Source organism: Rhinolophus sinicus, chromosome X, assembly GCF_036562045.2.
Source record: "Rhinolophus sinicus isolate RSC01 chromosome X, ASM3656204v1, whole genome shotgun sequence".
Taxonomy (NCBI): domain Eukaryota; kingdom Metazoa; phylum Chordata; class Mammalia; order Chiroptera; family Rhinolophidae; genus Rhinolophus; species Rhinolophus sinicus.
The window spans coordinates 34558352-34630440 of NC_133768.1; positions in this window are offsets into that span (position 1 = coordinate 34558352).

Consider the following 72089-nt stretch of genomic DNA (forward strand, 5'->3'; position numbering starts at 1 on the left):
CTCATTCCTTTCTCCCTCCAGCCCCTGGTAACCTCTAACATACTTTTTGTTTCTATGAATTTACCTTTTTAAGGTATTTCATATAAGTGGAATCATACAATATTTGTTTTATTGACTGGTGTCTTATTTTACTTGGCATAATGTTTTCAAGGTTCATTTGTGTTGTGGCATGTATCAGAACGTCATTCCTTTCTATATGTGAATAATATTCCATTGTATGTATATGCCATGTTTTGTATATACATTCTTCTGTTGAAGGACACTTGGATTGTTTCTACCTTTGGCTATTGTGAATAATGTCACAATGGACATTGATGTACAATGATCTGTTTTAGTCCCTGTTTTCAATTATTTTGTATATATACTTCGAGGTGGAATTGCAGGGTCATAGGGAAATTCTGTTTAGCTTTTTCAGGAATCATCAAACAGTTTTCCACAGAAACACCATCATTTTAAATGCCCATCAGCAGAGTACTCATATGAGAATTCCAATTTTTCTATATCCTTGTCTAATATATGTATATAATATATGTAGATATATATATACATACATATACATATATGATGTATGTATATATATTCATATATATCTACATATATTATATATATATATTACATATGTATATATGTAATATATGTATATATGAGTATATATATATATATATATATATATATATATATATATATATGTTGTTAACTGTAACCATTCTATTCTAGTAGGTGTGATGTCACATTGTAGTTGTTTTTTTAATTAAAATATAGCTAACCACAGTATTATATTAGTTTCAGGTATACATTATAGTTATTCAACAGTACCTACCAGGCACTATACATAGTTAATACCATATTATTGATTACATTCCCTATGCTACAGAAGTGATCACTATGATAAGTCCAGCAACTGTCTGACACCATAATACACTATCATAATATTATTAACTATATTTCCTATGCTATATGTTATATCTTCAAGACTTTTTTGTTTTATACCTGAAAATTTGAATCTCTTATTCCCCTTTATCTTCCCCCCATTTTTAATTTTTCAATTATAGTTGACATTCAATATTACTTTATATTAATTTCAGGTGTACAGCATAGTGGTTAGACATTTATATAATTTATGAAGTAATCCCACTCCTAATACCCACCTGACACTATACATAGTTATTACCGTATTATTGATTATTTTCCCTATGCTGTACTTTACAGTCCCATGGCTATTTTATACCTACCAATTTGCATTTCTTAATCCCTTCACCTTTTTCACTCTGACCCAACCCCCTTCCCATCTATCACCCCAAACAAATCTAGTAACCATCTGACACCATACCTAGTTATTACAGTATTATTGAATACATTCTTGTGTGATACCCTTCATCAGTATGACTACTGTGTAACAACCAATTTGTCCTTCTTAATCCCTTGCCCCTTTTTACCCACCCCCACACTCCTCCCATCTGGCAACCATCGAAACATTCTCTGTATCTATGAGTGTGTTGCTGTTTCATTTGTTTGTTTTTTTGTTCTTTAAATTCCACTTGTAAATGAAATCATATGACATTTGTCTTCCAATGTCTGACTTAGTACACTCAGCACAGTACCCTCTATGTTGTCGCAGATGGCTAAATTTCATTATTTTTTATGGCTGAGTAATACTCCATTATATATATATATATATATATATATATAACCTTTGCTTTACCCATTCATCCATTCAGGGACACCCAGGTTACCTTTATATCTTGACTATTGTAAACAATGCTGCAATGAACATATGGATGCACATGTCCCCTTGAAGTAGTCTTTTGGATTTCTTTGGATAAATATCCGGAAATGGGATTACTAGGTCCTTCTTTGTCTGTTGTTGTAGTCTACGTTTTAAAGTCTATTTCATCTGGTTTAAGTATTGGTACCCCAGGTTTTGTAAATTAAATTTATTGGGATGACAATTGTACCTGAGCTTTTTGTTAGTTTGTTTCCATTTTCATGAAATATCTTTTTCCATCACTTTACTTTCAATCTCTGTGTGTCTTTCAAACTGAAGTGAGTCTCTTGTAGGGAGCATATGTAAGGGTCTTGTTTTCTTATCAATTCAGTCCCCCTACCTTTTGATGGGAGCATTTAACCATTTACATTGAATGTAATTGTTGATATGTATGTAGCTATTGCCATTTTATTATTCATATTTTAATTTTTTTCCTTAAGGAAGTCCTTCTAAGAACCCTTTAATATTGGTTTGGTGATGGTGAACTCCTTTAGCTTTTTCTTGTCTGGGAAGCTCTTTACCTGTCCTTCAATTCTAAATGATAGCTCTGTTGGATAGAGTAATCTTGGTTGTAGATCCCTACTTTTCATCACTTTGAATATTTCATGCGAATCTCTTCTGGCCTGCAAAGTTTCTGTTGAGAAATCAGCTGGCAGCCTTATGGGAGTTCCCTTATAATTTACTAACTGCCTTTCTCTTGCTGCTTTTAGGGTTCTCTCTTTGTCTTTTAACCTTTTACATTTTATTTATGTCTCTTTTTGTAGGCCTCTTTGAGTTCATCTTGTTTGGGACTCTGTGTTTCCTGGGCTTGTATATTTATTTTCATCACCAGGTTAGGGAAGTTTTCTGTCTTTATTTCTTCAGATAGGTTTTCAATTCCTTGCTCTCTCTCTATTCCTTATGGGACCCCTATAATGTAAATATTCGTATGTTTGATGTTGTCCCAGAGGCCCTTTAAACTCTCCTCATTTTTTTGGATTCTGTTTTGTTTTTGCTATTCTGATGGGGTATTTTATGCTACCTTGTTTTCTAAATCACTGATTTGATCCATCTAATGTACTGTTGATTTACTGTAATATGTTCATTTCTATTATTACATTTTTTGACTGTTTCTTTTTTTATGTTTTTTTATCTCCATTTTTATGTTTCTTGTTTCTTGAAGTTCTCCCTGAGATCACTGAACATCTTTACACCAGTGGTTTGATCTCTGCATCTGGTAAATTGCTTGTCTCCATTTTGTTTAGTTCTTTTTCTGGAGCTTTGTTCTGTTCTTTTGTTTGGGACATGTTTCTTTGTCTCCCCATTTTGGCAGCCTTCCTTTGTTTGCTTCTATGTATTAGGTAGTGCTTCTATGCCTCCCAGTCTTAGTAGAGTGGACTTATGTAGTAACTGTGCTGTCGGGCTCTGTGGTGTAGTCTTCCTGGCCACCTGAACCATGCACTCCATATGTGTCCCTGGTATGGGTTGTGTGTGCTGTCCTCTTGTAGTTGAACCTTGGTTGCTGTTTGCATATCAATAGGATGGATTGACCCTTAGGCTCACTTGTTGTGAGGACTGACCTTGACTACAGTGGAGGAGGCATGGTACAGGGGCTGACCCTACAGAGCTGGATCTGCTTAGCAGGGTTCTGGTGCCTGTCCAATCTGCCTCTTGGGTGTGTCATCCTTTTCGGTACCTGGGTGCTGCTCCTGCTCCTTTCAAAGTTGGCCACTGGGTGTGCCAGCCCCAGGGCCACCTGGATGGGGGCACACTGCAGGTCAAGTTCGTCCACAGCCTGTGCCCCACCCAGGGCAGCTTGGCAAGAGCCACAAAGCAATCCGCCAATGGCCACCACCCATGCCATCCTTGGAAGTGCCTCGAGAGACCAAGCCATGAACCAAGGCTGGCTGCCACTAGTGCTGGGCTTAGGGCTGCTCAGCCAGAGGTACAGGACATGCTCAAGCTAGATGCTACTTGTCTGGGTTCTACGAACATTTGAGAGACCCTAGGAATATCTGCAGCAAGAGCCAAGGCAGGCAGTTTGTATGAAAAAGCCACTGGAAGTGGCTTAGTTATGCCCACAAGTTTGACAGGACGGGTTCTCTGAATCACCAAGTTGCGGCAAATGAATGATGTTAGCCAGCTTGATGGAGACTCAGATATGGCGCTGCGTGTTTATGTGTGCTGGAAAGGGGTAGGGCTCAACAAAGAAACAATGGCCTCCTCCAACCAGGAGAAAGCTACTCCTCCAGCCCTCATTCTGAAGCCAGTAACTCAGTTCCCCTCCAAATGTCCTTGTCACTTCTCGAGCTGCTGCCTCAGCACTGGAGCTCAGAGCCAGTGATGCTGTCAGTGAATAATTCTGTGTACAGTTCCTTTATAAGGAGCACCTGGGACTCCAGCTGCCCACAACTGTCTCACTCAGCCACATTCTCTGATGTTTTTCACAACCAGAAATTATGAGAGCGTCTCTCCCTAGCACTGGAACCCTAGGCTGGAGAGAGCCTGGGACCCCTTGCTCCTCCAGGGGGGTACTCCTCAGCTGAGATATCCCTCCCAATTTTTAATGGTCACACATGGGTGTGGGACCAGCCCGTTCTGCATCTCTGTCCCTCCTACCAGTCTTGAGGTGGATTCTTCTGTATATCCTTAGTTGTAGGACTTTGGTTCAGCAAGATTTCAGGCAATTCTCAGTGATGGTTGTTTTGTAGTTTAGTTGTAATTTTGATATAGTCATGAGAGAAGGTAAGCACAGCATTTACCTACTCCACTATGTTACCGGAACTCCTCTTAGCAACTTTCAAATGCACAACCCAGCACTATTGACTATGGTCACCATGCTGTACATTATATCCCCATGACTTGTTTATTTTATACCAGTAAGTTTGTAACTTTTGACCACGTTTACCCATTTCTCCCACCTCTAGCCCCTGCCTCTGGCAACCACATATCTGTTCTTGCATCTATTACTATTTTTAAAAAAGATTTTACATATAAAAGGTTTTACATAAGTGAAATCATATGGTACTTGTCTTTCTCTATTTGACTTAGCATAATCAGGTTTCATCCATGTTGTCACAAATGGCAAGATCTCAGTCTTTTTTTTTATGGCTGAAAAGAACTTAAGAAGCGAAAAATAGTATCATAATTACCTAGATATTTATGATTTCTGTTTCTCTTCCTCATTTCTAAAGTTCCAAATTTGCCTTATTTATCGTTTTGCTTCTGTGTAAAAAAAAACAAACAAACTTATTTTAGAGCAGATCTGCTGGTGACTAATTCTCTTAGTTTTCTTCCATCTAAGCATGTTTTATTTTACCTTAGTTTTGAAGGATATCTCTGCTTTACATAGAATCCTGGGTTGAATGCTCTTTTTTCAGCTCTTTAAAATGTTTCACTGTCTTATAGCCTTTGTGGTTTCTGATGATAAATCAGTAGTAATTCAAATAATTCTTATCCTATATGCAATGTGTCATTTTTTTTACTCACTGCTTTCAAGATTTTTTCTTCATTTTTGGTTTTCAAATATTTGACAGTGGTGTCTCTGGTGTGGTATTCTTTGGATGTTTTCATCCTGTTTATAGTGCATGAATTTCTTGAATTTATAAATTTCTATATTTCACCTAATTTTGACACTTTTTTCTTATTTTTTCTGCACCAATCTCTTTATTTACTGTCTTTTTCTGAGACTCATTGACACAAATGTTAGATCTTTTGATATTGTCCCATAGGTTCTTGAGTCTCTGTTCATTTCTTAGAATCTTTTTCCTTGTGTTCTTCAGATTAGATAATTTTTATTGACTCATCTTCAAGTTATCTGACTTTTCTGTTTTCTCTGTTCTGTTATTGAGATCAACCAGTGAATTTTTAAAGAAATTGTATTTTTCTATTCTAAAGTTTCCATTTTTAAAGTTCCCATATCTCTGCTCTCAGCTTCTATCTTTCCATTCATATCAAGTGTGTTTTACCTTTAACCCATGGAAAATAGTAATAATAGCTCTTTTAAAGTATTTGATAATTTCAACATCTGAGTCATCTTGGGGTAGGCATATCTGTTGATTGTCTTTTCCCTTGGAAATGGTCTACATTTTCCTAGTTCTTTGGATGTTGCATATTTTTTGGGAAATATTCTAGACAATTTGAATATTATGCTGTGAAATACTGAATCCTTTAAAACTCACTTGTAGAATGTTGATGTGTGTGTTTGTGTGTGTTTAATTTTAGCAAGACATTACCCCAGTTAGTTTTAGACCACAAGTTCTGTCTAATTCTTGTTAGCAGTAATTCCAATGTCTGTTATGTTTTCAAAGTTTTCACTTTGCTTCTTTGGGTTTGTTCCAGGCATTTGCCACTCTAGAGTCAGTCTAGAAATTGGGAAGTGGTTTATATTGTATTTCAGTTCTCAAATCTTTTGCTACCTTGTTTTTGTTCTGTCCCCATGCATATGCCACTCAGGGATTATTATGGAACTTGAGCATTGTTTATATTTCAGTTCAGTTCTCAAAGTCTTTTGTATGTTGATTTGGGTCTGTTCTAGGCATGCATAGCTCAGCTGTGAGCTCAGGTCTTATGTGAGTTAATACAGAGAATTCAAAAATCATCTTCTCCAGCTACTTCTTCTCTGGAATTCTTCTGCTTGCCTCCTGTCCCTTCAGATTGCAGAGCCTGCTTTTCTTGGTCCTACATCTAGAAAGATGGTGTTTCTCTTGGAGATTTTATTGCCTGTGAAGCCATTGTCATATGTCTTAATCAGTGCCCATATTTGGGTGAGGGAAAAGAGAAAAACAAACCTGGGAAATTTACACCCCCACCCACTCCGCCACGTGAGTTACTTCTTTGATTCCTCTCCCCAATCTGTCTACTTTTCAGAGTCCTCAGGTAGATGCTTTTTGTATTATGTTCAGAGTTTTTAGTCAATACACTTACTCCATTTTGGTCAGCACTGGAAGTCTCTCCCCGGTTCACTTTTTATTTTAATTAAAGTTTATTGGGGTGACAATTGTTAGTAAAGTTACGTAGGTTTCAGGTGTATAGTTCTGTAATACATATGTCACATTGTGTGTTCACTTCTTTTTTTTGTGTGTGTGTGTGTTGTGTGTTCATTTCTAAGATGAGAATATGGGCTTCATATTTACTTTACAGCCACTCCTGCCAGATTTGAGGCAAAACACAAGCCTTTTCAACAAATGATAGTAGCGCTGTGTCCACTAGGAGGCAGCACTAACAAATCCTTCATTTCCCCAGATGTCTGCAGCCTCTGCCATGGTTGTAATCTTGGCAGCCTGTGGCTTCAAATACCAACTAAGAGAAAAGCTGGGACCTCAGCTCCATTTCTGCTCTCTACCCCATTCCTACTGTTTCCTGTGGATTCTAGGGGCTGGAGTGTTTGCTAATTTCAGGTTTGTGCATTCTCGGTCTGTCACCAATGCTGCTGCCATGTCCACCTGTGGCAACATCCATAGCAATGTTTCCAGGGCTTGCTCAATTGGGCATGGCTGTTTGGGTGAAAGAGGGCTTCTCTCCCTAATGGTTTTTACAATTCATTCAATAAAATCCCAAAGCTGGCTCTTTCAATATTTTGAAAACCTCTTCTTTGTATACAGCTAGGATAAGTACCCTCCATATTAGGTTGAAAACTGGGAGTCATTAGTTGCTACTCATCAAATGCTTCTGGCTCTCTAATTTCTCAACACTTAGTAGGATTGCTTTCTTGGCACTCTTGTGTTTGGATCAGGCCACGTGATTAATTCTGATCTATCAACTGAGACGGAAATGTTGAGCATCATTTCCAGGCCAGAACATTAAATTGCCAATGTAAGACCTTCTAGAGTTCTCTTTCCCTCTGTCAGAATGATTGGTAATGTTCCAGATTGTAGCTCCTCTGTCAATCTAGGTTTTAGAGTGAGGGCTACATGGCAGAGAGCCCCCTGAAAATCTACAATGGCCATGTAGCATGAGTGAGAAAATCAACTTTTGTTGTCTTAAGCCACTGAAATTTTGGGGTTACATGTTAATGAAACATTACCTAATCAAGGCTAACTGACACAGAAATCATATGACAGGCATTACCGAGCATGCCTTACCCATTTCAAATAAGGGTCTCAGGGCAGAGATCAGTAATCTTGACTTGGCCTTTGCTAATTGTTAGTTCTCTTTCCATCCAGGCACTCCTCTTAGAACCTGAAACTATCTCTGTTTCGCTGGGGTTTATGTCTTGGGTTTCAGGACCTGACTGTCAGTCTTGACACTTACACCCAACATTCATCCCATGAGACTAAGTGGATCTTCATGCAACCAAAACAACTGGCAGTCTGCCATTGAAATCTGGAATTCAAGAGATGGGCTATAATTTAAACCCCCTCTCCTCCATTCTACATTAAAGTTGTTTACTTCTTTTCCCTGCCTTTACTCCAGTCATTTTTATATTTTTCTCTTTTTTATATTTTTCTTCTTTATCGTCTTCTTATAACATCCCACACTGGACATATCTGGTTACTTATTGCTATACTCCTATATATACCTTTTTTTTCTCTTAGCAGACTACTCTTTTCCTATTTAGATTAAACTTGGTGTTTTCACTTCAGAGACCTTAACACTTTTATTAATATGGACTCTGTCTGTGTCCCTTGTTTTAATTCCTGCATCCCTGGCCTAAGGAAGCAATATTTTAAATCTCCTGGGATAATAAATACTGGGGGTGTCAAAAACATGTATATGCATTTTAAGAGATGTGATCTATGCTCAGGCAGTAGTTTGGTATAATCAGAAAAAGTGTCTGGATGCTGATGGTAACCACTTTGAGCACTTCTTGTAATTGCAGAAGTCAAACATGACTTGTATTAATTTTTTGTTATTGGTATACATGAGTATCAAAATTAATGCAGTTTTTTCCTTTCTTAAAATGTGTACACATTTTTTTGTCACTCTCTGTATAAAGAGTGCTACATAGTCATAACAGCTAACCCTTATATAGCACTTATTATGTACCAAGAACTTTTCTAACCTCATTAGAAACTATTAACTCATTCACGGCTCACAAAAGCTTATACACATACATAGGTATTATAATCTCTATTTTAAAGATGAGGTTAAAGGTATAGAGAGTCATATGACTTACTCAAGTTCACACAGCTTATAAATGGCAGAGCCAGAATTAGAAAACAGGCTATCTGGCTCCAGAGTGCATGTTTTAGACATTACATTATGTTGCTTATATATGCAGAGAATTTTAAACCAGGGGTCAGTAAACTATGGTCCTTAGGCCATATACGATGTTGCATGTTTGTGTAAATAAAATTTTATTGGAACACAGCCATATTCATTTGTTTAATATTGTCTATGACTGCTTTTAATAAACCAGGGCAGAGTTGAGTTGATGTGACAGAGATTGCATGGTTCATAAAGCCTAAAATATTTACTATTTGACCCCTATTTTAAAAGAGGAATATGGATGACCTAGACAAGGTGTTCCTGGCAAAGGAAATGCCATGCTAAAAAGCATGGGGCATTCAACTGCAGAGATTTTTTTTTTTTGTACCTGCAAAATAAACTTTTTAAGGGAAGAGACTCTATCTTCTCACCATGGTGATAATACCACAAGTACTCAATAAATGCTTGATGAAAATATTTATCCAGCTTGCTCACATTGTCACACCACTCCTAAATGTATTAATGACTGCTATACTTATTTTTTGTTTCCTGGTATTATTGATTATGACCCTATGAAGGCAGAAACAAAAGTAATGAATAGCCCTGTGAACTGAGTATATTATGAATTCACATTATGGTCATTTTAATTACATTATACTTATTCATCAAAGTATTTGTCGATAGGTTGTATATTTTGTGCTCAAATGTAGTTTATAATAGAAAATAGTCCTAGTGAGTCTGATGAAATGCCAAAATAAAATATTTGTTCATGAATTTCTGGTGGTGGTGGTAAGGGAGTTGGAAAATACACACACACACACACACACACACACACACACACACACACTTACAAAATCTTGCCCTCCCCAACAGATACAACTATAAACACATTTTAATTATTAGTGTTTTATTTAAGCATATTTCAAAAATGAAAATATCTTTCTTACATTGGAACTTAGGCCGATCATTAGAGGAAGAAATGCTGTATTTTCAGTTCTCACTATTGTTTACTGTTTGCAGCAGTGGAAAGGAATATTTTGTGTCACAATAACTTTGCAAGACTTTGACACTTAGTAAAAGGAGAAATTGTTGCCTGGAAGAATTTTTTAGTACAGAAGGAAACATTGCATGTAATAAATATTTTGAAATTTTATGCATATGTTAGTTTGATATTTATAGGTGGAAAGGTATTTGATTTCTGATTGATTATGTTTTTCCATTTTTCTGATGAACAAAATAGTGCTTTTCTTTACCTCTTTCAGCTGAATACCTAAGAGAGATGATTCATTATATAAAATCTTATGGGAATAAAAATTAAATAGATATTTCTATACTTCTTTAATTATTGTCTATTTAGAATACTCTTACTTAGATATCTTTTTTTTAAAAAGTATATTAGGGTATCATTTGTTAGTAAAATTACATAGATTTCAGGTGCACAATTCTGTATTACATCATCTATAAATCCCATTGTGTGTGCACCACCCAGAGTCAGTTCTCCTTCCATCACCATATATTTGTTCCCCCTTACCCTCATCTCCCATCCCCCACCCCCCTTACCCTCTGGTAACCACTAAACTATTGTCTGTCTGTGTCTATGAGTTTTTTTTTATTTTTATTAAATTTATTGGGGAGACAATTGTTAGTAAAATTACATAGATTTCAGGTGTACAATTCTGCAATACATCATCTATAAATCCCATTGTGTGTTCATCACCCAGAGTCAGTTCTCCTTCCATCACCATATATTTGATCCCCCTTACCCTCATCTCCCACCCCCCACCTCCCTTACCCTCTGGTAACCACTAAACTATTGTCTGTGTCTATGAGTTTCTGTTTCTCATTTGTTTGTCTTGTTCTTTTGTTGTTTTTGGTTTATATACCACATATCAGTGAAATCATATGGTTCTCTGCTTTTTCTATCTGACTTATTTTGCTTAGTATTATACTCCCTTTAATTCTGTCAAATTTTGCCCCATATGTTTATAGTTGTTGTACCTTCTTGATGGGTTGATAGTTTTATCAATATTTAATGTTCTTTTTTGTCTTTTGTCATAGATTTTGCCTTAAAGTCTATTTTTTCTGATGTTAGTATAGCCACTCCAGCCCTCTTTTAGTTACTATATGCATGTAATATTTTTCCCATCCTTACACTTTCAACCTATTGTGTCTTTACATCTAAAGTGAGTCTCTTGTAACTAGCATATGGTTGAACCATGTTTTTAATCTGTTCTTTTAATCTCTGCCTTTTAATTGGATGTTTAATACCTTTACATACAAAGCAATTACTAATAAGGAGGTCTTCTAATATTTTGCTGTTTGTGTTCTATATGTTTCTATCTTTTTTGTTCCTCAATTACTTTATTATTACCTTGTTTTGTGTTTAATTCACTTCTTGTAGTGTTCAATTTTGATTCCTTTCTCATTTCCTTTTCTGTCTCTCTCTCTCTCTGGTTATTTTCTTAGTGGTTTTCCCAAGGGTTGTTATTAACCTCCTAACTTTATAGTAACCTATTTTGAGTTAATATTACCTTACCTTCCATAGTATACACAACTCTACTCCTATACAGTTCTGCCTTTCCCACTTTGTGTCATTGTTGTCATGTTACATCTTTATACATTCTAGATTTACAATTATTGTTGTATGCATTTGTCTCTTAAGTCATATAGGAAAAAAAGAGGAGTTACAACTCAAAATACTATAATAATGCTTTGTGTTTACCTATGTAGTTACTTTTACCAGTGTTCATTATTTCTTTGTATGGCTTTGAGTTAGTGTCCAGTATCTTTTCTTTTATTCCCAAAGGACTTCCTTTAGCATTTCTTTTAGGGCAAGTCTGCTATTGATAAACTCCCTCAGCTTTTGTTTATCTGTGAGTGTCTTAATGTCTCCTTCATTTGTGAAACATTGTTTTGCTGGAGGTAGAATTCTTGGTTGACAATTTTTGTTATTTTAGCACTTTAAATATGTCATTCATGACTTATGCTGAGAAATTGGCTGTTAATCTTATTAATGACCCCCATGACAACTCACTTCTGTCTTGCTGCTTTCAAGATTATCTCTTTGTCTCTTGACAGTTTGATTATAGTGTGTCTTGGTGTGACTCTCTTTCCATTTATCCTACTTGGAGTTTGATGGGCTTCTTAGATGTGTAGATTCATGACTTTTTATCAAATTTGGGAGTTTTAGGCCATTATTTTTTCAAACATTCTTTCTGTACCTCTTTCTCTTTTCCTTCTGGGAATCCCATTATGCATATGTATGCTAGCTGGTGTCCCATAGGTCTCTTAGGATCTATTTATTTTACTTTGTTCTCTTTTTTCTTTGCTCCTCAGACTGCATACTTTCAATTGACTTATCTTGAAGACAATTGAGTCTTTCTTCTGCCTGTTCAAACCTCTAGTGAGTTTTTTATTTCAATTATATTTTTAAGCTCCAGAATTTCTGCTTGTTTCTTTGTATAATTTCCATCCCTTTATTGATATTCTTTATTTATTCACACATCATTCTGCTTTCCTGTAGCTCTGAGCATATTTTAAATAGTTAATTTAAACTCTGTCTAGTAAATCCTATGCCTTTCTTCCTCCTGAACAATTTGTGTTAATTTTCCTGTAAATGGGCTACACTTTCTTGTTTCTTTGCTTTCTTTTATAATTATTGGTAAAAACTGGACATTTTGAGTATTATAATGAGGTAGATCTGGAAATCAGATTCTTCTTTCTCCTTGGGGGTTGTTTTATTGTTTGCTCTGGATTGTAGTTGTTCTTTTTTAGTAACTTTCTAAACTATTTTCGTGAAGACCATAACGTTTTCCTTGTTCACACTTTCAAGTCTCTGTCATTTTAACTTGCATTTTGATATAGATATCCTTGTATTCCTGGAGTAAAAATAAAGGAAAATAAAAAAAATCTGTCTTAATCTTTGAAGATTGCCTCTATTGGGGCACTCCTTCAATGCTTACCTAGGTTGTGTGTAACTCTGACTTACCCTTCACTTCTTGCTTATATTGAGCCTAAAGATAAGCCTTAGGTGAACACTTAGGGACATTCCAAGTCTTTTCTTGGAAAGAGTACTGCCCTGGGGATATGTGACTTCCTAAATTCCCTGGGATATATGCAGGAACTTTTCAATGCTTTAATTTTCCAAAGAATCTCACTCTCTAGCTTACCTTGCCAGGTTTTCAGTGTGTCTAATGTTTGTTTCAACTGTAATCTTTTGCTTGAGGCAACAGTGGGTTGTTTATTTGCCTTTTGATGGTTTTAAGGAACACCCTCTGTGTAGACTCTTTGTAGCCATGAGAACTTTCTTATTTAGACTAAACGAAGGCAAGACTCTTGTTGTGTCAGTCCTTCAGGCTGTTACCCTATAGGTCAAAACACATTTTTTGAGAACAAATTCTGCTGTCTTCTTCTGTAATAAGTAACCAGGGTCCTACACAGGGACAATGGGCTGCTGTCAGCAAGACTGTCACCATTTCAGGTAGGAGGTAGGGCAAGAGCAAGTAAAAACACTGTAAAGCTCTCCTACCATTCTTAAATTGTCTCTTTCTTGATTCAGCACTTGCTTTGTTGTTGTAAACCTTTGGCTATTATCCAGAGTTTCTACCATGTTAATTCTGACAGTTTTTATTCATCTTGTAGGTGTTTCTGTGGAAGGACTTGGAGCTACTATTTTTTGCTGACATCATCTCTTCACAATTTGCTCTTGATTCAGCCAGCATTTATTAGGCAATGTGTTAAATGTTTTACTTTTATTTAATCCTCACAGTAATTGTATCAGGGCAACATTATTATCTCCATTTCAGAAAAGAAGAAATACAAATTCAGAGAGTTATCCAAGTTGATACAGATAGAAACAGATATAAATGAGCTGAAACTCCATCTGTTTGATTTCTAACCCTAGGCTTTTAAGCACTACATTAGAATAATGTATTAAGATAGTCATGTAGGCATAATCAAAGGTGTTAAGTGAACTGATTCTAAACACAATTTTATGCTCAGGGATTAATTGTAATTTGTCTATATGAAAGGTAGTTTTTCTTTTGTATCTCTCATTCATACTTTGCATCTGAATGGTGTAACTGTATTTCTGTGAAGGGTCTCAATAGAAGTAAGAGAAAGATAAATGTATCCCAGATGATGCACCAATAGCCATGCAGAACGGATGAACAGGCTTTGATTATTATTTACAACAGCTTGTAGTTTATTTCTTTTTATATCTAAGTTAGGAGGATGGCCAAAGTAAATGGAAAAGAGGCAAAGGAAAGCTGTCAGGATCCTTGACACATAATTAGCCCATTCTTGTTTCTTTTCACAATTGTTCTTAATTCTTTAGATGGAGCATTACTAGGGAGATGCAAAGGCTCTGGATCCAGATTTCTTGAGTTTAAATTCTGGCTCTCTTATTGACTATCTCTTTGAACAAATTAATTAACCTGTCTGTACTTCAGTTTCCACACTATGAGTTATGGGGATAATAATGGTACATATGCCATAATGTGCTTGAAGATTAGATGAGCTGGTAAAATGAAAAGAATTAAGAACTGTGCCTGGTACAGAGTTTTAAATCCATTTTAAAAAGCTGGATTTTACTATTATTGTAAAACTAAGTGGAAAAAATAAAAAACATTTTTTCCCCAAACAAGATTTTAATGGTCACACTTCATGATCACCTCCCTTTCCCCACTTATCCTGGTGGACCCTATGGGGCATATGTTATTTCAGAGGCTTCTCTTGTTTTGCATTTGTTAGGATGACCATAAATCAAAGGGGGAAAAGAAAATTGAATGGGTTTCCTATTAGGCTTCTTCCTGATAAGTTCTTCAATTCTCCTTGATCTCAAAGGGGATGAAAATGTACAGACAAGCAATTTTTTTAATAACTGAAATTGTACAGACAGTCCTTATGCTTTTACTGAAAGTTCCATTTTCATTTAGTATTTATTTTCTCCTATGTAATTTTAAGTTAAAAAATCCTAGATAACAATAATCTCAAAAAATTTTATTACTGACGTTACCTCTGGTACACCAAGATGATATGGCTAAAATGTAATTAGATGAAATACTTTTTTTAGATTACTGTTTGAGAGTGATGTTGGGATCCCATAGACATGAAGATTTATATTGTTTTCCCACCATGATACATATGAAGAATGATGTTGATGGAGTAACACAGTCCCATGGACTCATTTAAGAATTCCTTGTGTGTGCTGATTGACTGTAACCTTTTTCTTCCCTCAAGAGGTCATATAGGAATGCCAGCAAATAAGTGTGGCATTATTTTAACAAATAAATTTGAGTCTTTTCTTAGTGATATAAAAAGTACTCATCTTACATATAAAATATAAGTCTTTTAAACATGTTGAAACTTTATAATTAGTGATGACTACAGACAGTAACCTAAGTACTGACTCTGCATCATGATGGACATCAGACTGAGAACAAGCTAACTAACCCAAGCCCATCCTCTTATGGAAGAGTAGAGGAGAAGTAAGTTGCTCAAGGTTACACGGTGGTGAGTGACTCCAGGGTCACGGCACTCTGTGCTCAATTATTAAGTTCTGACATTTATAGAGTTTTTTCTGTGTCTCCATGCCCAATATAATGGTGAACCAGACACTGCCTAATTCAAGAATTGGTATCATGGAGAGTGGAATGGGAGTAACTGATAAATAAAGCATCAATTATAGAAAAGTTCCAGGGGAGGTACAAGGGTTGATGGCACAACAGATCAGGAGCATCAGACTGGACTGGGAAGTGAGGTGGAGGAAAGCTGCCTAGAGGAGATAATATCTAAGATAGGCCTGAAGAATAAATTGAAGTTCAGTTATATTTGACCAATTGATAATTGGCATTAAGGTAAGACTATGCCCAAAATTGGCACCACAGAGGAAAGCCCAGCCCTCCTACATGCTTACTCTTGGAAACTTAGCTAGAGCTAGAACCTTTAGCTAGGTAATAATAAATAATAATACTCATTGGTTTATTTTTAGTTTTTCAAAGCATATCTGTAACAGAATTTCATGCGATTCTTCCAATGAATCCATGAGTGGGAGTGGGGGTGGGTGGGTATAAACAACCTCTCAAAGAGTGACCTAAAATAAATTTAGAAGTAAATAATGTGAAATTACAGTGGGTGTAACCCTTTTGATATTTTCCCTGAGGTATTAAAGAGCCTTTAGTTGCTCAAACACACACGGTACATATTGAGGAGGAGAATTTTGTCCATTGGAGAAGTGGAAAATTTCATACCAGTCATGTCAGGTAGTGTTCTTTCCATGACCTCCTTGCATTCTAACTTAAGAACCCTACATACAACCTTTGACCCTACACCCACAAGATTTTTCTGTCTCCCCCTTGGTCGCAGCTATTGACTTCAATTAGATATTTTGATCTTGACTGTATAAACCTAGTCTATGTCAGTCAGATTTTCTTCGTGGAAAATTCAGTTATTAGCCCCATTTTTTACTCTTCCTTGCATCCACATCCTTATCATGGTCTTGTTATGGGCAGAAAGTACTTTCCATGACTTTGTGCTTTCCTTCTGACTTTTGTTGGACAATGGCATGTTCGTGGAAGTGTCACTGTGCCATTCTGAGCCTACGCTTTAAGAGGCATTATATGTTTCTGCTAACCCTTTGGAATCCCTGTTATGAGAAGAACTTCTGCCCCTATATCTTGGGTCTTAGAATGTACACGTGTGGAGTACAGCCACCCAACTTAGCCAGTTAAGATAAGCTAACTCTCAGCTGATACGCAGATCCATGAGAATAAACGGCTCATATTTTGCCACTGATGTTTGCGGCCAAATTTATTGGTGACCAGTAGATAGTATATGCTTTAGCTGAAAGCTTATGTAGACTTTGTGGCTTGGTCTGCCATTTTAGGCCACAAATGAGCAAGTAAAGGAAGCCAGTCTACAGAACTAGGTATAGAGTAGAATATAGAAGTGACAGAGGTTATCAGCTTGGCTTTCAGCCACTCTCTAGATTCACATCTATATAAGGCAGGGAGTATGATAGTAGGTAGCAAGGTCCTGGATGCTGGACTGAGTTTTCTGGCTGACATTTACATATGTAGGGGGACTGGTTATCATTGATCTGTTTTGGAGAAACTGGGATATCATGTTGTTTCTTCAAATTAGGCAGAACTACTAGAAGGGGAACTGAAGAGCAATGTCAGAATATGGTCTCTGAAAGGTTGTCTTAAAGCTGAGCCATCTGAAAATAAAGACCATTAAAATTTTTGTGATAGAGAACAAGACCAGTCTAAAAAGTCTAAGGAGTGGCTGGGCTTACCACTAGGATCAAGAGTTTCCAGCTTAAATTGTACCACAACCCTACCAGACTCACAAGTGGTCAGCCCTAATAGCACACCACTCTGCCTTCCCTCTCCCCTCATCATAAAGTAGATTGAACCAAGGGTGTACTCCTACCTGGCCCAAGGGAAAACAGTCCATGTGGATTGGGTGGGGCTAACCATGGCTACAGGGGTGTGCAGGTGCTGAAAACCTGGCAAACAGACCAACTCATCTTACTGGCTTCAGTGATTTGTTCACTCTCAATCCAAGACCCCAACCAGGGCAATAAGAGGCCTTCCTGGGACTTCTCTTCCAGAAGTTTGAGGAGAGACTATTATTTCTGCTCTAGTGGCTGAGCTGGAAAGATCTGAGAGTAGAGCTCCTGGTGCCTATTTTGATGCTATCCCATGAGAACCTGAGGATGAATTCTGGTAATGCAAGAATTATGGTGATGAAGCAGGAAGAAGGAAGAGAATGAGGGAGGGATGGCAGGGAGGGAAGGCAAAGAGGGAGGGAGGGAAGTGGGGGGGGAAAGAGAGAGGAAGGAATAGAGGGAGAGAGATTGGGATAGAGGAAGAGATAGAGATAAAGAGAGAGACACAGAGAATGAACAAGTCAGACAGAAAAAGCAGAGAACCATGTGATTTCACTGATATGTGGTATATAAACCAAAAACAACAAAAGAGAATGAACATGAATGAGAGAGAGAGAGAGAGAGAGAGAGAGAGAGAGAGAGAGAGAGAGAGAGATGAAAATATTGTCTAAACTTCTGTATGCAGCCTGGCTAAAGTTAGCTCTACCCCTGGATTTGTCAGGTACTAGACCAATGAATACTCTCCTCTTTTCTTTCCTAAACTAGTTTGAGTTAGGTTTCTATCACCTTTGACTGAGAGAGTCTTGACTAATCTGCTAGGGCCACGGAGGGACAGAGGAGGCAGGCCATTGTGGGGCCTAGGTCTGCTTTATTGGCAAAGAGCTCAGCTCCTTAAAATACAAGAGAGAAATGCTAAATAGTTTCCATAGAAGGCAGGGAGAAAATGGTAAAATCATAAAGGACACCAAAGCAAAAACAGTCAGGCCTAATTCAATTTACAGTCTAATTATTAAGTAAAGGTTGGTATAAGGCTTTTAAGACTAGCTATGCTTTAGCAACATCAGTAATGGGTACAGGTTAAACTATACTGCATGGAGTCATGAATTCATGAAGGGCTCAGATAGGATTTTTCACTGAGGGCTCCTATTTAGCTGTAGTCAAGTGTTATCTGGGGTTGCATTCATCTGAAGTCTTGACTTGGTTGGATATCCAAGATGGTGCAATCACATGGCTGGCAGTTGCTGGTGGTTTTTGACCATCAGCTGAAGCATTCATGCATAGTTTATTCATGTACTTTGGTTTCCTCAAGTATGATTATCTCAGGGTAGTTGGACTTCTTACATGGGGCTTCAGGACTCTAAGCAGGTGTATTGTAGTGAACAAGGCAGAAGCTGCCTTTCCTTTTTTGATCTGCCCTCAGGAGTCACATAACATCACTTCTACTGTATTCTATTGGGTACAAGTAGTCAGAAATCTGCCTAGGTTCAAGGGGAGAAGATAGGTAGAGTGTCAAAAATGTGTGGCTGTAAAAATAAGACTTCCACAGTGACCTTTCCTATATTTGTAAGTTCTATCCATGTAAATTGACCCAGGAAGGGTGAGACTTGATGCTGGTCCTTCCCCAAGTTACCTGAGATCCCTGAGGGCATGAGTCACTGAGGTACCACCTTCTCTGTCTAAAGACCCTGGGTCCACATACTATGCTACTGTTTATTTCTAGCTCAAACCATTAATGAAATATTAATCTTGCCTCTGTGTGGTAAGGTTATTGCTCTTTGCTCCATGACCACCCCATTCTCCCTTTCTCACTTTTCTCTAGAAGTGAGGTTATACCCTTTGCAGCAGCTGTTCCAGAGTGAGTCATCAGCCCAATATCCCATTAGCACCTACTCTGAGAGTTGCACTCAGCTCAGCTCAGTGCACACCACTTTGGTGCCACTCTCAGTTCCACTGCCTATAGCCCAAAGGGTCTCCAGATTAGGTCACTATGGTTTAGGAAAATCTCCTTCCTAAATTCTCTTTAATGGAGAATGAACAGATGAGCATAGGATTGATCTGTGCCACTGACAGAAATGAGAGAAAGCTCTGAGAAAGTTTGCTACGTTTCCTGCAGAAACTACTCGTAGGTGACATTAGGTCACTGGCCAATGTTCTCTGAAAATAATACTGATTTTGACTCTTTGGTAATTTTTCCAGGAATCATCTAGAAGTAAAACAAAACACTTTCACTGTAGTAAAATTTTTGAAGTAAATCAAGACACAAACAATATGCAGATAGAGGCAATAACTCTCTGCATTGCTATATTTAGTATTTTCAATTTTTGAAGGGGTTTGGTTCACTGCCAAAATAATACGAAACACTAGAATCCCATTAGTTATTAAGAACCAATTAGATGGGAAGTTGTCAATTTGTAAACTAATTTTGGACTTCTAAGAGGAAAAAATAAACCTAATTATTTTAAGGGGTGACAAACTTCTCTCATATTCCTAAATATAACGATACTACAACCAATGTAGATAACACTACCCAAAAGGTAACTTTAAGACTAAACAAGAAGATTAAACTCCAAGGAAGATATTTATGAACAGTCTATAGGAGGAATAATGGTAATTTATAACGTAGATTGGGAAATGATATTCAATGAACAGTCTATAGGAGGAATAATGGTAATTTATAATGTAGATTGGGAAATGATATTCAAAGGAATGTTATGTTCAAACTATATATTATGGTTAGAGTGTCCCTGAAGCTTATAAGAAAAAAAAATCATGAAATTAGAAAGCAACTCCTTAGGAGTTGAAAGATGTGGTAATTATCCTGGTTGTGGTTAACGGTATACGTAATTCATTTTCAGTAACATGCCACTGTATTTCCCTTCCTGAAATCTCACAGAAAAGCAATTTCAGTAGGATGAGAAACACCAGATTGAAAAAAATGGTTGCTTTGGCTTTTTTTCATCACCTCGTGGACCAAATCAGAAAGACTATAGAACTGATTGCCCTGATTGCGAAAATATATATTAGACAGGAAAAATGACTCCTCCCAAAGTTAATTCAGAAGCCAACTCTAAATTTTTTTAAACTACAGTTTATTGGGGTGACAATTGTTAGTAAAGTTACAAAAATTTCAGCTGTACAATTCTGTATTACATCATCTATAAATCCCATTGTGTGTCCACCACCCAGAGTCAGTTCTCCTTCCATCACCATATATTTGATCCCCCTTACCCTCATCTACCACCCCATCCCCCTTACCCTCAGGTAAACACTAAATTATTGTCTGTGTCTATGAGTTTTTGTTTCTCATTTGTTTGTCTTATTCTTGAGTTGTTTTTGGTTTATATACTACATATCAGTGAAATCATATAGTTCTCTGCTTTTTCTGTCTGACATATTTCGCTTACCATTATACTCTCAAGATCCACCCATGTTGTCTCAAATGGTCCTATTTCATCTTTTCTTACTGCCGAATAGTGTTTCATTGTGTATGTGTACCACAACTTCTTTATCCATTCATCTATCAAAGGACAATTTGGTTGTTTCCATGTCTTGGCCACTGTAAATAAAGCTGCAATGAATTTTGGAGCACACGTATCTTTATGTATAAATGTTTTCAGATTCTTTGGGTAGATACCCAGGAGAGGGATTGCTGGGTCACATGGTAATTCTATTATTAATTTTTTGAGGAACCTCCACACTGCCTTCCATAGTGGCTACACCAGTCTGCATTCCCACCAACAGTGTATGAGGGTTCCTTTTTCTCCACAGCCTCTCCAACACTTGTTACTATTTGTCTTGTTCATGATAGCCATTCTGACTGGGGTGAGGTGATATCTCATGGTGGTTTTTATTTGCATTTCTCTGATGATTAGTGATGTTGAGCATTTTTTCATATGTCTATTTGCCATTTGTATGTCCTCTTTGGAGAAATGTCTCTTCAAGTCCTCTGCCCGGTTTTCAATTGGGTTGTTTGTTTTTTCGTTGTTGCGTTGCATGAGTTCCTTATATATTTTGGATATTAGCCCATAATCGGAGGCAATGTTTGCAAAAATCTTCTCCCATTCAGTAGGTTGCCTTTTTATTTTGTCGATGGTTTCTTTTGCTGTGCAGAAGCTTTTAAATTTGATATAGTTCCATGCATTTAGTTTAGCTTTTACTTCCATTGCCTTTGGAGTCAAATTCGTAAAATGCTCTTTGAACCCAAGGTCCATAAGTTTAGTACCTATGTGTTTTTTTTTAATTTATTTGGGTGACAATTTTTAGTAAAATTACATAGATTTCAGGTGTACAATTCTGTATTACATCATCTATAAATCTCATTGTGTGTTCATCACCCAGAATCAGTTCTCCTTCCATCACCATATATTTGATCTCCCTTACCCTCATCTCCCACCCCCACCCACCTTATCCTCTGGTAACCAATAAACTATTGGCTGTGTCTATGAGTTTTTGTTTCTCATTGGTTTGTCTTCTTCTATTGCTGTTTTCAGTTTTATATACCACATATAATGAAATCATATGGTTCTCTACTTTTTCTGTCTGACTTATTTCACTTAGCATTATACTCTCAACATCCATCCATGTTGTCACAAATGTTCCTATATCATCTTTTCTTACTGCCGAATAGTATTCCATTGTGTATATATACCACAACTTCTTTATCCACTCATCTATCGAAGGACATTTTGGTTGTTTTCATGTCTTGGCCACCGAAAACAAAGCTGTGATGAACATTGGAGCAAATGTGTCTGTATGTATAAATGATTTCAGATTTTTGGGTAGATACCTGGGAGAGCGATTGCTGGATCATATGGTAATTCTATTCGTAACTTTTTGAGGAACCTCCACACTGCCTTCCATAATGGCTGCACCAGTCTGCATTCCCACCAACAGTGTATGAGGGTTCCTTTTTCTCCACAGCCTCTCCAACATTTGTTACTATTTGTCTTGTTGATGATAGCCATTCTGACTGGGGTGAGGTGATATCTCATTGTGGTTTTGATTTGCATTTCTCTGTTGATTAGTGATGTTGAGCATTTTTTCATATGTCTATTTGCCATTTGTATGTCTTCTTTGGAGAAATGTGTCTCCAAGTCCTCTGCCCATTTTTTCAATTGGGTTGTTTGTTTTTTTGTTGTTGATTTGCATGAGTTCCTTGTATATTCTGGATATGAGCCCCTTATCGGAGGCACTGTTTGCAAAAATCTTCTCCCATTCAGTTGATTGCCTCCTTATTTTGTCGATGGTTTCTTTTGCTGTGCAGAACTTTTAAGTTTCATATAGTCCCATTGGTTTATTTTAGCTTTTACTTCCCTTGCCTTTGGAGTCAAATTCATAAAATACTCTTTGAACCCAAGGTCCGTAAGTTTAGTACCAATGTTTTCTTCTATGCAGTTTGTTGTGTCAGGTCTTATGCTTAAGTCTTTGATCCATTTTGAATGAATTTTAGTACATGGAGACAGATAGCAGTCCAGTTTCATTCTTTTGCACGTGGCTATCCAATGCTGAAAGCACCATTTATTAAAGAGGCTGTCTTTTCTCCATTGCATGTTTTTGCTTCTTTGTTAAAATTGTCTGTCCATATTTATGTGGTTTTATTTCTGAGTTCTCAGTTCTATTCCATTAATCTATGTGTCTGTTTTTATGCCAATACCATGCTTTTTTGATTATTGTAGCCCTGTAGTACAAGCTAAAGTCAGGGAGTGTGATACCTCCAGTATTGTTCTTTTTGTTAAGATTGCTTTGGATATTTGGGGTCTTTTGTGGTTCCAAACAAATCTGATGATTTTTTGTTCTGTTTCTTTAAAAAATGCCATTGGGATTTTGATGGGGATTGTATTAAATCTGTATATTGCTTTGGGTAATATGGCCATTTTAACTATGTTGATTCTTCCAATCCATGAGCACGGAATGTTTTTCCAATTCTTTGTGTCTTCTTCAATTTCTTTAAAAAATTTCTTATAGTTTTCAGCATATAGATCTTTCACATCCTTGGTTAAGTTTATTCCTAGGTATTTTATTCTTTTTGCTGCAATTGCAAAAGGAATTGTTTTTTGTATTTCGTTTTCTGAGATTTCATTGTTAGTATATAGGAATGCAATAGAATTTTGTACGTTGATTTTGTAGCCGGCAACTTTACTGTATTCGTTGATTGTTTCTAATAGCTTTTTGGTAGAGTCTTTAGGGTTTTCTATGTATAGCAGCATGTCATCTGCAAAGAGTGATAATTTAACTTCTTCATTCCAAATATGGATGCCTTTTATTTCTTTCTCTTGCCTGATTGCTCTGGCAAGGACTTCCAACACTATGTTGAAAAGCAGAGGTGATAGGGGACAGCCCTGTCGTGCTCCTTAAAGTAGAACAAAGGGCTTCAGTTTTTCACCATTAATTATGAGATTAGCTGAGGGCTTGTCGTATATGGCCTTTATTATGTTAAGGTATTTTCCTTCTATACCTATTTTATTAAGTGTTTTAATTATAAATGGATGTTGTATCTTGTCAAATGCTTTTTCTACATCAATTGATATAACCATGTGATTTTTGTCCTTTATTTTGTTTATGTGATGTATCACATTGATGGATATGTGTTTGTGGAACCATCATTGTGCTCCAGGGATGAACCCCACTTGGTCGTGATGAGTAATCTTTTTAATGCATTGTTGTAGTCGATTTGCTAGAATTTTGTTTAGGATTTTTGCATCTGTATTCATCAGAGATGTTGGTCTGTAGTTCTCTTTTTTTGTGTTTTCCTTACCACGTTTTGGCATCAGGGTAATGTTGGTCTCATAAAATGAGTTGGGAGTACTGTCTCTTCTTCAATTTTTTGGAAGAGTTTGATCAGGATTGGTCTTAGTTCCTCTTTGAATGTTTGGTAGAATTCACTAGTGAAGCCATCTGGTCCTGGACTTTTGCTTTTGGGAAGGTTTTGGATGACTGATTCAATTTCGTTACTAGTGATCTGTCTGTTTAGATTTTCCAGTTCTTCATAGTTCAGCCTAAGAAGGCTATATGGCAAACTCTAAAATTGATGGGTGTTTTTCTTAGTGATTTTCATTTGTGGACGAAGAGCCTATATTGCTCTGATGAGAGAGGGAGGGAGGGAGGTAAAGAAGGAGGGAGGGAGGGAGGGAGGGAGGGAGGGAGGGAGAGAGAGAGAGAGAGAGAGAGAGAGAGAGAGAGGAAACTAGGGATTACAACTGAACTGCTGTCATAGTGCAGGGAGGAGACATTTTTAGGAGGTTTGATAGAATCATGATGGGACACCGACAAAATGATATCTGGCTTAAGATACTTGGGAGGTTTGTGCTGTGTGTGTCCTTTTGTCTCCGACACTGACAAATGCAATATGCTCTATGGTGGGAAGGACTGTAGCTTTCCTAACTGTGGCTCACTGCTTTATGTTAGCAAAAAGTGGCATTGGGAATCATTGCCACTTGATTTGATACTCCTACTAAGAATTTCAGAATTTAGAGCCTTTCCATAATGTTGGACTCAGAGGGAGAAAAAATTACAAATGGGTGTTGAAAAATCTGCTCCTTTTTAAAAAGACATAATAAATTCAAGAGATTGTAAGTGCTGCCTTAACGTGACCTTAGATTGATTGCAGGTGGAGTGACGTGTTACTGAAGGCCACCCAAAGGGCTGGTCTAGAGAAACAGGCCTCTATTGCATGTTCAAGGTTGTTGGGGGCTGCAGCTTCCCCCTGCCTACTCCTGCCACCTCTCCAACAGGCTCAGTCTGTGGGGCCATGTTGTAGCTCTGAGTTCCTCCAGACTTCAAGGAAACTTACAGCAGGCTCAAGAGGACCTTTCAAAGCCCAGATACTTTAAGGGACAGAGTACAGTACTCCCAATAGCATCATGGATGTTAATTTTGGCTTCTAATTTATTTTAAGAATTTATTTATATACTAGGTTCCCCAAATAATTAACATCCAACTAACAAGATCCCTCGTTTTCAACAATCCTTGCTTACAGAAATGGCTGTTAGCTCACCTTGTTCCATCTGTTGTATTAGGCCCCTTTCTACATTTAAAAAAAGTCTTGAAACTTAATTTAGGAGAGTTTGTGTGTTCACAGGTAAAGGTAAGAAGGAAGCTGTAGAAAAGTGTATATTCTAAGGAAAAGATGGGTAATACTTCTATCTTACCATTTTTCTTCTCTTGTCCCACTGCTCATTTTGACTTTTTGTTTTTCGACTTTTGCCGAAGTTGGCAAGTATGTATTTTGGGAGTGTGGGCACTTTGTTGAACTCTAACATTGACTTCTTTGGACTTCAGAGCCATGGATGCAACTACCATTGAAGAACTCTACTTGGATGGCACAAAGTTACCTCAAACTCAACATGTCCAATGCAGAAATCAAAACTTGTCCCTTTCTTACCATCCACTCTTACTTCTCCAACTGAACTTTTACATAGCAACCAAAGTCAGTCTTTAAATATGTAAATAAATCATATCCTTTTTTTAAAATTAAAGTTTATTGGGGTGACAATTATTAAAGTTACACAGATTTCATGTGTACAGTCTGTAATACATTATGTATATCTCATATTGTGTGTTCACCACTCAGTCAGTTCTCTTTCCATCACCATATATTAGACCCCATTTATCCTCTTTTAGAGCTTCCCTCACCCCTTACCCTCTGGTAACCCCTAAACTATTATCTATGTCTATGAGTTTTTGTTCCTTCATTTGTTTGTCTTCTTCTATTGCTGTTTTCAGTTTTATATACCACACATAATGAAATCATATGGTTCTCTACTTTTTCTGTCTGACTTATTTCACTTAGCATTATACTCTCAAGATCCATCCATGTTGTCACAAATGGTCCTATTTCATCTTTTCTTACTGCCGAATAGTATTCCATTGTGTATATATACCACAACTTCTTTTTTTATTAATTGAAGTTTATTGGGGTGACAATTGTTAGTAAAGTTACATAGATTTCAGGTGTACAATTCTGTATTACATCATCTATAAATCCCATTGTGTGTTCACCACCCAGAGTCAGTTCTCCTTCCATCACCATATATATGATCCCCCTTACCCTCATCTACCACCCCTCTCCCCGCTTCCCCTCTGATAACCAGTAAACTATGTCTGTGTCCATGAGTTTTTGTTTCTCGTTTGTTTGTCTTGTGCTTTTGTTGTTTTTGGTTTATATGCCGCATATCAGTGAAATCATATGGTTCTCTGCTTTTTCTGTCTGACTTACTTCGCTCAGCATTATAACCTCAAGATCCATCCGTGTTGTCGCAAACGGTCCTATTTCATCTTTTATTACTGCCAAATAGTATTCCATTGAGTATATATACCACCACTTCCTTATCCGTTCATCTATTGAAGGACATTTTGGTTGTTTTCATGTCTTGGCCACCATAAATAAAGCTGCAATTAACATTGGAGCCCACATGTCTTTTTTTTTTTTTTAATTAAATTTATTGAGGTGACAATTGTTAGTAAAATTACATAGATTTCAGGTGTACAATTCTGTATTACATCATCTATAAATCCCATTGTGTGTTCATCACCCAGAGTCAGTTCTCCTTCCATCACCATATATTCGATCCCCCTCACCCTCATCTCCCACCCCCCACACCCCACCCCCTTTACCCTCTGGCAACCACCAAACCATTGTCTGTGTCTATGAGTTTCTGTTTCTCATTTGTTTGTCTTGTTCTTTTGTTGCTTTTGGTTTATATACCACATATCAGTGAAATCACATGGTTCTCTGCTTTTTCTGTCTGACTTATTTCGCTCAGCATTACACTCTCAAGATCCATCCATGTTGTCACAAATGTTCCTATATCATCTTTTCTTACCGCCGAATAGTATTCCATTGTGTATATATACCACAACTTCTTCATCCATTCATCTATCGAAGGACATTTTGGTTGTTTCCATGTCTTGGCCACCGTAAAAAAAGCTGCAATGAACATTGGAGCACACGTGTCTTTATGTGTAAATGTTTTCAGACTTTTTGGGTAGATACCCAGGAGAGGGATTGCTGGGTCATATGGCAATTCTATTCGTAATTTTTTGAGGAACCTCCACACTGCCTTCCATAATGGCTGCACCAGTCTGCATTCCCACCAACAGTGTATGAGGGTTCCTTTATCTCCACAGCCTCTCCAACACTTGTCACTATTTGTCTTGTTGATGATAGCCATTCTTACTGGGGTGAGGTGATATCTCATTGTGGTTTTTATTTGCATTTCTCTGATGATTAGTGATGTTGAACATTTTTCCAAATGTCTGTTTGCCATTTGTATGTCCTCTTTGGAGAAATGTCTCTTCAGGTCGTCTACCCATCTTTCAATTGGGTTGCTTGTTTTTTTTGTTGTTGAGTTGTATGAGTTCCTTGTATATTTTGGATATTAGTCCCTTATCAGAGGCACTGTTTGCAAAAATCTTCTCCCATTCAGTTGGTTGCCTCTTTATTTTGTCGATGGTTTCCTTTGCTGTGCAGAAGCTTTTAAGTTTCATATAGTCCCATTTGTTTATTTTAGGTTTTACTTCCCTTGACCTTGGAGTCAAATTCATAAAATGCTCTTTGAACCCAAGGTCCATAAGTTTAGTACCAATGTTTTCTTCTATGCAGTTTATTTTTTCAGGTCTTATGCTTAAGTATTTGATTCATTTTGAATTAATTTTGCTACATAGTGACAGATAGCAGTCCAGTTTCATTCTTTTGCACACGGCTTTCCAATTCTGCCAGCACCATTTATTGAAGAGGCTGTCTTTTCTCCATTGTATGTTTTTTGCTTCTTTGTCAAATATTATCGGTCCATGTTTATGTGGGTTTATTTCCGGGTTCTCAATTCTATTCCATTGGTCTATGTGTCTATTTTTCTGCCAGTACCATGCTGTTTTGATTATTGTACCCTTGTAGTACAAGCTAAAGGCAGGGAGTGTGATACCTCCAGTATTGTTCTTTTTTCTTAGGATTGCTTTGGCTATTCGGGGTCTTTTGTGGTTCCTTAAAAATCTGATGATTTTTTTGTTCTATTTCTTTAAAAATGCCATTGGAATATTGATGGGGAATGTATTAAATCTGTGTATTGCTTTGGGTAATACGGCAATTTTAACTGTGTTGATTCTCCCAATCCATGGGCATGGAATGTTTTCCCATTTCTTTTTGTCTTCAATTTCTTTTAAAAATGTCTTATAGTTATCAGCATATAGGTCTTTCACATCCTTGGTTAAGTTTATTCCTAGGTATATTATTCTTTTTCTTGTAATTGCAAAAGGATGTGGTCTTTTATTTCTTTTTCTGAGATTTCATTGTTAGTATATAGGAGTGCAATGGACTTTCATGTGTTGATTTTGTATCTGGCAACTTTACTGTATTCGTTGATTGTTTCTAATAGCTTTTTGGTGGAGTCTTTAGGGTTTTCTATATATAGCATCATGTCATCTGCAAAGAGTGACAATTTAACTTCTTCATTCCCAATTTGGATGCCTTTTATTTCTTTCTCTTGCCTGATTGCTCTGGCAAGGACTTCCAACACTATGTTGAAAAGCAGAGGTGATAGGGGACAGCCCTGTCATGTTCCTGAACGTAGAGCAAAGGGCTTCAGTTTTTCACCATTAATTATGAGATTAGCTGAGGGTTTGTCATATATGGCCTTTATTATGTTAAGGTATTTTCCTTCTATACCTATTTTATTAAGTGTTTTAATCATAAATGGATGTTGTATCTTGTCAAATGCACTTTCTGCATCAATTGATATAATCATATGATTTTTGTCCTTTATTTTGTTTATGTGATATATCACATTGATGGATTTGCAGATGTTGAACCATCCTGTTGCACCTGGGATGAACTCCATTTGGTCGTGATGAATAATCTTTTTAATGCATTGTTGCATTTGATTTGCTAGAATTTTATTTAGGATTTTTGCATCTATATTCATCAGATATATTGGTCTGTAGTTTTCTTTTTGTGTGTTTTCCTTACCAGGTTTTGGTATCAGGGTAATGTTGGCCTCGTAAAATGAGTTAGGGAGTACTGTCTCTTCTTCAATTTTTTGGAAGAGTTTGAGTAGGACAGGTATTAGATCCTCTTTGAAGGTTTGGTAGAATTCACTAGTGAAGCCATCTGGTCCCGGACTTTTGCTTTTGGGAAGGTTTTGGATGACTGATTCAATTTCCTTACTGGTGATTGGTCTGTTTAGATTTTCCAGTTCTTCATGGTTCAGCCTAGGAAGGCTATATGTTTCTAAGAACTTGTCCATTTCTTCTAGGTTATTGAATTTGGTGGCATATAGTCCTTCATAGTATTCTTGGATGATCCTTTGTATTTCTGTGGCATCCATGATAACTTCCCCTCTTTCATTTCTGATTTTGTTTATTAGTGTCTTTTCTCTTTTTATCTTAGTGAGTCTAGCCAAGGGTTTGTCAATTTTATTAATCTTTTCAAAGAACCAGCTCTTTGTCACATTAATTCTTTCTATTGTGTTTTTGTTCTCTATTTCATTTAGTTCTGCTCTGATTTTCATTATTTCCTTTCTTCTGCTGAACTTGGGTTTCATTTGTTCTTCTTTTTCTAGTTCTTTAAGGTGCAATATGAGGTTATTTGTCTGGGATTTTTCTTGTTTCTTGAGATCAGCCTATAATGACATAAATTTCCCTCTTAAAACTACTGTCACTGCATCCCCCAAATTTGGGTAGGATGTATTTTCATTCTCATTTGTTTTTATGTATCTTTTGACCTCTCCTCTTATTTCTTCCTTGACCCAGTCATATTTTAAAAGTATGTTGTTTAATCTCCGCATATTTGTGGTTTTTCTTGCTTTTTTTTTTGCAGTTGATACCCATTTTCAAAGCCTTGTGATCAGAGAATATGCTTTGTATGATTTCAAGCTTCTTAAATTTGCTGAGGTTAGTTTTATGTCCTAGTATATGGTCTATCCTTGAGAATGTTCCATATACACTAGATAAAAACTTGTAGTCTGATATTCTAGGATGAAGTGCTCTATAAATGTCAATTATGTCCATTTCATCTAATGTGTCATTTAGGGCTGCTATTTTTATTTATTTACTTTCTGTTTGGATGATCTATCCATAGCTGTCAATGATGTATTTAGGTCCCCTAGTATAATTGTGTTTTGGTCAATTTCTCCCTTTAGTTCTGTTAGTAGTTGCTTGGTATATTTCGGTGCTCCCTGATTGGGGGCATAAATATTGATGACTGTTATGTCTTCTTGTTGTATAGTCCCCTTTATCATTATGAAATGTCCATCTTTGTCTCTTGTTACCTTTTTTATCCTGAAGTCTGTTTCATCTGATATCAGTATGGCTACACCTGATTTTCTCTGGATACCATTTGCTTGGAGTGTCAATTTCCACCCTTTCACTTTGAGTCTATGTTTGTCCTTGTAGCTGAGATGTGTCTCTTGGAGACAGCATATGGTTAGGTTTAGTTTTTGATCCAATCTGCTACTCTGTGCCTTTTTATTGGTGAGTTCAGTCCATTTACATTTAGGGTGATTATTGATATGTGAGGATTTCCTATCATCCTATCTTTGGTTTTCTGGTAAGACTGTGTGTCCATTGTTTCTTTGCCTTTTTGTTGTTGTCTGTTGTTTCTGTGTGGTGGTATTCTATGATTTTTCCCTCTGTTTCTTTTTTCATTTTGAAATCATGTCCTTTTCTTGCCTAAAATCTTTAGATGACTTTCAGTGGCTCTTAGAATAAAGACCCAAATCTTTAACAAAGACTTGGATGACGTAGCTCCTGCTGTCCTCTCCCAGTTCTTCTGATAGCTTTCTCTTTCTGGGTTTTCCAGGGGTGGACACTGAGGTAAAGTTTGAGGTACCCGATGCTGATAAGTAAACACTAATATTTGTGAAAGGAAAGAAGGAAGAAGCGGGTAATTGGAGAGGAAATAAAGTCAAACTTTGATGTAGGCCCAACAAAGCTTCAGCCAACCTAGTGGGGTGATCCAGAGCGAGTTTTCCTCATGAGTTGTGAAGCCTCTGGCATTTACATCCTACCTACCTTTTTCCCCCGAAAATAAGACCTAGCCAGATAATCAGCTCTAGTGCATCTTTTGGAGCAAAAATTAATATAGGACCTGGTAGTATAGTATAGTATAGTATAGTATAGTATAGTATAGTATAGTATAGTATAGTATAATATTGTTATATTATACCCAGTTTTACATTATAGTAGAATAAACCGGGTATTATATTACTATATTATATTATACTATACTATATTATATTATATCCAGTCTTATGTTATAGTAAAATAAGACCTGGTTTTATATTAATGTTTGCTCCAAAAGACGCATTAGAGCTGATTGTCTGGCTAGGTCTTATTTTCTGGGAAACATAGTAGCGTGACCTTGGGCCAAACCCCTGGCATGAACTCTGGAAAATTTGGTCTCTACAGCCCTAGCAGATGCTGGAGGAGTTGACAGCTAGGGCAAGTCCTTTTCTGGAGGGGTTTCTGGTTGGTCCCTCTTCATGTCTACCATACCCATACTACAGCCATACTTGATTTCTGTGCTTCCTCAAAACTCCCAGAGCGCTTTCCTGCCTCTTACCTTTGTGTTTGCTGTTACTGTTCTTGAAGAACCCCCCTACCCATTATACACCTAGATACTTCTCATAGCATGCCTCATAGCTTGTAATTTGTACTTTTTAGGGGAGTACATTACTTGACTAATTATTCTGTGTAATTATTCATGTATTACTTATCTCCCTACTATATATACTGTAATCTCCATAAGAGCAGGATTGTGTATAAATTATCTTCAGAGACTAGTGGTGTGCCTAGCATACAATAAATACTCCCTAATCATTTGTGACATGAATAAACATACGATTGAAAAAGCAACCTGGAGGCTCTGATGTCCTACTTAAAGGAGTACCAGGAGGTGGGAGAATGATACTGGTGGAAAGATGGAACCACATTCAGCTAGTATATATAGAGCTGTCTCTTCAACAATAAAGCACATGTTTTCCATTCAGAAATTAAATATGCAAATCATTCTACTCTTTAAGATCACTATTTTCCTCATGTTGTTGAGCTGAACATATATTTCAGATTTGGTAAGCAACTTTTGTGGCAAAATGTCCAGGTTGGAATTCTTCCTTCTTAGCAGTATGCCTCATGGGAATTCAGAAAGATCGACAAGCTGCAGTCCTCTTTTCAGAAGATTCTGTAGATCAAGAGGTATGACACCATAGTCTGACTAGCCCTGAAATAAACCAGATTCAGGTCCTCACATAGCTGCTCCAGCCGAACAGGGGCAAAAGATTCTTAAATTTCTTACCTAGACCCTAAATTCATGAGGCCCAGTCTGGCAGTTTATTTAGACCTGTCCTATTGGCAGGCACGGTTGAAACACGTGTGGTTACAGTCAACCCAATATGTGCTGAGCATGGTAGTTTCCATGTGGGAATTATTTCCTAACATTTCCCAACAAACAGAACATTTTCCAAATCCTGAATCCTCAGAAGAAGCAGTTAAGAAATCAGGAAAGGGAGATAACACCGTGTTTCTCTGAAAATAAGACCTAGCCAGACCTTCAGCTCTAATGTGTCTTTTGGAGCAAAAATTAATAACAGCCAGTCTTATTTTACTATAAGACTGGGTTTTATATAATATAATATAAGACCGGGTCTTATATTAATTTTTGCTCCAAAAGACACATTGTCCAGCTAGGTCTTATTTTCAGGGTAACAGGGTATAATTCCCCTGTAAGAATTAAAGTTTAATAATCAACAAAGAGATGCTCCTGTTTCGAAGGAATCCACTGATAGTAAATGGAAGGCAAGATCAGGAAATGCAGACACACACTGTGGGAGGTTTAAGTTGACATTTTCAGGGTAGGACCGTGTAGAAAAGTGGCCATAATTGAATGATCAGTTTTGCTTATACTTATTGTCACTTAATAAGTATGTGTTGTGGTTCTGTCTGCTACCAGTGGTGAGTCGTTCTTGCAAATAAAATAAATGTTTGTCAGTTAATACACATAGTATACTTTAAACATAGGCTATGAGTGTAGTCCAAGAAATAACACGTTATGGAAGCAAAATAAGTCCTTAACTTGGTAATTTTGACATGTAATCATGTGATTCTATGGAGTACTGCTAACTTCGCTAGGAGATACACATGTTATGTTATTCGAATACTACCGAGTACGGTTTGCTGGCATTTTCCAGTTTGATTATCTGCTATTGGATACAGTCTGATGTAAATATTACAAAACTTAATATTTCTTATATACTAAACAATTCTCTTCCAGATATTAGCAATAATGAGCAAACAGTTTGAGGAATGTTGAAAGTATTTTCTTTTTTTTAACTTTTGTTTTTAAAGTTTATTGGGGTGACAATTGTTAGTAAAATTACATAGATTTCAGGTATACAATTCTGTATTACATCATCATTACGTACAAAAGTCCATTGCATTCCTATATAGTAACAATGAAATTTCAGGAAAAAAGCACACAAAAAAACAATTCCTTTTGTAATTGCGGCAAAAAGGATAAAATAGGAATAAACTTAACCAAGCATGTGAAAGACCTATATCCTGAAAACTATAAAACATTTTTGAAAGAAATTGAAGAAGACACAAAGAAATGGAAAGACATTCCTGCTCATGGATTGGAAGAATGAATATCGCTAAAATGGCCATATTACCCAAAGCAATATACAGATTTAATGCAATCTCCATCAAAATCCCAATGGCATTTTTTAAAGAAATAGGAAAAAATCATCAGATTTGTTTGGAAACACAAAAGACCCCAAATAGCCAAAGCAATATTAAGAAAAAAGAAAAATACTAGAGGTATCACAGTCCCTGACTTTGGCTTGTACTATAAGGCTACAATAATCAAAACAGCATGGTATTGGCAGAAAAACAGACACATAGACCAATGGAATAGAATTGAGAACCCAGAAATAAAACCACATAAATATGGACAGATAAGTTTTGACAAAGAAGCAAAAAACATGCAATGGAGGAAAGACAGCTTACTCAATAAATGGTGTTGGAAGAATTGGAAAGCCACATGCAAAAGAATGAAACTAGACTGCTATCTGTCACCATGTACCAAAATTAATTCAAAATGGATCAAAGACTTAAGCATAAGACTGGAAACAATAAACTGCATAGAAGAAAACATAGGTACTAAACTTATGGACCTTTGGTTCAAAGAGCATTTTATGAATTTTACTCCAAAGGCAAGGGAAGTAAAAGCTAAAATAAACGAATGGGACTATATGAAACTTAAAAGCTTCTGCACAGGAAAAGAAACCATTGACAAAATAAAGAGGCAACCAAGTGAATGGGAGAAGATTTTTGCAAACAGTACCTCCGATAAGGGGCTAATATCCAAAATATACAAGGAACTCATGCTACTCAACAACAACAGAACAACCCAATTGAAAAATGGGCAGAGGACCTAGAGAGACATTTCTCCAAAGAGAACATACAAATGGCAAATAGGCATATGAAAAAATGCTCCACATCACTAATCATCAGAAAAATGGAAATAAAAACCACAATGAGATATCACCTCACCCCATTCAGAATGGCTATCATCAACAAGACAAATAGTAACAAATGTTGGAGAGGCTGTGGAGAAAAAGGAATGTTGGTGGGAATGCAGACTGGTGTAGCCACTATGGAAGGCAGTGTGGAGGTTCCTCAAAAAATTATGAATAGAATTACCATATGATCCAGCAATCCCTTTTTTGGGTATCTACCCAAAAAATCTGAAAACGTTTATCCATAAAGACATGTGTGCTCCAATGTTCATTGCAGCTTTGTTTACGGTGGCCAAGACATGGAAACAACCAAAATGTCCTTCGATAGATGAATGGATAAAGAAGTTGTGGTATATATACACAATGGAATACTATTCGGCAGTAAGAAAAGATGATATAGGAACATTTTTGACAACATGAGTGGATCTTGAGATTATAATGCTAAGCGAAATAAGTCAGACAGAAAAAGCAGAGAACCATATGATTTTACTGATAGTGATAGATAAACCAAAAACAACAAAAGAAGAAGACGAACAAATGAGAAACAGAAACTCAGAGACACTGACAATATTTTAGTGGTTACCAGAGGACAAGAGGGGTGGGGGGGTGAGATGAGGGTAAGGGGGATCAAATATATGGTGATGGAAGGAGAACTGACTCTGGGTGGTGAACACACAATGGGATTTATAGATGATGTAATAGAGAATTGTACACCTGAAATCTATGTAATTTTACTCACAATTGTCACCCCATAAATTGACAAAAAAATTAATCCTACCTGTTTCTTTTTAACTTTTTAGTGTGAGTATAAGAAAATTTGTGTACAAGTTTTTGTCTATAAGTTTTTTTTGGGAGGTTGGTTTGGGCAATATGCATATATATATATATATATATATATATATATATATATATATATACATATATATGCATTTCTATTGTGCATGCATTTAGGATTAGAATTGTTGGTTCACTAGGTATGAATATATTCAACTTCATTAGATACTACGAGGCAGTTTTTCAAGTGATGTATACAACTTCACAGTTCCACAACAGTATATGCGAATCCCTGTTGCTGATTCAATGGAATATGATGCAAGCATGTAAATAAAGCACCCAGTTCCACAGGGATGCATGTCACAAATAACATATTGAATAAGAGAAGGACTAAAAGGACAAATTGTGTGATTCCATTTGTATAAAGTTCAAAAGAAGGCAAAGCAAATCTATGGTGATGCAAGTTAGAATAGTGATTATGTTTGGGGTGGTGATTTCTGGGAGACATCACAAGGGAGGCTTCTTGACTGGTGGTTAAATGGGTATATTCTCCTTGCAAAAATTGTATTTAGCTGTATGCATATGATCTGTGCATTTTTATCTATGAGTACTATCCTTCAATAAAAATTTATAAATAATGTCCGTAAAAACAAAACAAAACAAAGAAAATTTAAAATATATGTGGCTAACATTATATTTCTATTGAACAATGCTTATTTAGGGAGAAGCACCAGGTTCCTAAAGGGTTGCTTCCTTTCACCCTTTGCCAAATGATTCTCTCCCCTGTAGGCCAGTTCTAACAAGTCAAATAATGCAGATTTCATAATTGGAAGGAAGCCTGCAAGTCATTTGGAAATTAGGTGATGAAACTGCAATAGAATCATAACTCTTGCATGACAATTTGCTTTTCTGAGCCTTTCTTATTCCAAACGGAATAGTCACTGCTCTGTTCTCTACTCTAGCTAATTTACATCTTATTTTCTTTCTGTCAGAAGTGTCGTTTCCTGTGATTGATGAAACCATCTTTGCTAAGTGCAAAAACAAGGCCACCACATTATTCAAACTGGATTCACTACAAATATTTTCATCCTCTGGATTGGGAAGAATTCTAATAGTTTCTTGGAAAGCCTTTTAAAATTGTAATGTTTGGTTACTTTCAGAAATTAAACTCAAGATTATAGAAATGAAAAAAATCGTTACCCTTACAGATATGCAAAAGATTGAGACACTATCTGACAAAACAGATTTTCTTTAATCCCAGGTCATGTCTATACATGGCCTCTGAATTTGCCATTTTTTGACTCAAGGGTTTTACGGTCATCTTAATGATGGGTTTCCACATAATTAGATTGACTATGCAAAAGATTTAATTTACTTATAGTCAATTACCTTTTTAGAAATGATTTTAACAAGCTGGTAGCCTTCATTTCATGAACATATCTAGGTCAGTAACAGCAATGTTTGAACATTATAATTATTATTACTTGAAAATAAGGAAGATATGTTAAACAAAAGGAAATAGACCCTTTCTCTTTAAGAACAGCTGGCTTAAAGACAAAATTGTACGATGTTACTTATATGTGGAATCTAAAGAACAAAATAAATGAACAAACAAAACAGAAACAGACCCATAGATACAGAGAGCAAACTGATAGTTACTAGATGGGAGGGGGTTTGGGTGAGAAAGGTGAAGGGATTAAGAAGTACAAATTGGTAGTTACAAAAGAGTCATGGGGATGTAAAGTATAGTATGGGGAGTATAGTCAATAATATTTTAAAAACTATGTTTAATGTCAGATGGGTACTAGATTTATTGGGAGAATCACTTCATAAATTATATAAATGTCTAACCAGTATGCTGTACTCTAAAACTAATATAAAATAGTATTGAATGTCAACTATAATAGTCATGGGGATATATGGTACAACATAGGGAATATAGTCAATAATATTCTAATAATTATCATGTCAGATGGGTAATAGACTTATTGGGGTTATTACTTTGTAAGGTATATAAATGTCTAATCACAATGTTGTTTTATGTACCTGAAACTAATAAAAAATTTAAAAAGAGGCAACTGGGACCAACTATATGGCTATATATACTCCCATAACGCCTTTTTCCTACTATGCTTGAGTTTCTTTTTAAACTATCTTTATTGGATTTATTAAAATATGAGTAGCTCAGACTTATTTATTATTTTATATTATTATTTTAAGTTACATATAATAAAATTCACTTTTGAATTTTAACACTTGCATAGATTTTTGTAACCACCGCTAATGGGATATAGAACAACTACAACACTCCCCAAAATTCCCTACTGCTATATCTTTGCAGTCAAACAATTCTCTTACCCATAATCTCTGGGAATCATGATGGGTTCCCCAACCCTATAATTTAGACTTTTAGAGAATACCATATGAATGTAAGCATAGTATGTAACCTTTTGAGACTGGTTTCTTTTAATAAGCATAATATATTTGAGATTCATTCATGTCACTGCAGCTATCAATAGTTTGTTCCTTATTATTGCAGCTACAACAATGTGTTTATTCATTCACTTAATGAGGGATATTTGGGTTGTTTCCAGATTTTGACGACTACAAATAATTCTGCTATAAATGTTCATATACAAGATTTTGTGTGAACATAAGTTTCAATTCTCTAACATAAATACCTAGCGGTGGGATTGCTGGCTCATATGGTAAGTGCATTTTTAAATTTAAGAGAAATTGCCAAACTGTTTTTCAGATTGGCTATGTCATTATGCATTCGCACCAGCAACATAGAGTTTCAGTTGCTTTGCAGCCTTGCCAACACAAGGTATGATCAGTATTTTTTTTTTTAATTTTAGCCAAAATTTTAGATTTTCTCTAAATTTTGTTGTTTAATTTATTGGGGTGACTATTGTTAGTAAAATTACATACATTTCAGGTGTACAATTCTGTATTACATCATCTATAAATCCCATTGTGTGTTCACCACCCAGAGTCACTTCTCCTTCCATCACCATATATTTGATCCCCCTTACCCTTATCTCCCACCCCCCACCCCCTTACCCTCTGGTAACCACTAAACTATTGTCTGTGTCTATGAGTTTTTGTTTCCCACTTGTTTGTCTTGTTCTTTTGTTGTTTTTGGATTACATACCACATATCAGTGAAATCATATGATTCTCTGCTTTTCCTGTCTGACATATTTCGCTTAGTATCATACTCTCAAGATCCATCCATGCTGTCACAAATGTTCCTATATCATCTTTTCTTACCGCCAAATAGTACTCCATTGTGTATAGATACCACAACTTCTTTATCCATTCATCTACCAAAGGACATTTTGGTTGTTTCCATGTCTTGGCCACCATAAACAAAGCTGCAATGAACATTGGAGCACACATCTCTTTATGGATAAATGTTTTCAGATTTTTTTTTGGTAGATACCTAAGAGAGGGATTGCTGGGTCATATGGTAATTCTATTCGTAATTTTTTGAGGAACCTCCACACTGCCTTCCATAACGGCTGCACCAGTCTGCATTCCCACCAACAGTGTATGAGGGTTCCTTTTTCTCCACAGCCTCTCCAACACTTGTTACTATTTGTCTTGTTGATGATAGCCATTCTGACTGGGGTGAGCTGATATCTCATTGTGGTTTTTATTTGAGTTTCTCTGATGATTATTGATGTTGAGAATTTTTTCATATGTCTATTTGCCATTTGTATGTCCTCTTTGGAGAAATGTCTCTTCAGGTCCTCTGCCCGTTTTTCTATTGGGTTGTTTGTTTTTTTGTTGTTGAGTTGCATGAGTTCCTTTTATATTTTGGATATTAGCCCCTGATTGGAGGCACTATTTGCAAAAATCTTCTCCCATTCAGTTGGTTGCCTCTTTATTTTGCAAATGGTTTCTTTTGCTGTGTAGAAGCTATTAAGTTTGATACAGTCCCATTCATTTATTTTAACTTTTACTTCCTTTGCCTTTGGAGACAAATTCATAAAATGCTCTTTGAACCCAAGGTCCGTAAGTTTCGTACCTATGTTTTCTTCTGTGCAGTTTCTTGTTTCCGGTCTTATCCTAAAGTCTTTGATCCATTTTGAATTAACTTTGGTACACGATGGCAGATAGCAGTCCAGTTCATTCTTTTGCACGGCTTTCCAATTTTGCCAGTACCACTTATTGAAGAGGCTGTCTTTGCTCCATTGTATGTTTTTTGCTTCTTTGTCAAAAATTATCCGTCCATATTTGTGTGGTTTTATTTCTGAGTTCTCAATTCTACTCCATTGGTCCATGTGTCTGTTTTGCTGCCAGACCATGCTGTTTTGATTATTGTAGCCTGTAGTACAAGCTAAAGTCAGGGAGTGTGATACCTCCAGCATTATTCTTTTTTCTTAACATTGCTTTGGCTATTCTGGTTCTTTTGTGGTTCAAAACAAATCTTACGATTTTTCATTCTATTTCTTTAAAAAATGCCATTGGGATTTTGATGGAGGTAGCATAAATCTATATATTTCTTTGGCCATTTTAACTATGTTGATTCTTCCAATTCATGAGCATGTAATGTCTTTCCATTTCTTTGTGTCTTCTTCAATTTCTTTTAAAAGTGTCTTATGGTTTTCAGCATGTAGGTCTTTCACATCCATGGTTAGTTTGTTCCTACGTATTTTATTATTTTTGCTGCAATTGCAAAAGGAATTGTTTGTTGTATTTCTTTTTCTCAGATTTCATTGTTAATATATAGGAATGTAATGGACTTTTGTATGTTGATTTTGTAGCCAGCCACATTACTGTATTTGTTGATTGTTTCTAATAATTTTTTGGTGAAGTCTTTAGGGTTTTCTATATATAGCATCATGTCATCTGCAAAGAGTGACAATTTAACTTCTTCATTCCCAATTTGGATGCCTTTTATTTCTTTCTCTTGCCTGATTGCTCTGGGAAGGACTTCCAACACTATGTTGAAAAGCAGAGGTGATAGGGGACAGCCCTGTCGTGTTCCTGAACGTAGAGCAAAGGGCTTCAGTTTTTCATCATTAATTTTGAGATTAGCTGAGGTTTGTCATATATGGCCTTTATTATGTTAAGGTATTTTCCTTCTATACCTATTTTATTAAGTGTTTTAATCATAAATGGATGTTGTATCTTGTCAAATGCTTTTTCTGCATCAATTGATATAATCATATGATTTTTGTCCTTTATTTTGTTTATGTGATATATCACATTGATGGATTTGGATGTTGAACCATCCTTGTGCCCTGGGATGAACCCCACTTGGTCATGATGAATAATCTTTTAATGCATTGTTGTATTCGATTTGCTAGAATTTTGTTTAGGATTTTTGCGTCTGTATTCATCAGAGATATTGGTCTGTAGTTTTCTTTTTTGTGTTGTCCTTACCAGGTTTTGGTATCAGGGTAATGTTGGCCTCATAAAATGAGTTAGGGAATACTGTCTCTTCTTCAAGTTTTTGGAAGAGTTTGAGCAGGATTGGTATTAGATCCTCTTTGAAGGTTTGGTAGAATTCACTAGTGAAGCCATCTGGTCCCGGACTTTTGCTTTTGGGAAGGTTTTGGATGACTGATTCAATTTCGTTACTGGTGATCGGTCTGTTTAGATTTTCCAGTTCTTCATGGTTCAGCCTAGGAAGGCTATATGTTTCTAAGAACTTGTCCATTTCTTCTAGGTTATTGAATTTGGTGGCATATAGTCCTTCATAGTATTCTTGGATGATCCTTTGTATTTCTGTGGTATCCGTGATAACTTCCCCTTTTTCATTTCTGATTTTTTTAATTAGTGTCTTCTCTCTTTTTATCTTAGTGAGTCTAGCCAAGGGTTTGTCAATTTTGTTAATCTTTTCAAAGAACCAGCTCTTTGTCACATTAATTTTTTCTATTGTCTTTTTGTTCTCTATTTCATTTAGTTCTGCTCTGATTTTTGTTATTTCCTTTCTTCTGCTGACCTTGGGTTTCATTTGTTCTTCTTTTTCTAGTTCTTTAAGGTGTAACATGAGGTTATTTATTTGGGATTTTTCTTGTTTTTGAGATAGGCCTGTAATGATATAAATTTCCCTCTTAAAACTGCTTTCGCTGCATCCCCAAAATTTTGGTAGGTTGTATTTTTGTAGTCATTTGTTTCTATGTATCTTTTCAGCTCTCCTCTAATATATTCTTTGACCCAGTTGTTCTTTAAAAGTATGTTGTTTAATCTCCATGTATTTGTTGTTTTTCCTGCTTTTTTTTTTTTTTTGCAATTGATATCCAATTTCAAAGCTTGTGATCAGAAAATATGCTTGGTATGATTTCATTCTTCTTAAATTTGCTGAAGTTAGTTTTATGTCCCAATATATGGTCTATCCTTGAGAATGTTCCACGTACACTAGAACAAAAATATAGTCTGATATTCTAGGATGAAGTGCTCTATAAACGTCAATTATGTCCATTTCATGTAATGTGTCATTTAGGGCTGCTATTCATTATTTATTTTCTGTTTGGATGATCTATCCATAGCTGTCAATGATGTATTTCGGTCTCCTAGTATGATTGTGTTTTTGCCAATTTCTCCCTTCAGTTCTGTTCGTAGTCGCTTGGTGTATTTCAGTGCTCCCTGATTGGGGGCATAAATATTGATGACTGTTACATCTTTTTGTTGTATAGTGCCCTTTACCATTATGAAATGTCTGTCTTTGTCTCTTATTACCTTTATCGCCCTGAAGTCTGTGTCATCTGATATCAGTATGACTATACCTGGTTTTCTCTGGATACCTTTTGCTTGGAGTGTCAGTTTCCACCCTTTCACTTTGAGTTTATGCTTGTCCTTGTAGCTGAGATGTGTCTCTTGGAGACACCATATGGTTGGCTTTAGTGTTTTGATCCAAACTAGTACTCTGTGCCCTTTTATTGGTGAGTTCAGTCCATTTACATTTAGGGTGATTATTGATATGTGAGGATTTCCTATCATTCTATCTTTAGTTTTCTGGTAAGACGGTGTCTCCATTGTTTCTTTGCCTTTTGTTGTTGTCTATTATTTCTGTGTGGTGGTATTCTATGATGTTTCCCTCTGTTTCTTCTTTTATTGCAGTATATATTTCAGTTCTGGATTTTTTTTTGAGTGTTTACCCATAAGTTTATGTAAAAGAAAGCTTATTATATATGTAGAGTATTCCATTTTCTTTAGCATGCTTACTTTCTCCATTCCAAAATTCCAGTTCAGTCCTTTACTCTCCCCCTTTTTATGTTTAGTTTGCCACAAATTGTCCCTGTTGATGGTGTTCGAACAGCCTCCTTTAGTATTTCTTGTAGTGCAGGTAGTGTATCAGAAAATTCCCTCAGCTTCTGTATGTTTGAAAAGGTCTTTATTCCTCCTTCATATCTAAAGGATATACTTGCTGGATATATTATTGCTGGCTTCTAATTTCTCTCTTTCAATAGTTTGAATATTTGGTTCCACTCCCTCCTCGCTTGTAGAGTTTCTGCTGAAAAATGTGGTGATAATCTAATGGGCTTTCCTTTGTAGGTTACCATCTACTTTTCCCTGGCTGCATTGAGGATTCTTTCTTTGTGTTTGATTTTTGACAGCTTCGATACAATGTGCCTTGGAGAAAGCCTGTTTTGGTTTAGGTAGTTAGGTGTTCTATTTGCTTCTTGGATTTGCGAATACTGTTCTTTCCACAAATTTGGGAAGTTCTCGTCACCTATTTATTTGAATATATTCTCTGTTCCCTTCTCTCTTTCTTCTCCTTCTGGTATGCCCATTATTCTTATATTGCTCTTTCTGATGGAGTCAGAAAGTTCTTGTAGAGTTCTTTCATTTCTTTTAAGTCTCAAGTCTCTTTCTTCTTCCATCTGTGTCATTTCCAGGTTTCTATCTTTGATGTCACTGATTCTTTCCTCCATCTGGTCAACTCTACTACCTAAGCTGGTTATTTCATTCTTAATTTCTTCTATTGAGTTCTTAATCTCCAGAAATTCTATTTGGTTCTTTTTTAAAATTTCAATCTCTTTAGTAAAGTGGTCATGGTGTTCTTCGATTGTGTTTCTGAGTTCATTAAACTGCCTCTCTGTGCTTTCTTGCATCTCATTGAGTTTTTTCAGAACTGCAATCTTGAATTCTCTGTCAACTAAGTCACACATTTCCATATGTTTAAGTTCATTTTCTGGCACTTTTCACTTTCTTTCTGAGCTCTCTTGTTGCCTTCGTTATTAATGGCAATTAATGATTTTTTATTTCTCTTCCTTGACATCTGCAAGTGTGAGTTCTGCAACAAGTTGATAGGAAGAGATCTTTTGTTTTCCAGCACCTGTTGGTAGAATGTTTTATTTTCTCTCTGACTGCTGCCTTGTTCTCTCTCTCACACTGTATTGTTATGTTTCCTCTGCACTATTCCAGCTTCTCACACAATGGGGGGATTCCCTGGAAGGCGGGCTTCTCCTCTGTGAAACCCAGGCACAGTTCGCCTGGGTCATAGTGCACTGCATCCCTGTGGGTATGCGGAGAGGTTTTGAAGTTCCAAAGGTTTTCCTGCACGAGATTCAGAGCCAATGTGTTTCAGCAGTTCTGTTTACTCCTTCAGGGATCTGCCCAGATAGGTGGGGACAGGGGCAGGGTGGGTTGTGAGAGGTGGCCCAGAGCAATCGCAGCAACCACCACCACAGTCAATCCTGCTTCCATAGCTCCCTCCTCTTTGGCAGAACTAGTTGGGCTGCAAATCTGTGTCTGCGGACCACAGTTCTCAGAACTGCAAATATTCTGTTCTTTTGATTTGACACTGCTACTCTTCCACTTCTAGCACTGGGCATGTGGGGGTGGGGCGAGACCTTGCACGGTAGGGAAGGGTTGGCTAGTCTCAGTGCGTAAGGCTTCCGTTATCTGCTCGGAAATGAGGGCTTAAACCACTGTTTTCAGTTTTCTTCCCTTAGTCTTTGCTCCAAAGTCTCTGCTCTGAGTGTTGGGTTCAGCCGTGTTATATGCTGTCCCCTCAGCCCTGTGGGCTATAACTATAGCCCTAGCAGTCCAAGTTCTTCCCTCTCAGACAGCTGTGGTAGCTCCGGGATGCAGGAAGCTCAAAGCACTGAGCTAGGTCTGCGTCCTGCTCCCACGCAGCCACGTCTCCGCACTTCTCCCATTCCCTCCTCCCCCGTTTGTGCAATTTGCCCACCTTTAGGTGAATTCAGTAGTAAGCCTCTCCGTTTTGCCTGTCTGCTGTGCAGGGAGTCCTTTTTGGAGTTATAGTTGTTCAATTTGTTTTGAATTCCAGGGGAGATTTCCAGAGGCTCACCTCACATTGCCTTTCTGATGATATCACTCTCAGATTTTTTTTCTACATGATCTTTTGTTGACCTGCTCAAAATTTTAATGTTTCAATATGAATTAAAAAAAGTGTCATCGATTCATAAATCCCAAAGTAACTGGTACTCTCAAACTCATAAGCCCCGTCAATGCTAGGCTTTTATGCTAGCCTTCAGTTTTTATTAGTTACATGCTCTTATAAAATTGATATTAAGAACCAAATCAGTGAATGCTTGAAAGAATCTGAGGAAATCATTAAAGTTTCCATTAGCAGTTGAGGGGCAATTCTTGCTCTTAATAATGGCCAGACTCTGTAATATCTTGGCTTTGAAACTAGTCATGACTATTTTCATGATCACTCAGACAGAGATAGACAATTATGGTCATCTGTTTGTATCAGGGTACAATATCTTCAGGTTCACCATAGTGTATTTTCATTGTAAATAATCAAATACTTGTTGACTGAATAGCTACTAGACAAGTGGAATGCTCAGACACTGTGGATACCTTAGGTTTCAATATAGTCAGTAATATTGATAAGAAAAACCCTTTTTCTTTTAGAAGGATGCTGTTAATTAAACTATATAGCCTACATCCCCACTCCATTTCATGCCCCAGTGCTGTGGTACTTCAACAGCCATTTGTTGAGTATTGAATAAAATGTACATGTAAACATTTACCAACTGAGTTACTTATTTAACCACTTCTTAGCTCAGTTTCCTCATTTGTAAAATGGGAATAATTCTAGGGTTTACTTCATAGGCATCTTGTAAGAATTAAATGAATCATTATGTGTAAAGTACTTAGAACAGTGCTTGAGACATAAAATTATGAAATTGATGATGATGATGATGATGATGATTTACCATGTTACTACTGAGCTGTGATGTTTCTTTCAGCTGAGAGCTCTTATATGAGCTAAGTCCTATGTTCCCTTCAAGCTTACAGGTAACCTGACATCTTCTGGTTGTATGGATCTGGCTTTAGCAATATCTTGGTATGATTCCACCACCACTCGCTCCTGTATTTTTATTCTTCTTTAGTCCTCGATGACCCCACAATCCCACTTCTCTGACTTCTGCTGCTTTTTTAGTGGCTTTTTTTTTTGGAACCCACTAAGGTCTACAACTCTTGGAGGCATATATGAGAAAAGGTGAGTATTTCTGATTGAAGAGTCTTTGAGGAACCTCCATCCTCTCAAGAGCCACTTAACCCCATAATGTTTAGCAAAACACACACACCAATCTTGCAAAACACAACTTCTAAGAGTCCTAAGTAGAGAGGGACTTACTCTTAGGTCAAGAAAACCCTATGGATAATACAAAGATGTGGCTCTTTTATACCCATCAATCATGACCTCAAAGGCAAAGAGATTCAAATAGTATGAGGTTTCCTTCCAAATAAAGGGGCTTATTTACATTGTCAAATTTAGGATTGGGGTAGGGTTAGGTAGCCTCATAGTTATCTGCAGTATGGTTCTCAAAATGAGGATTTTTTCAGCCTCTCTAGATGTCAGAACTTCTTGGCTCATGATAGAGATCTTATCTTCTGGTTGCTTGTGACAAAATTTGTCTGTAGTGACCATATTCATAATTGGAAACTTTTCCATTCCCACAGTAAATCCAGCAAGAACCATTCCACAGCAGCTAAACCCAGACCAGCCTTGTTATGCCATGAGGACTAGGGTTATTCACTTGGATGGAGATGTCCACATCTGTAAGATAGGACTTCCCAGATCCTGATAAAGTATGGGTTCCAAAAGCTTCCTCTGTCTTTTTCTGCTGTAGTATGGGTATTCTCTTGATTGCAAATGAGAACCCAAACTTCTCAGAACCACCTCTCCTTTGAGCCAGTTGCTTTTTGAGTTATAATGTTTATATTTTAGTTTATATATTATTCAGGATTACAGCTTCCCTGTTCATGGTTTATCTAGTTTTGTCCCTTTATCGAATTTGTATTAATATTCAAAGATGGGTTAAAATATTTTTACAGTAAAGTCAGGTTAAAAACCAACAAAAGTGAATACAATAGAAGAGAACCGAGATGACCTTAGGTAAACACATTTGATTAATTCTGTAAACTCGTTATGCATGAATTGCTGATATGCAGTGTAAGGAAGAATGGATGTTTATGAGCTCCTTGCTATTTTATTATTAAACATATTTTCTTGTAAAGGCAGGAACCTGACTGGCTACTCTATGATTCTTAGGGTTCCTTTGGAAAAAAGCGTACTCTTGGTGTTGTTAATAATTGTATCTGGACCTTACTGAAAACTCTATGTTATGCACATCACATACCCCTTCACATCCTACCTCTCATAGGTTCAGTTTTCTCTGTTGGGCTCTGTCTTGTTCAACACTTATGGAATAAACATGCCTGAGCTGGTAGCACAGAGAATGAGGAACATCTGGAGAGGAGCAAAGAATTGCCAAATGTAAGGATGCTGAGCAACTTCCTTCCGTGTTCCCACCAACTGTTGTTAGCAAGTTGGCTGGCCAGAAAATTCAGGGTTAGCTTTACAGAAAGTTCCCAATTCATCACCCCTTGCTTTGTAGATAATTTGTATTTTACAAATAGATGACAAAGATGCCTGGAACCCCTTACCCAGGAAGGCAGTGAGTGATCTAGAGAGGCACATATAAATTTTATGAGATTGGTAAGGGTTATCAAGATATTACTGTCAATGCTAGTATGAAAAGTCACCCCCTTTCCCTATTCTATTACTAAATAAATACATTTCCAGGGATCTTCCTGGCAATTAGAATGAATTTTCCCCTAATATTATACTATTTCAACAACTGTTAACCTCAATGGAATTCATTGATTCTGTCGGTAGTTGTAACACATGCTATACTATACAAACATGCAATAAATATAGACATATATTTTGTATATTTCTGTTTAACTGCTCATGACCGCATTCCTTGGAAGTTCATTTTCTCTCTCTCACTCTCAAGACTCTTCATCTCCCTCCTCCCAACCCACCCAAATACTCTGGTAATGCAAGGGCTTACACAGGCCAAATGGGAGTCAGCCTGGCTTTCATACCCAAGTGGGTAGAGAGCTGGGCCTGCTTAGTCTACTACCACATGTGCTTCTAGAAGTCATAATATGTTGTTAAACACTTATCCTGCACAATCCACAGAGGGTGCTTGTTCACTGATGCAATGAGACCATGATGACCAGATTCTAGAAATGTATGTCATGGGTCTTTCTGAGGGGACCGTGCCATTATCACAATGAGAAGCCAATCAAGTGCACCCTATAATGGTTGTTCACACTTTACACGTGTTCATATTCCTACCCTCCACAAGGTTCTAATTGACCCCTAGAGGGTCATAACTGCTTTAGAAATCAACTACCTAATGAGGCCTGTACTATGGTTCCACTTTGTTCCCTGGGAAATCCACAGCCTGAAAATTGGATAGTAATACCCATTTTTCTCTGGTCTCTGAGCTTCTGGACACCTCTTAAGGGGAGGACACCACCTTGGGTGATACTAAAGTGATTTTGGCTTTTCTCTTGCTAGAAAAAAGAAAAAGTCCTTCAAATCTCCACTGTACATTATAATTCAATATATATAGGTTAAAAAGGCTCTTATAGTGGGGGAGAGACAACCAAGATGGTGCAGTAGGTAAATGCTGTTGTTTACCTTCTCTCACAACCACATCAAAATTACAACTAATCTAAAAAAGCAACTGTTATTGAGAATTGCCTAAAATCAAGCTGAACTGAAGCCTTTCAACTAAGGACTTGCAGAAGAAGCCACCTCCAGACTGGTAGGAAGGTCAGAATTGTGGAACAGGCTGGTTCCACACCCATGTGTGACTATTAAAGATTGGGAGGGTTATTTTGGCTGTGGGGGTCCTTAAAGCAGTGAGAGATACCAGCCCCACCCCAGCCCAGGGTTCCAGTGCCTGGGAGAGAAGTCCCCATAATTTTTGGTTGTGAAAACCAGCGGTGATTTTGACTGAGTGGGACTGAATGCAGCTGCACTCCCAGGCATTCCTTTTAAAGGGACTGTGTATGGACTTACCCACCAATGGAATCACTCACTCTGAGCTCCAGTGCTGCAACAGCAGCTAGAAAGGTGGTAGGGACAAATGGTGGGGAATTGAGTTTTCTGGCTTGGAATGGGGGCTAAAGAGGTGGCTTTCTCCTGGATGGGGGTGCTGGCGGAGGCCATTCTTTCTTTGTTGAGGCCTCCCCCTTCCCAGTGTGCCAACACAGGTGGCTGCCATTTCTGAGTCTCTGCTGTTAGTTTGCCAAGCCCTGGTAATTTGAGACCTGGCCCCTCCCAACTTTTGGGCACACCCAAGCTGCTTTCAGTGGCTTTTTCATTCAGACCGCCTGCCTTGGCTCAAGCTGCAGACTTTCCTATGGTCTCTCAAAGGTTTGTGGAACCCAGACAAGCAGCTTCTGGCTTGAGCATGTCCTATATAACTGGCTAAGCATCCCTTAGCCGGCACTAGCAGCAACCAGCCTTGGTTCGCGGCTTTGACTCTCAAGGCACTTTCAAACACAACACAGGGAGCAACCATCTGCAGATTTTTTTCTGGCTCCTGCTGGGTAGCCCCAGGTGGTGCACAGGTTGTGGCTGAAATAGATCTACAGCGGATCCCCTCCAAGGTGGTCCTGGGGCTATTGCCCCCAGTGATCAGCTTCAAAATGAGCTGGAGCATCACCCAGCTGCCTCCAAGTACAACACACCCAAGGGGCGGATTGGGCAGGCACCAGAGTCCTGCTGAGGCAGATCCTGCTCTGTATGGTCATCGCATGCACAACTCTTCCATTGTAGTCAAGGCCAGTCCTCACAACAAGTGAGCCCAAGGGTCAGACTCTCCCATTGATGTCCAATTATCAACCAAGGCTCAACTACAAGAAGAAGGCGCATACAACTCACTCAAGGGACACACCTGGAGTGTGTGGCTCAGGTGACCAGAAAAACTGTGCCATTGACCCCCACAGCGCACCTACTATATAAAGCCATTCTACTAAGACCGGAGGACATAGCAGCCCTACATAATGCATAGAAACAAACACAGGGAGACAGCCAAAATGGGGAGACAAGGAAACATGTCCCAAGTAAAAGAACAGAAAAAGCTCCAGAAAAATAACTAAGTGAAATGGAGGTAAACATCTATCAGGTGCAGAGTTCCAAACACTCGTTATGAGAATGCTCAATGATCTCAGGGAGAACTTCAACAGAGAGATAGGAAGCATAAAAATGGAGATGGAAACCATAAAAAGAACCAGTCAGAAATAAAGGATACAATAATGGAAATGAAGAATATATTACAGGGAATCAACAATAGATTAGCTGAAGCAGAGGATCCAACCAGTGATGTAGAGGATAAGGTAGTAGAAAACACCAAACCAGAAGAGCAAAAAGAAAAAAGAGTCCAAAAAATTGAGGAGAGTTTAAGGGGCTTCCAGGACAATATCAAGCACACCAACATTTGCATTATAGGGGTACCAGAAGGAGAAGAGAGAAAACAAGGAATTGAAACCCTACTTGAAGAAATAATGACAGAAAACTTCCCTAACCTGGTAAAGGAAATGGACATATAAAGCCTGGAAGCACAGAGAGTCCCCAACAAGATAAACCCAAAGAGGCCAACACCAAGACACATCATAATTAAAATGCCAAATGTTAAACACAGAAAGAGAATCTTAAAAGCAACAAGAGAAAAGCAGTTAGTTACATACAAGGGAGCCCCCATAAGACTGTCAGCTGATTTCTCAACAGAAACTTTGCAGGCAAGAAGGGAGTGGCAGAAACATTCCAAGTGATGAAAAGCAATGACATACAACCAACATGGCTCTACCCAGCAAGGCAGGCTGTCATTTAGAATTGAAAGACAGATAAGCAGCTTCACAGACAAGAAAAAGCTGAAGGAGTTCATCACCAGTATCACAAGGAATCTTAGAAGGACATATTTAAGATGGGAGGGGGGATAAGGATGGGTGGAAGGGGAAGGGATTAAGAAGAACAAATTGGGGATGTAGGGTGTAGCATAGAAATATAGTCAATAATATTGTATTAAGTAGGTGTGGTGCCTGATAGGTACTAGGTTTATCAGGCATAACCAAAGCAACAAGACAGCTCAGAAAGAAAGTGAAAAGTCTCCAGAAAAGGAGCTTAAATATATGGAAATATGTGACTTAAAGGACAGAGAATTCAAGATTGTGGTTCTGAAAAAAACTCAACGAGATGCAAGAAAACACAGAAACGGAGTTTAATGAATTCAGAAACACAATCAAAGAACAACATGAGCATTTTACAAAACAGATTGAAATTTTTAAAAAAAAAACCCAGATAGAATTTCTGCAGATTAAAAACTCAATAGAAGAAATTAAGAACGATTTAGCCAGCTAAGGTAGTAGAGATGACCAGATGGAGGAAAGAATCAGTGACATAGAAGATAGAAACCTGGAAATTACACAGAGGGAAGAAGAAAGAGACTTGAGACTTAAAAGAAATGAAAGAGCTCTACAAGAACTTTGTGACTCCATCAGAAAGAGCAATATAAGAATAATGCGCATACCAGAAGGAGAAGAAAGAGAGAAGGGAACAGAGAATATATTCAAACAAATTGTTGATGAGAACTTCCCAAACTTGTGGACAGAACAGGATCCTCAAATCCAAGAAGCAAATAGAACACCTAATTACCTCAATCGCAACAGGCCTTCTCCAAGGCACATTGTATTGAAGCTGTTTAAAATCAACGACAAAGAAAGAATTCTCAAAGCAGCCAGGGAAAAGAAGATGGTAAACTACAAAGGAAAGCCCACTACAATATCATCAGATTTTTTGGCATAATCTCGACAAGCCAGGAGGGGGTGGACATAAATATTCAAACTATTGAAAGACAGAAATTATGAGCCAAGAATAATATATCCAGCAAAGATATCCTTTAGATACGAAGGATGAATAAAGACCTTTTCAGACATACAGAAGCTGAGGGAATTTTCTGATACACTACCTGCACTACAAGAAACACTAAAGGAGGCTATTCGACCACCACCAACAGGGAAAATTTGTGGCAAACAAAACAAAAAAAGGGGGAGAGTAAAGGCCTGAACTGGAATATGGGAATGGAGAAAGTAAGCACGCTGAAGAAAATAGAACACTCTAAATATCAAACTTCCCTTTCCGTAAACTTAAGGGTAACCACTCAAAAAAAAATCCGGAACTGAAATATATACTGTAATAAAAGAAGAAACAGAGGGAAACATCAAAGAATACCACCACACAGATGTAATAGACAACAACAGAAAGGCAATGAAACAATGGAGACACAGCCTTACCAGAAAACTAAAGATAGAATGACAGGAAATCCTCACATATCAATAATCACCCTAAATGTAAATGAACTGAACTCACCAATAAATAGGCAAAGAGTAGCAGACCGGATCAAAACACTAAACCCAACCATATGCTGTCTCCAAGAGACATATCTCAGGTACAAGGACAAGCACAGACTTAAAGTGAAAGGGTGGAAATTGACACTTCAAACAAACGGTATCCAGAGAAAATCATGTGTAGCTATTCTGATATCAGATGAAACACACTTCAGCATGAAAAAGATAACAAGACACAAAGCCATTGTCTATACATTTCATAATGGTACAGGGGAGTATACAACAAGAAGACAAAACAGTCATCAATGTTTATGCTCCCAATCAGGGAGCACCAAAATATACCAAGAAACTCTAACAGAACTAAAGGGAGAAATTGACCAAAACACAATTATACTAGGAGACTTAAATACATCATTCACAGCTATGGATACATCATCCAAACAAAAAATAAATAATGAAATAGCAGCCCTAAATGACACAGTAGATGAAATGGACATAATTGACATATATAGAGCATTTCATCCTAAAACATCAGACTATGCATTTTTTCTAGTGTACATGGAAAATTCTCATAGACCATATATTGGGACACAAAATCGGCCTCAGAAAATTTTAGAAGATTGAAATCAATACCAACCATATTCTCTGACACAAGGTTTTGAAATTGAATATCAACTGCAAAAAGAAAGCAGGAAAAAACACAAATACATGGAGATTAAACAACATACTTTTAAAGAACGACCGGGTCATAGAAGAAATTAGAGGAGTTATCAAAATATACATACAAACAAATGACAATGAAAATACATCCTACCAAAATTTTGGGGATGCAGCGAAACCAGTTTTATCTCTAAATGTTTTCAGATTTTTTGGGCAGATACCCAGGAGAGGGATTGCTGGGTCATATGGCAATTCTATTCGTAATTTTTTGAGGAACCTCCACACTGCCTTCCATAATGGCTGCAACAGTCTGCATTCCCACCAACAGTGTATGAGGGTTCCTTTTTCCCCACAGCCTCTCCAACATTTGTTACTATTTGTCTTGTTGATGATAGCCATTCTGACTGGGGTGAGGTGAAATTTCATTGTGGTTTTGATTTGCATTTCTCTGATGATTAGTGATGTTGAGCATTTTTTCATATGTCTATTTGCCATGAAACCAGTTTTAAGAGGGACATTTATATCATTACCGGCCTATCACAAGAAACAAGAAAAATCTCAAATAAACAGCTTCATGTTCCACCTTAAAGAACTAGAAAAAGAAGAACAAATGAAACCCAAGGTCAGCAGAAGAAAGAAAATAACAAAAATCAGAGCAGAACTAAATGAATTAGAGAACAAAAAGGCAATAGAAAGAGTTGATGTGACAAAAAGCTGATTCTTTGAAAAGATTAACAAAATTGACAAACCCTTGACTAGACTTACTAAGATAAAAGAGAGAAGACACTAATTAACAGAATCAGAAATGAAAAAGGGGAAGTTATCACGGACACCACAGAAATACAAAGGATCATCCAAGAATAGTATGAAGGGCTATATGCCACCAAATTCAATAACCTGGAAGAAATGGACAAGTTCTTAGAAACATATAGCCTTCCTCGGCTGAACCATGAAGAACTGGAGAATCTAAATAGACCGATCACGAATAACGACATTGAATCAGTCATCCGAAACCTTCTCAAAAGCAAAAGTCCGGGACCAGATGGCTTCACTAGTGAATTCTACCAAACCTTCAAAGAGGATCTAATAGCAATCCTGCTCAAACTCTTCCAAAAAACTGAAGAAGAGACAGTACTCCCTAACTCATTTTATGAGGCCAACATTACCCTGATACCAAAACCTGGTAAGGACAGCACAAAAAAAGAAAACTACAGACAAACATCTCTGATGAATACAAATGCAAAAATCCTAAACAAAATTCTAGCAAATCCAATAAAACAATGCATTAAAAAGAGTATTCATCATGACCAAGTGGGGTTCATCCCTGGGGCACAAGGATGGTTCAACATCCGCAAATCCATCAATGTGATAAATCACATAAACAAAATAAAGGACAAAAATCATATGATTATATCAATTGATGCAGAAAAAGCATTTGACAAGATACAACTTCCATTTATGATTAAAACACTTAATAAAATAGGTATAGTATGAAAATACCTTAACATAATAAAGGCCATATATGACAAACCCTTAGCTAATCTCATAATTAATGGTGAAAAACTGAAGCCCTTGCTCTACTTTCAGGGACAGGACAGGGCTGTCCCCTATCACCTCTGCTTTTCAACATAGTGTTGGAAGTCCTTGCCAGAGCAATTAGGAAAGAAAAAAGAAATTAAAGGCATCCAAATTGGGAATGAAGAAGTTAAATTATCACTCTTTGTAGATGACATGATGCTATATTTAGAAAACCCTAAAGACTCTACCAAAAAGCTATTAGAAACAATCAACGAATATAGTAAAGTTGCCGACTATAAAATCAACGTACAAAAGTCCATTTCATTCCTATATACTAACAGTGAAATCTCAGAAAAAGAAATACAAAAAACAATTCATTTTACAATTGCAGCAAAAAGAATAAAATACCTATGAATAAACTTAACCAAGGATGTGAAATACCTATATACTGAAAACTATAAGACATTTTTAAAAGAAATTGAAGAAGACACAAAGAAATGGAAAGACATTCCGTGCTCATGGATTGGAAGAATCAACATAGTTAAAATGGCCATATTACCCAAAGCAATATACAGATTTAATGCAATCCCCATCAAAATCCCAATGGCAGGTTTTAAAGAAATAGAACAAAAAATCATCAGATTTGTTTGGAACCACAAAAGACCCCGGATAGCCAAAGCAATCTTAAGAAAAAATAGCAGTACTGGAGGTATCACACTCCCTGACTTTAGCTTGTACTACAGGGCTACAATAATCAAAATAGCATGGTATTGGTAGAAAAACAGACACATAGACTAATAGAATAGAATCCTAATTGAGAACCTAGAAATAAAACCACATAAATATGGACAGATAATTTTTGACAAAGAAGCAAAAAACATGCAATGGATAAAAGACAGCCTCTTCAATAAATGGTGCTGTGAGAATTGGCTTGCCACGTGCAAAAGAATGAAACTGGATTGCTATCTGTCACCATGTACCAAAATTAATTGAAAATGGAACAAAGAATTATGCATAAGACCTGACACAATAAACTGCATGGAAGAAAACATAGGTACTAAACTTATGGACCTTCGGTTCAAAAACTATTTTATGAATTTGACTCCAAATTCAATGGAAGTAAAAGCTAAAATCAACGAATGGGAGTATATGAAACTTAAAAGCTTCTGCACAGCAAAGGAAACCATCGACAATATAAAGAGGAAACCAACTGAATGGGAGATTTTTGCAAACAGTGCCTTCGATAATGTGCTAATATACAAAATATACAAGGAACTCATGCAACTCAACAACAAAAAACAAACAACACAGTTGAAAATATTCGGTGGTAAGAAAAGATGATATAGGAACATTTGTGACAACATGGATGGATCTTGAGAGTGTAATCCTGAGCGAAATAAATTGGACAGAAAAAGCATTGAGCCATGTGATTTCACTGATATGTGGTATATAAACCAAAAACAACAAAAGAATAAGACAAACAAGTGAGAAACATAAACTCATAGACACAGGCAATAGTTTAGTGGTTAGCAGATGGTAAGGGAGTGGGGGATGGGAGATGAGGGTAAAGGTGATCACATATATGGTGATGGAAGGAGAACTGACTCTGGGTGGTGAACACACAATGGGATTTATAGATGATATAATGCAGAATTGTACACCTGAAATCTATGTAATTTTCCTAACAATTGTTACCCCAATAAATTTAAAAAACAAATTAAAAAAAAAGAAAAAGGAAATGGGCAGAGGTCCTGAAGAGGCATTTGTCCAAAGAGGACATACAAATGGCAAATAGACATATGAAAAAATGCTCAACATCACTATTCATTAGGGAAATGCAAATCAAAACCACAATGAGATATCACCTCACCCCAGTCAGAATGGCTATCATCAACAAAACAAATAGTAACAAGTGTTGGAGAGGCTGTGGAGAAAAAGAACCCTCGTAAAATGTTGGTGGGAATGCAGACTGTTGCAGCCGTTATGGAAGGCAGTCTGGAGGTTCCTCAAAAAATTACGAATAGAATTACCATATGACCCAGCAATGCCTCTCTTGGGTATCTACCCAAAAATCTGAAAACTTTTATCCATAAAGACACGTGTGCTCCAATGTTCATTGCAGCTTTGTTTACTGTGTCCAAGACATGGAAACAACCAAAATGTCCTTCGATAGATGAATGGATAAAGAAGTTGTGGTATATATACACAATGGAATACTATTCGGCGGTAAGAAAAGATGATATAGGAACATTTGTGACAACATGGATGGATCTTGAGAGTATAATGCTGCGCGAAATAAGTCAGACAGAAAAAGCAGAGAACTGTATGATTTCACTGATATGTGGCATGTAAACCAAAAAGAACAAAAGAGAAAGACAAACAAATGAGAAACAGACACTCATAGACACAGACAATAGTTTAGTGGTTACCAGAGGGTAAGGGGGGTGTGAGATAAGGGTAAGGGGGATCAAATATATAGTGATGGAAGGAGAAGTGACTCTGGGTGGTGAACACACAATGGGATTTATAGATGATGTAATACAGAATTGTACACCTGAAATCTATGTAATTTTACTAACAATAGTCACCCCAATAAATTAAATAAACACACATAATGTAGTATTTTCCTGTAGATGCTGTAACAAATTACCACAAAATTAGTGGCTTAAAACAATAGAAATCTATTCTCACGCATTTCTGTAGGCCAGAAGTCCAAAATCAGTTTCACTGCTCTGAAATCAAGGTGCCATTTGGGCCATGCTCCTTCTGGGGATTCTAGGGAAGAATTCATTCCTTGCCTCTTCTAGCTTCTGATGGCTGCCAGCCTTCCTTGGCTTGTGCTCTCATCACTCCATTATCTGCCTTTTTGGTCATATTACCTTCTCCTTTTCAATGTGTGTCAAGTTTCCCTGTGACTCTCTCTTATAAGGATACCTGAGGATAATCCAGAATAATCTCCCCATTTTAATATGTATAACCTAATTGCATCTGCAAAGTCTGCTGTATAAGGTAATAATGACAGGTTTTGGGATTGGGATGTGGACCTATGTTTTGGGACCTTTATTTAGCCTACCACACATAGCTAAATTAAATTTAAGATTGAGTATATAATACATACATCCCACTTGCCTTTTCCTTATTCATAGAAGCATACGACACTACGAATTATTTACATGTAAATATCAACTGAATGGACAATGTAAGTGAAGAATGAAATGTCATTATTCAATAAAATGATGTTAGTGACTCTCCAATATGCTTCTGAGACAGATAAGCTTGATAAGTTATAACCATTTGTAAACATTGACAGGAATTGCATGAACATCTTGGCACCTCTGGGAATAATTTGGCCATTTAGAAAAGACAATAAAAGAATAAACCAATAGAAAAACTTACAAAGTGTTTAGAAAAAGAAACATTGTGATATACTGGTTACCCACTTTCCCTCTGGTTTAAATTCAAGCACTTCAGAAATATGTTAAATAAGCACATTTAGCATCCTCAGTTTATAAAAATGTCTACTGTCAGTTTGATACAAACTACATTGGGGGAAATAAATAGTAAAATCCAGAATTAATATTTCAAAGTGCAATTGCTGGAAGCAGGAAAGGACAGTAAAAAAAATAAGGAAATAGAAATGACTCTGGAAAATAAATCCTTGAGTGACTTCCAACCTGTCTGATATCTATTTCCCAAAGCACTGAGCATTTGTTGTCTGTGATCTGAAATAGATGGCTTTGTCTTGCTGGAGCTTACACATATGTATATTTGTTTATTATTTGAAGGTGATTCTTTATCAGAAGGTATTGGAAACAGATTCTCGAGGGAAAACATCTGTTCAGCTCTAATGCTAGCATCTGGCAAGTTAGGTGTGCTTAGAAAAAAGAACTTTATCTTAGTGGTTCAGGAACCTCATATCAACAAGCTAACAAAATGTGAAAGACAGACAAGCTTCATCTTTCCTCCACTGCTCCGGCATATAGCCTGGCTCTGGCCATGCTAGGTACAGGACACATAGTGAGATGGAATTGGTCAGGGAGTCAGTTCTGGAGGAAGAGACCATTTGGTTCACTTAGCAAAAAGGCCTCTGACCAAACTAGACACTGCCTCTTTTTTTTAAATTAAAGTTTATTGGGGTGACAATTGTTAGTAAAATTACATAGATTTCAGGTGTACAATTCTGTATTACATCATCTATAAATCCCATTGTGTGTTCACCACCCAGAGTCTGTTCTCCTTCCATCACCATATATTTGATCCCCCTTACCTTCATCTCCCACCCCCACCCCCCTTACCCTCTGGTAACCACTAAACTATTGTCTGGGTCTATGAGTTTTTGTTTCTCATTTGTTTGTCTTGTTTTTTGTTTTTTTTTGTTTTTGGTTTATATACCACAATCAGGGAAATCATATGGTTCTCTGCTTTTGCTGTCTGACTTATTTCACTTAGCATTATATTCCCAAGATTCATCCATGTTGTCACAAATGGTCCTATTTCATCTTTTCTTACTGCCGAATAGTATTCCATTGTGTATATATACCACAACTTCTTTATCCATTCATCTATTGAAGGACATTTTGGCTGTTGCCATGTCTTGGCCACCGTAAATAAAGCTGCAATGAACATTGGAGCACACGTGTCTTTATGGATAAATGTTTTCAGATTTTTTGTGTACATACCCAGCAGAGGGATTGCTGGGTCATATGGTAATTCTATTTGTAATATTTTGAGGAACCTCCACACTGCCTTCCATAACGGCTGCACCAATCTGCATTCTCACCAACAGTGTATGAAGGTTCCTTTTTCTCCACAGTCTCTCCAACACTTGTTACTATTTGTCTTGTTGACGAGAGCCATTCTAACTTGGGTGAGGTGATAGCTCATTGTGGTTTTTATTTGCATTTCTCTGATGATTAGTGATGTTGAGCATTTTTTCATATGTCTATTTGCCATTTTTATGTCCCCTTTGAGAAATGTCTCTTCATGTCCTGTGACCATTTTTCAACTGGGTTGTTTGATTTTTGTTATTGAGTTGTATGAGTTCCTTGTATATTTTGGATATTAGCCCCTTATCAGAGGCACTGTTTGCAAAAATCTTCTCCCGTTCCGTTGGTTGCCTCTTTATTTTGTCGATGGTTTCTTTTGCTGTGCAGAAGATTTTAAGTTTGATACATATTACAGTCACTCTTCTTTAGCATTTCCTTAGTGCTTTTCTTGTTGCTCCAGGTAGGCTTGAGGTTTATGAGTCTGAGGTGTTGGGCCTGGCGCAGTGTGAGAGAGGTGTGGCATAGTTGGTAGGAGCTTGAGTACTGGAGGTAGATTGCTGTGGTTCAGGTGCTTGGCTCTGCCACTAACTTTTACTTGGGAAACACAAATTAGTATTGGGGAAATTACTTAACCTCTCTGAGCCTCTATATCCTCATCTGTAAAGTACAAATCATTTCAGAGTTGGATGTAAATGAACAAGAGATACAAAAGCAGTATATGCAATCTGGAAATATATGCTCTTAGAATTGTTTAAAATGAATATCAAAACAGTTTATTCTGACCTAGTTAAACCTAGGTAATAACTAACCCTTTGATAAAAGTCCCCTTGGGAGACAGCTCTTAGCCTCCAAAGGATTTTTTTAATTAATGTTTATTGGGGTGACAATTGTTAGTAAAGTTACATAGTTTTCAAGTGTACAATTCTGTAATATATCATCTATATATCATGTTGTATGTTCCCAAGGACATTAATCTGCATATATCCCTACCTTGCCTCAACTGTCTTTACTCCAACAGAATCTATAGGCTTCTCTCACCTTTAGTCGGTGTTCTCTGTCATGAGGATGGTGAGCAACTTGAGTACTTCCTGGAATTTGCAGAGGATTTACAAGACCTGAGGTGATAGAGCTTCAGTTCACACTTCATTCCTATTCCACGAATGTTTTCCCATTGTTATTGGAAGGTAAGGTATTTTGGTCTTGAGTAGGATTTTGGTGCAGGCAAAAACAATTTTTTTGTTTCTAAAAATCGGTTCTCTGTCTTGTTTCTCTTGATTAACCCATATCTGATTCTGTATTATGCATTTAGTTCTGCTAACAGCTTCTTTTGCTCCCTCTTCTCCATTGTTCCTATATCCACTGTCATGCAGATCTACATTACTCTCACTCCTGTAGGCCACATGAGATGCCAACTTAGAAATTTAAAACGTTGAAATGAGATTTCCGTTTGAGAGTTAAAGTTTAAAAATAATATGCAGTACATCAAAGGGGAGAATTATTTGCTTGAAGAGGCAACATGACTCTCAGACCAACAAGATTGGACAGCAACCCAACTTGCATTGTTAACACTTTGGAGGAACACAAGTGCTTTCATAGTGGTTGGAAGGGAGTCCCACACCATCAGGGTCCTTGTAAGCACAGTATAGTGAGAGGGAATCTGAGCCAAATAGAGTGGCAAGTAGAGCATCATCAGCAAGACTCTCTGTACTGGGTAAGGAAACTCAGGCTGCTTCAGGTGAATATTCCTCAGGATCATCTAAATTCTCTTGCTCTGAGTCCGTAATGATTGAGGTCTCTGGCCTTCCACACGGAGAGGCAATGTGCTGATCTGCCACTTTGAGTCTTCTGTTACTCTTGACATCTGTATTTCTCATAGTAAATGGATGAGTCAGCAGTTTCTTGAGTCTATTGTTTAGTTCCATGAGTTTGATGAGTATGAGAATGGATCTTAGAGTGGGAGCCATTACCAACATCCAGACAAATCAGGTTCCTGGGTCTGTCACCTGGGGCCTTGGCCTTGTTTAATGACACAGTTTTTCAGTGTTTGTGAACCTTGATGAACAAACAACCTCCTACCTAGATTGTGACATCACTTTCTTCACTAAATTTGCATTTTTCTACCTCTTGTTTCTTTCCCTTCTATTCCATCCTGTACCTAACCACGAATATTTCTCCCCCCCCCCCCAGTTTTAATTTTATAATGTTACCTACTCAAGAAACTACAATGGCTACCTATTGTTCTCCAAAAGAATTTGAAGAGGCATGCAAAAGATTCCCACAAAAGAATGTTTTATTCTATCCTGACTGCCAAACTACCAGAAATGTTACCATCAGAACTTCACTCCTTTTACTTTAAGGCTTAGAATTTTGGAGGATTCTGTTTCTTTTTTAAAAATATTTTTTATTTTCAATTACAGTTGACATAGAATAGTATATTAGTTTCAGGTGTACAATATAGTGATTAGACATTTCTATCACTTACAAAGTGATCACCCTGATAAATTTAGTACCCATCTTACACCACAAAAGATCTGATAATTAGGTTTGTGAACTTGCCATCGTGTACTTACATTGGCAGCACTGTACAAACAGCTCAGTAAGGTTTCATAACCTTAGTTTATCAGTGTCTCACAGCTGTGTTCATGTTGTTGTGTGGCAGTGTCTTGCTGAGTGGTGTTCATTATTGTTGCGTGATTTTCTGTGCTGTTGAGAGAATGTCTGAGCTTGAATTACAGAAATGAACAAACATTACATTTCTTTTTAAACTTGGCAAGAGTGGAAGTGAAATCAGGAACATGTTAGTGCAAGTTTATGGGGAGAATGTCATGAAGAAAACGGCAGTGTACAAATGGATTAAACATTTTTTCTGAGGGGAGAGAACGTGTCACTGGTGAAGAGAGGTCAAGGCAGCCTGTAACGAGCAGAACTGATGAAAACATTGCAAAAATCCATCTAATTGTGCGTCAAAATAGTTGGCTGACTGTGAGAAGCATAGCAGACCAAATAAATATCAATAGAGAAACAGTTAGGAAAATCTTAACTGAAAAATCTTGGCATGAGAAAGGTGTGTGCAAAAATGCTTCTGAAGGAGCACACCGATGAACAAAAGCAAAGGACAATCGAACTTTGCCAAGTCCTCTTGGAGAAGCAAGATGATATTTTAGGCCAGGTTATCACTGCATGGGTGTACTGATATGACCCTGAAACATAGTGTCAAAGTGCACAATGGAAGTCAGTAAATTCTCCATGACCAAAAATGTTCCGTCAGTCCAAATCAAGAGTCAAAACGATGTTGCTAACCTTTTTTGATACTAGAGGGATTATTCATTATGAATTTGTACCAACTAGACAAACAGTTAACCACGTTTACTATTTGAAAGTGCTGAAAAGGCTGAATAAAAAAGTTAGACAAAAATGACCTGAACTTTTCACCAATAATTCATGGCTCTTGCCTCGCGGCAATGCACCAGCTCACATGGCACTGTCTGTGAGTGAGTTTTTAGCCAGTAAACAAATAACTGTATTGGAACACCCTCCCTACTCACCTGATCTGGCCCCCAATGACTTCTTTCTTTACCTGACGATAAAGAAAATATTGAAAGGAAGAGATTTTGATGATATTCAGAACATCAAGTGTAATACAATGACAGCTCTGATAGCCATTCCAGAAAGAGTCCCAAAATTGCTTTGAAGGGTAAACTTAGTGCTGGCATCAGTGCATAGCTTCCCAAGGGGAGTACTTAGAAGGTGACCATAGTGATATTCACCAATTAGGTATGTAGCACTTTTTCTAGGATGAGTTCGCAAACTGAATTGTCAAACCTCGTACACAGTTACTACAATATTACTGACTATATTCCTTACGCTGTATTTTGCATCCCCATGACTACTTTGTGACTACCACTTTGTACTTCTTAATCCCTTCACCTTTTTCACCTTGTCCCCCAACAACCTTCCCATGTATCACCACAATAAATCTAATAGCTATCTGAAACCATACATAGTTATTACAATATTATTGACAAGATTTCATTCTTTTTATGGCTAAGTAATATTCTATTGTATATATGTACCACTGCTTCTTTATCCATTCATCTATTGATGGGCAACCAGGTTGCCTCCACATCTTGGCCATTGTAAACAATGCTGCAATGAACGTATGGATGAACACGTCCCCTTGAAGTAGCATTTTGGGTTTCTTTGGATAAATACTCAGAAGTGAGATTACTGGGTCCTTCTTGTTCTCTTGTTATAGACTCTGTTTTAAAATCTATTTTATCTGATATAAGTATTGCTACCCCAATTTTTTGTTTGTTTGTTTGGATTCATTTTCATTAAATATCTTTTTGCATCTCTTTACTTTCAGTCTGTATGTATCTTTCAATCTGAAGTGAGTCAATTGCAGGCAACACATGTAAGGGTCTTGTTTTCTTATCCATTCAGCCATGCTATGTTTTTTTTCTAAGTTTAAATAAAGGAATTTAATGTGAACTATTCTGGTATCTGCTTTTAAGAGAAGTTAGGATTCAGAAATGTAAGTGAATTGAAGTTTTATTCATTATAGAAGCTATACGTTTTGGAGGCTGTTTATGTCATCTTTTTTATAGTGTTTACCCACAATTAAAACAGTAAGTATATTATATTTTCTTAGGGATAATAAGATTAAATAATAAGTATAGCATTTGAGGTAAAGATCTATTTTAAGGTAGTTACATAGAAGATGATAAAGCTTAGTTCTTAAAATGTGGTCTAAATTTGGTTTCCTTTGAATAAAAGGGAAAGATATTCCCTCAGTCAGGTAAGCTGAGTAGACATATCCACATAATATCTGAAGGTAAATTTAAATGTAATAAAGCTTGAGTTCATTTAATGCCATATATTATAGTACATTTAGTCAATCTATTTTTATTTTATACTTGTATAATATGGGATAAGTTTATACTTATATAATATAGGTTAAGTTTTCTAAGTTGGAATAGATTGGGCTTTTTGGACAAATAGATTAATAATCTTGTTTGCTTTATATAGTGAATAAATTTAATTTTGGTCTGCTGAAAAGAATTTAGAAAAAGTTTAAAAACATGAAATTCTTTGGTGTTATTTTCTGGGTTATGATAAAAAAGGAGAGAGGTAAAAATGTGTCAGAGACTTAAACTTATTTTGACATTAACAATGTGAAACTTTTAATGCTACCTACGTGAATTTTTATGAATTTCAGGTGTTTGCCTATGAACTTAAGAATAGAAGATTTAGCTAGTGGTATTCTCTGGGAACGCGTCAAAGTGGGTGCAAGTTTGGCTGATGTTGATCCAATGAACATTGACAAGTCAGTAAGTTTTGTAAATATTTTCCTAGAAGGACCTTTGTTTTTTAAAGGTTATATCTTGTTTCTAAAGCAACACACAATAAAAGTAGAAAACCCAGATATAACCATTATTAGTGTTTTGATGTATATATTTGGGAACCTAGCACTCTGGTCACATGTGATGCTGACAAATATGGCAAGGCCCCATAAACTGTAATAAGCAGTGGGGTATTGTTGAAGCTGCTCAGGGCTCATGATCAGATTTGTATTTTACATAGATCACTGTTTATGTGATGTAGTTAATGAACTTGAGGGAAACAAGGCTGGTCATTAGGAAGACTGATTTGGACGTAGTTGTAATCTGGAGTAATGGTCGTGGTAGAAAGTAGAGTAACAGTGGAAGGAAGTAGCATATGGACTTGACAGAATCCACGAGAAAATTCAGACATGACAGAATTTGGTGAATTAATTGCTTTTGGGGAATGACAGAGAGAAGCAAGTTGAATGTATTACCTAGTTTTCTGGTGTAAGAGACTGGGTGGAATAATGGATGGTTCCATTCTCTGAGGTAAGGAACATAAGAGAAGGAAAATGTAATTCAGGTGTGAAAGTGATATAGTTAGTTATAGATACGTTTAGGTATCTGTGGCATATTACAAACTGAAGTAACATACAGAAATTGGTTATTTAGGTTTGGCATTCACTAGAAATATATGGCCTAGGAATTTGGATAGGGGTCACCAATATAAAAATAGTTGAGATCACTATGGAAAATGGATAATAGCACGCAGGGAAAGTATGTAGCATGAAAAGAGAGCCAAGATTTAGAAGATGTGATAGATTCTTACTGTTGATAGAATCTTTTTTTGGAGGGATACTTGGGAATAAGGTTAATGCATAACCAAGAATGTATTTGATATTTTTTTCTTTGTTCTCATAAACGTTTCTATTCAACATAATTTAACTGATTCTGATATGAGAGACTTAAGTTATCAAATGGAGTTCTGTATATATTTGAAATTCTAATGTTAGCTTCCTCCAATCTGATGTCATAGGGGAAATATTTATTTTATTTGTGAGGACCTAAGGAAATTTCAGAATCTCATTTCTAATAGTTCACATTCTCAGAGGACTTTATTTACTGATCTTTGCTTATTTGGTTTAACAACACCATACTCTCTTGAATCGAGTTAGTTTTAGGCATCAGCCAGTCAATTAGAGTAACTTAATTCTTTAACATTTGATATCACGTACAAGAAATTTAGCTTCTTTTAGAATGTTTCTGTTTTTGTTTTATCTTGATAGTTTTTTAAATTAATTAATTAATTAATTAATTTATTTTATTAGTTTCAGGTGCACAAGACAAAGTAATACTTAGATGTTAATCTTTTATATCCCTCACACTGTGTGAACCCCCCTCCCCCCATCCACTATCCCTCTGACATCGCACAGAGCCATTACATTTCCACTGTCTCTATTCGTAATGCTTTACTCCGCTTCTTGTAAGTACATACATATACACATATATACATACACACACACACACACACACACGCACACACACACACACACACAAACATACATACGAACTTGTAGATGACATTCATTATTGTTCAGCTTCAGCTTCAGGTGTACAATGAAGTGATCAGGCATCTACATCATCCCTGAGGTGGTCTCCCTAATGCAACAAGTGTCCATCGGATACCCTACAATATCTTTACAACATTATTGATTACATCCCCCAAATTAATTTTCCAAAACCCTGTGACCATCTTGTGGTTACTGACTGTTTTCTAATCCCCTCACTTTCCCCCTTACCCCCACCCCCCCGCCCCTCTAGCAACCCTCAGTTTTTCCTCTATGTCTCCAAAACTGTTTCTGATTAGTTCATTCACTTACTCTTTTCTTTAGATTCCACATCTAAGTGAGATCATATGGTATTTGTCTTTCTCTGTCTGACTTATTTCACTTAACATAATGTTCTCTAGGTCCATCCATGTTGTTGCAAATGGTAAGATTTCTTTCTTCTTTATGGCTGCGCAATACTCCATTGTATAAATGTACCACAGTTTCTTAATCCAGTCATCTACTGATGGACATTTCTGTTGTTTCCATGTCTTGGCTATTGTGTATAGTGCTGCAATAAACATAGGAGTGCATAAAGTATTTTGAATTAGAGTTTTGGACTTTTCCGGATAGATACCTAGGAGCGGAATTGCTGGATCATAAGGTAATTCCATTTTCAGATTTTTGAGATACCTCCATATTGTTTTCCATAGTGGCTGCACCAAACTGCAATCCCACCAAGAGTACACAAGGGTTCCCTTTTCTCCACATCCACGCCAACACTTCTTGTTTGTTGATTTATTGATGATAGCCATTTTGACTGGGGTGAGGTGGTATCTCATTGTGGTTTTTATTTGCATTTCTCTGATGGTTAGTGAGGTTGAGCATTTCTTCATATTTCTGTTTGCCATCTGTATGTCCTTTTTAGAAAAACGTCTCTTCATGTCCTCTGCCCATTTTTCAATTGGGTTATTTGTTTTTTTGGAGTTGAGTTGAGTGAGTCTTTTATAAATTTGGGATGTTAACCCCTTATCAGATATATCATTGGCAAATATCTTTTCCCATTCAGTAGGGTCCCTTTTTGTTTTATTGATGGTTTCCTTTGCTGTGAAAAAACTTTTAAGTTTGATGTAATCCCACATGTTTATTTTTTCTCTTACTTCCCTCGCGCGAGGGGATATATCAGTAAAAATCTTACTCTGGGTAATGTTTGTGAAGTTTCTTCCTATACTTTCTTCTAGGAATTTTATGGTTTCAGATCTTACATTTAAGTCTTTAAGCCATTTTGAATTTATTTTTGTATCTGGTGTAAGGAGGTGGCCCAGATTCATTTTTTTGCATGTGTCTGTCCAGGTTTCCCAGCACCATTTATTGAATGGACTGTGTTTACCCCACCGTACATTCTTGCTTCCATTGTCGTAGATTAGGTGGCCATATAGGCATAGATTTATTTCTGGACTCTCTATTCTGTTCCATTGATCTATGTATCTGTTTTTATGCCAGTACCATGCTGTTTTGATTACTGTAGCCTTGTAGTATAATTTGATGTCAGGTATTTTTATACCTCCCACTTTGTTCTTATTTCTCAAGATTGCTGAGGCTATCCGGGGTCTTTTATGGTCCCATATAAATTTTAGGATTATATGTTCTATTTCTGTGAAAAACGTCATTGGTACTTTGATAAGAATTGTGTTGAATATGTATATTGCCTTAGGCATTATGGACATTTTAACTATATTAATTCTTTTTATCCATGAACATTGTATGTGTTTCCATCTATTTGTATCTTCTTTCATTTCTTTCTTTAGTGTCTTAAAATTTTCTGAGTACAGATCTTTTACTTCTTTGGTTAAATTTATTCCCAGGTATTTTACAGTTTTTGGAGCAATTGTAAATTTGACTTTTTTTTTATTTCTCCTTCTGATGTTTTATTATTGGTATATACAAATGCAACTGATTTCTGAATATTAATTTTGTATCCTGCTACTTTACTAAATTCATCTATCAGCTCTAATAGTTTCTTGGTGGAGTCTTTAGGGTTCTCTATATATAGTATCATGTCATCTGCATATAATGACAATTTTACTTCCTCCTTACCGATTTGGATGCCTTTTATTTTTTTTTCTTGTCTGATTGCTGTGGCTAGAACTTCCAGCACTATGTTGAATAGAAGTGGAGAAAGTGGGCAACCTTGCCTTGTTCCTGATCTTAAGGGGAATGGTTTTAGCTTTTCCCCATTGAGTATGATGTTAGCTGTGGGTTTATCATATATGGCCTTTATTATGTTGAGATATGATCCCTCTATTCCCACTTTCTTAAGGGTTTTTATCATAAATGGCTGCTGGATTTTATCAAATGCTTTTTCTGCATCTATTGATATGATCATGTGATTTTTATTTTTCATTTTGTTAATGTGGTGTATCACATTAATTGATTTGCTGTTGAACCACCGTTGCATACCAGGGATGAATCCTAGTTGATCATGGTTTATGATCTTTTTAATGTATTGCTGAATTCTGTTTGCTAATATTTTGTTGAGGATTTTTGAATCTATGTTCATTAGAGATATAGGCCTGTAGTTTTCTTCTTTTCTTTTCTTTTCTTTTTTTTTTGTGGTGGCTTTGTCTGATTTTGGGATCAGGGTGATAGTGGCTTTGAAAAAAGTTTTGGGGAGCCTTCCCTCCTTCTGGATTTTTTGGAAGAGCTTGAGGAGAATAGGTGATAATTCGTTTTTGAACTTATTGTAAATTCACCTGTAAAGACATCTAGTCCAGGGCTTTTGTTTGTTGGGAGATTGTTGATTACTGATTCGATTTCCCTGGTGGTAATCAGTCTATTCAGGTTTTCCATTTCTTCTTGAGTTAGCCTTGGAAGGTTGTATGCATCTAGAAAATTGTCCATTTCTTCCAGATTGTCAAATTTGTTGGCACATAGTTGCTCATAGTAATTTCTTAAAATTTTTTGTATTTCTGCCGTGTCTGTTGTCACTTCTCTTTCATTTGTGATTTTATTAATTTGTGTCCTCTCTCTCTTTTTTTTAATGAGTCTCGCTAAACGTTTGTCGATTTTGTTTATCTTTTCTAAGAACCAACTCTTGGATTCATTGATCTTTTGTATTGTTTTTCTGGTTTCCATTTTATTTATTTCCGCTCTGATCTTTATTATCTCCTGCCACTCCCTCCTGGCCTTCAATGTTTCTGTAGAAAAGTCATTTGATAGTCTTATGGGAGTTCCCTTGTATGTAACCCTCTGTCTTTCTCTTGCTGCTTTTAGGATTCTCTCTTTGTCTTTAACCTTTGCCATTTTAACTATAATGTGTCTTGGTGTGGACCTGTTTGGGTTTATCCTGGTTGGAACTCTGCACTTCCTGGGCTTGTATGTTGGTTTCCTTCATCAGGTTAGGGAAGTTTTTGGACATTATTACTTCAAATATGTTCTCAATCCCTTGCTTCCTCTCTTCACCTTCTGGTATTCCTATGATGCATGTTGTTGCACTTGATGTTATCCCAGAGGTCTCTTAAACCATCTTCATTGTTTTTCATTCTTTTTTCTTTCTGTTGTTCTGTTTGGGTGATCTCTGCTAACTTGTCTTCTAAGTCGCTGATTCGATCCTCTGCTTCATCTAACCTGCTGTTAATTCCTTCAAGTGAGTTCTTTATTTCAGTAATTGTGTTCTTTATTTCTAACTGGTTGTTCATTATGATTTCTCTATCCTTCTTTATGTTGTCTCTAAGCTCCTTAAACATTCTTATCATCAGTGTTCTGAACTCTGTCTCTGATAGGTTGGTTACCTCTGTTTCATTTGGTTCCATTTCTGGAGGTTTCTTCTGTTCTTTTATTTGGGACATGTTTCTTTGTTTCCCCATTCTGGCTGACTCTCTGTGTTTGCTTCAATGTATTAGGTAAGAACTCCCCTAGAGTTCTTAGTTCTTGCTGGGTTATCTTATGTAGTATGTGTCCTTTATATTTGACTTGCAGTACTTCGTTCTTCACTTGCACTAAAAATCTTCATGCTCCAAAGGTGACTCTTGTGCTGTGTATATTGTCCTGTTAAAGAAGATCTTTAATTGCTTTTCGCTTGTGAGTAGGTGGGTTAACTCCTAGGCTGACTAGTTGTGAGACTTGGCTCTCCCCACCGCAGGGTGTTCTGTTGCGTGAGGGTTGACCACTTAAATGTGGTTTGGCCCCTATGGGCTCTTGTGCCTGTAGAGAATTTCCTCTGGGTTTGTCACTTGTAGGTCAAATCTTGTAGTACTCTTGTTTGGTCTGGAGTTGGCCTCTGGGTGTGTTGAATCTTGTGCCTCTTAAGCTGGGCCCTGGTAGGGCAATTTCAGAACAAAGCAAATCCCCAAGCACAACAACAACAACAATAGCACAGAAAAAATCAAATACATTCACATGTAAAAACAACCAACAACCCACACTCAACACAGGCAAAGTTATCAAAGATATAAAGACAAAACAAAACAAAAAAGCAGTGCCAGTCTTGGCTTAAGCCTACCAAGTAATCTCCAGGTTGTCCTCTGCTGTACCAAAGAGTCCTCTGTGTATTGTGCAGGCAGAGCTGGTAACCTGGTGCCCAGAGTGACATTGGGACTGCAGATTTAGATGCATGGGGCTGAGGGGTGTGGATGATAGTTTCTACAAAGTCAGTGCAGTTTCTGCCCTTACCTGCACATATACGCACTGAGAGTAGCACCACCAGTCCTGTGTCCAGTTTTCCTGAGTCTCAGGGCACTTCTTCTGTGTGTGTGTGTGTGTGTGTGTGTGTGTGTGTGTGTGTGTATGGCGGGCGGGAGATTTGTGAGCTGCTGAAAGCCCATAGCTGTTCTGCGTGATGAGCAGAGAGTCCTTAAATGGGTTATAGATGTCCCATTTTTGATAAGATCTGGAGGAGAACTCAAAAAGTGCGCCCCGCTGCCGCCATTCCTATGACGTGCCAGCCATGCTGTGTTTTGATTGGAACATTGTATCCATTTATATTGGAAGTAATTGTTAGGAGATATGTAGATATTACCATTTTCTTATTCATATTTTTGACCTGTTGTTTTTTTTCTCCTTCTTAAATAGCTCCGTTTAACATTTCTTTTAATACTGGTTTGGTGGTAATAAACTCCTTTCGGATTTTCTTGTCTTGTAAGCTCTTTATCTTCCTCAATTCTCAATGATAGTTTTGCTGCGTAGAGAAATTTTGGGTGTATTTTCTTGCTTTTGAACACTGAATAGTTCATGCCAATCCTTTCTGGCCAGCAAAGTTTCTGTTGAGGAATTAGCTGACAACCTCATGGGAGCTCTCTTACATGTAACTAACTCCTTTTTTCTTGCTGCTTTTAGGATTGTTTCTTTATCTTTAACCTTTGGAATTTTAATTATGATGTGTCTTAGTGTGATTCTGTTTGTGTTCAACTTTTTTGGGACTCTGCTTCCTGGGCTTTTATGTCTATTTTCTTCACCACGTTAGAAAAGTTTTCTATCATTGTTTCCTCAAGTAGGTTTTCAGTTCCTTGCTCTCTCTCTTCCGGTTCTGGTAACCCTATGATGTGAGTGTTGATATGCTTGATGTTGTCCCAAAGACTCCTTACACTCCCCTCAAATTTTTTTTTTTTTGATTCTTTTTTCTTTTTGCATTTCTGATTAGGTGGGGGTTTCTTTTTTTGGTTTTGTTTTTTGCTATTTTGTCTTCCAAATTGCCAATATCGCCAATTCGATCTTCCACTTTATGTAATTTACTGTTTATTCCCTGTAATGTATTCTTCATTTCAGTTATTGTGTTCTTCATTTCTGACTGGTGCCCCTTTATGTTTTCTGTCTCCATCTTTATGTTTCCTATCTCTTTTTTGAAGTTCTCCCTGAGCTAATTGAGCATCCTTATAAACAGTGTTTTGAACTCTGCATCTGCTGGATTGCCTGTCTCCATTTTGTTTAGTACTTTTTCTGGAGCTTTGTTCTGTTCTTTTATTTGTGGGACATGTTTCTTTGTCTCTTCATTTTGGCTGCCTCTCTGTTTTGTTTCCATGCATTAGGTAGGGTTCATATGCCTCTCAGTCTCAGTAGTGTGGTCTTAT